Source organism: Capra hircus, chromosome 23 (genome assembly GCF_001704415.2).
Source record: "Capra hircus breed San Clemente chromosome 23, ASM170441v1, whole genome shotgun sequence".
Lineage (NCBI taxonomy): Eukaryota > Metazoa > Chordata > Mammalia > Artiodactyla > Bovidae > Capra > Capra hircus.
The window spans coordinates 20,979,756-21,034,441 of record NC_030830.1 but is presented as its reverse complement, the minus strand read 5'-3'; the positions used below and the strand labels follow the sequence as shown (position 1 = coordinate 21,034,441).

Genomic DNA, 54,686 nt, shown 5'->3' with positions numbered 1-54,686 from the left:
CTTCCTCTGCCACCTGGCCCTGGTGGATGTGGGCTTCACCACGAGTGTGGTGCCTCCCCTGCTGGCCATACTGCATTGTCGGGTGCTGAGGTTGGAGCCAGCCGGGTGCCTGGGGCAGCTCTGCGCATCGCTGGCTCTGGGCTTGGCTGAGTGTGTCCCCCAGGTGGTGATGGCTCTGGATCATGTGGCTGCTCGTGCCCTCTGCTGTGATCCTGGCGTACCTGGCAGCACGGTCCATGCTGTTGTGGCAGGAAGGCCAGAGGAAGCCACAGGAAAGCGGTGGACACCTGTGTGTCCCCTCTGAGAGCCATCTGACTGTTCTGTGGATCCCTCCTGTGCAGCTACGTGCAACCCACGCACAGCTACAACCAGTGGCAGGCAAGTTCATTTCTCTTTTCTACACTGTCATGCACCCACCCTCAACATACTCCTCTCCACCCTCAGGAATAAGGAAGTGAAGGAGGCAGTGAGGAGGCTCCTAAGGGATTTGGGGAGAGGGCAAGAGCACAGTGAGTCAGTCAGAGAGGGAAGGAGGGGAATGTTACCCAGGATCCAAGGATGGGAATGTCTGGTGTAAAGACTTTAGCCTTCAGGCTGTTCATTTCTCTACAAGAATCTGCAAGATTTGTCCCTAAGGAGCCCGTGGTTAATGAGGAGGTCCCCTCCTCCCTTCAGGAAAGGTTCACGTGCTATAGGTAAAATCCCTATGTCCTTTATCTGTGCAAGTTTAGTGAGGGAGCATTGGCCCTTGAGCTTTCTCCTCATCTGATGAAAAAGCTGTGATTCTGAGAGGATCTTTCCCATCTTCGGGGGTACTATATCTCCCAGTTAATAGCTCATTTGCTGGTAAGAGATGTGTGAATATCCCAGTCTAGTGGAAGAGACCATGGAAGACCCCATGGTGTCTGCCATCAGACATATCCCTAAGTGACAATCAAATCATACTCAGCCCTGTAGGAGATTCCATCCAGAAAAAAGAACAGCTCTGGTCTCTCATTGCAGGGCATCAGAACAACCAAATACCCTTCTACCAAGTTAAATAGTGCCCACCCCAGAGCACTTCACTCATAATTGTAATGAGCAACATGTATAAGTGTGCTTTGTGCTGAGTGGGGTTAGGTTCATAAACGCTTCTACCAGAGGTGGTTCTTGAGACAGTTATAAAGAGGAGACAAGTGGGAAAGAGGGTGGCATGTTTCAGGCTGTGAGGAAACATACAGGTGATCACGAGGGAGAAATGAGATGGAGGCAGAAAGGAAGGGAGGGGATAGAGGACACGGAGAGGGACAAGCTCCACTAGCCAGACTGTGGGCAGAGCGTCGGGGTCAACCCAGAAATCACCCCCCACCCCCACATCCACACCAGAGAAGTCCCGACAGCCTCAGGCAGGCAGGCCAGAGAGTGCTCTAACACTCACTCACTTTTCTGAAAGTTTTTTTTCAACCTAAAGTATATCTATTCCCAAGGAGCCCCCACTAGAGGCATAAAATCTCTAGATCCCCGAATATCTTACCATGACCACCATTATCCCCAGAAATAAGACTGGGAAACAGAGAGTAAGACGGGGCATGGTGCCAAGTTTCACTTCATAACAAACAGCTTTAAAGAAGGAGAGGGGAAGTAGTTTAATTTTTCTAAATATTTATTAACATTATGTCACAGTAAATAAATCACTTCATAATAAGTCATTTCACTCTTGTCTACAGGCAGAGTGTCAGTTTGATTCAATGATTATTGAATCATATGAGAGAAGGAACACTGAGCTAAATATAGATGCAACACAGTAATTAGAAGAACATGGATCACAGCTTATAGTGTTCTATCTTGTTGATTGGGAAAGGAAATAGGAGTTTTTCTATGAATCAGACAAAACTAAGACAGGATGAAACGCAACTGGTTTTGAATGTCATCTCTAATAGGCCTTGAAATTCTAATGTATTCTAACATATCAAATATATGCAATTTGGCCAATTATTCAATCATGCTAGAATGAAGGAATCAATAGTTTAGACATATTCCAGAATTCGTCCCCAGTCCTTCCCAAATCTTTTGCTTCTCCTATCACTCCATCTGCAGGATGGTCACCCACCAATGCAGGGGTATGCCATGAAGAGTAAATGGCCCTTTTGGATGCCATAATCTCCCATGATCTTCCCATCTTCCAGTTTCTTTCCATTGCAGTTCACAATCTGCTCCTTAGGGGATATAGCAGTCTTCATCTTGATCATCTCCTTCACCTGGGTCACTGGGGTGGACCTTCGCACCTGGAGCTCGTGCCTCTGCCCTTCATCACCAGGCTCCACCAAAACCAAGGGCAGCTCCTCATCACTGGGCCTCACCACCTTTAGGGTGAGGTGGATGGTCGTCTCCTTGTCGATGCCGTACGATGACAGAGTTCTCTGCGGCTTTAGGGTCTTCGAGCCCAGCTGGAGGACCTGAGCTTGCACGGGAACCTTGGTCTTAGACCGGACATGTTCACTGATCTTATTTACTCTGTCTCCCGGATGGGCAGTGAAGGTCCATGGTCTCCATGCCTCAGAATGGACAGTCACCTGGACAAAAAAAGGCCAAGAGACAGTTGCCTAGAATGCCTGCCCTCTTCTACACCATTTGTGCCCCCTCCTCCATTGCTCCCACCCTTCACTGCCAGTCTGGTGCTCCAGATCCTTTACAACAAACTGTGTCCTTCCCTTGTTTCAAACTTCTCTTTTGAAATTATCAGGTTATAATACAAGAAACCAGTCTTATTCTTTTGTAACCACACTTCTTATCCATCCCCAAAATGTTATCAATGATTTCCCACTTCATTTACCTGTCTCTTATCCAGATAAAATTTGTCAGATGTCAAAAACAAAACATCTAAAAATGTATGCCAGAGTTTATAAACACCTCTCAAAGAGAATTTCAAAGACTTAACAGTCTCATGGAATACTCATAGGGCTGTCCTCCATGACTGTGACTATTTTAGATGACAACCCTGTTTAGGAAACATCTTCTCTGTACTATTTGTACTTTTTTTGGTAACAATAATTCATTTATTATAGTGTCCCTATTTTCAGTATCACTTAGCCATATGTATTTCCTATCCAAGCATTACAGAATATGATCTGTTCCTTTTATCCAATCGGGGCTCCACTCACAGGGACTACATCTGAGTCTTACTTCAGTAATCTCAACAAAGGGAATCTCATCCCTGTGCTCTTGCTGGAAAGTCTCAGAGGACTTCTTTCAGGCTTCAGTCAAAAATATCTTCCCAGTCCAGATGCCACAGAGATTTCTTCACTGAACTCTCACTCTTCTGTGCTAAGCATTGCCCTCATTCCAGGTTCTCTCTGCAGAGAATATAGTCTCACATAAGGTAATGTAACAGGACATTAACAACTTAAAATAAGTGAATTCTGTCAACCTCTCTTTTGGGAAAAGAAGAAAGTTTAAGTTTAATTTCCCTGGAGGCCTAAACAGGGTAAAATAGAAAGGTATCAAGACAATATTGTCATAGTTTCAAGCTTGCCAACTCTGCTGAGCACAAAGCCCACTCCTGCTTCCTACCAAGTACCCCTAAGTGTGACCAGTGCAAGGTCTCAATGTAAGAGAACTCAGGAGCCCAAGAACTCTTAATAGAAACGTTCTTCACATTCAGTAGGTATTGATGCCCATCTCCTCCCCTTCCAGATGTCTTTCCAGCAACCCCCCATCCCCTTCATGCCCCAGAACTGTCCCTCGTCTATTCCTGAGTCTCTCCTATGTCTCAGAGCTCTTCTCCCTTTCCCCACCCCAGTATCAAATCTCAACTCACACAGAGGGTGGCAGCCATGTCTTCAATCAGAGGTGCAGAATCAGGAGACAGAGCAAAGGACCAGGCCTCCAGTTGAAATAAGCGGCCGAACCGGGAAATACCCTGCCTGCCTGCTGTGTTTATCAAGCTTCCCTTTGTTCTTGCATGGTATGCTGAATTTACTTTCACTTTTGCTACTGGGGAGTCAATAAACAAAAATACCTTCTGACCAAGCACTTCTCAGGTTAGCTAGTCCATTTGCCCTCCTTGTTCCAAACATGGGATGGTCTTTCTCTCTTGAGAATTTTTCCCTGATTAACCACTCACCACTCCCAGTCCTGACTTGTGACTTCCAGCCTGCAGCTCTGACCCTCACTGGCTTGGAGACCTTTAACATTGGTGATCCTCCCCTTAGCTTTTAAAAGCAACCCTCCCCCACCACCCCCACTATTAGTCAGAGAACTTCCTTAGAACAGGGGTGCCTGGAGAGAACAGTGAGAGTTGCCATGTGTGATGTGACCAGGAGCAGCCTGTTAACCCTAGCTTAGCAGATTGTGAGAAGCTGGCCTAGAGAAAACATGGCATAAATAATCCTGGACTGAGAAGAGCCATGAGTTCCAGTCCCAGGGCTGACACTCAATTAACCTGGGCAAATCTGTTCACCTCCCTGGATGTTGTCTTTCTGGTCTATAAAATGAGATGATTGGAGAGAATCCTAAGTGTATTCCAGGCTCAGAAAATTTTGTTTATAAATATCCTTTACAAAGAACTTTAGATTCCTGGGATGAGCTTTATAGCACTTCCTAAGTTGTCTGCAAACCAAACCCACTACTTGAGAGCAACCCAAATCCAGCAGTCAAAAGCTGACTCCCATCTTCCACATGGAAAACAATCACACAACCCTTTCACACCACAGTGCTTCCATTTCCTCATCTTTTCTCCTGGATACTCACTAGGAGCTATTTGCTCCCTGGCTCTTCAGATTTGTATTAGGATGAAAAGGGAATACATAACTGTGTGTGCTCAGGGAATTTTCTTGATATCTCCTCCTAACATTCCAAATTAATCGCTGCCTTTTCCCAAAGTCTCAGGTCCGTGCCTGCTAAGATGCTTCAGTTGTGTCTGGCTCATTGCGACCTCATGGACTGCAGGCTGCTCTGTCCATGGGATTCTCCAGGCAAGAATACTGGAGTGGTTTGCTGTGCCCTCCTCCAAGGGATCTTCCCGACCAGGCATCGAACCCGCATCTCTTGTGTCTCGTGCATTGGCAGGTGGGTTCTTGACCACTAGAGCCTCCTGGGAATCCCACAAACCCACTTTAAGAAAACATTTATTGAATGTGCTTTAAATGTTTTCAGAATGAAAGGTCTATAAAAATGCCAAGTTGTCATCTTTGTTTACTGTGTTTTCAGTGATCATTTACCATACCTTCACTCACTGAGAAATATCAAATGATCCCATTTATTCCAGGGATTTCCATCCTGAAGAACTTGGCTTTACACAAGGGCCTACACAGAGTAATGGGATCCAAGAGCTCATTCCAATATATCAATAAATTTAACATAAGTTATGTTCTCCTATTTGAAGCTCTTATCAGACAGTTAATAAAATTGGAAAAACTAATTTCTATTTAAATTATTTTGTGGGATAGACATACTTTTTTAAACTCATAGGGTGTGTTTGAAGGGGAAAGAATGCCTGATGGAACAGCTTGGCGACCTTGATCCTCTATTCTCCCTTCAGTTATCTCACCACGTTCTCTATTTAGAAAACATCATTATGACCTCTAGCTCCTCCACTGTCCAATAGGATATGGGGACTTTGAAACATCACCAGTGGCCAGGCAGAAGATGTCTGATCAGGTTGAGGGTGATAGAGAAAGTGAAACCTCTGCAGTAGAACAAGGATGGGGGATGGGTCTGGAGAGAGAAAGGGAAAGCTGCACAAAGCAGACTTGAGGGGAGTGTTTTCAGTTGTCAAATTTTATTTGTACCTTAGGTCTTCATGTCATTTCTGGAAAGAGAACAGGGAGACTAGATGGTTAAAAGTTCTCATAATTAAATCTCTCTCTTCTCATAACCTTTCTCTCACCCTGAGGCATACAAGATCTTAGTTCTCTGGACCAGGGATTGAACCCATGCCCCCTGCCGTGGAAGAGTGGAGTCTTAGCCATCGGACCTCCAGGGAAGTCTAGCCTACACCATCTTGGTGCCAACATCTGCATTCTCTGGGGAAGCAGGGAACCTTAGTAAGAATCTCCTGGTGGGAGAGCCCAGGAGTGACATTTCCCAGGGATGATATCTATTTGTTGATACCCCTCGGATCTGTGCTCACAGCCGGCCCTAAGCGGCAGATCTGTAGGTCTAGCTGCTTCCATGCATGGTTCCCTGGACTCCCTGCATGTTTTGAACATGCCAAGGTCTCTCTGTCACCAGGCACTGAGCATGACTTTCTGCCCACTGTATTCCCAACACTGTGGATTTACAATAATACGCAAGGTAAGCAGCATCTCCTCCTGGAAAAGCTCCCTGACTCTCCTCCATCCTGTTCTGGGTTACATGCCCATCTTCTGTTCTTTTATACTTCCTCTGTAAACCTCTCAGAGGCCATTTCTCCAGCCATAAGTTCATCTGCTTACTTGTGCTCTACCCTCACTCAACAGTAGGAGTCTAGGAGGTCATAATTGTGTCTCTTTTTCGGCTGTGCCATGCAGCTTATGAGATCATAGTTCCCTGACCAGGGATCGAACTTGTGCCTCCTGCATTGGAAGCGGGGCATTTTAACGTCTGGACCACCAGGGAAGTCCTTCATAATTGTGTCTTAATTGTCTTGTATTTTTAGCACTCCTCAGGTACGCTGTCTGGCACACTAAATAATAAATATTTAGTAAATGCATGAATGAATTATTAAATGAATAAATAAGTGAATAAAAAGTGAGAAATAACATTTAGTAGTAGCATATTTCAGAAACTGCACAGGTATTATTAAATGGTATCTCATTAAAATTTTAGCATTCTAGTGAGGTAAGTATTAGTAATTTTGTTGATAAGCAAGAGTCCTATTAGTAGTAGCTGGTAAGCAAGGGTTCAAATGCAAACCTCTATTTCTACACTCCTTATCTTCTCCTGTTTCCTCTTTCAGTGGAAAGAAAAGTGATGCATGTGTACACGTGTGTGCTTTTCTATTACAGCAATGATACAAGTTGAGGGAAGAGATAGAGAGATAAAGGAAAGCCGAGGATGCAAGGAGCCTTAGGATGATGAGAGCAAGAAGGGTTTGATGGAGGGGGATCTATACGTAGTCAGGAGCATCCCTGGGTGGTGGGCCCTACCTGGAACAACATATGCACCTCCACTGGGCAGAAGGGACCAAAGAGTCCATGAGTGCAGGACTCAGAGCCTGGAGGAAGACTGCTCCCTGGTGCAAAGGTAGAGGAGAACTGCTGTCTCAGGACTATGGGTGGAAAAAGACAACACTGCAAGGCACTTCCACAGAGCAGTAAAGAAACTGCCCGCTGGAGCTGGGGATTTCCTGCTTAGACAGGATCTGGATTCTGAGAAACAGTGTCCTTTCAAGGAAGGAGAATAGCAAATCCAGACTTGGATCTCTCTTTTCCCTCTTCCCTTCTTATGTGAAATTTCCTCCCAGCCCAAGTCCAGGAGGAGGGCTCTCCTAAATGCCCCCAATGTCCTTTTGCTGACCGCAGGTTTTTCTTGGGAACTGACTCCTCTTTGCTTTTTACTGCAGCGTCCATCTGACTTTTTCCCATCTGTCACAATAAACTTTTTCAGAGGCAAATAAAAATCTCCTTTCTTTTGGTCTTCTAGCAAATCTGGAAAACCAGTCAAAGTCAAAGATCATGCTCTGGAGATTTTGGCAGGTTTTAAAAGAAATGTCTCAGATATCCAGAGCCTTCCAGCTCGGTCCCAGCTGGCTGGGTGATCTAGGGCTTGTCACTGTTCCCACTGGGACTCCCTGGAGCAGATGCCTCTTTCCCATCTCTTTCATAAATGCCCATGAAAGAAGTTGTAAAACTGGGATCAGGAATATTGCTTCAGAAATGCCAAGCAAACTCAACCAAAATGCACCCTGTGAATCCTTATATAATGATGGTTAGGGGGAAAGTCTGTCCACTCTCAAGAAGGACCATTTGGAAAATATCTGCCAAACTCCAAAATGGACATGCCAAACTAAAAGAACCCAAATATTTTTCAGTAATAGGGAAATAGACAACTGAATTATAGAACAGCATCAGCAAGAAACATGGATGGATGATACCTGCTAGCAACGATATGGATGGACATGCCACATACCAATTGAATGAAAGAAAACAAAGCCAAGGACACTACAGAAAGTATGATACTCTTCATAACTCTTCAAACCAAGCAAAACTACCCAGAGAGACAGAGAAAGAGATAAGCTACTTTGAAATTCAGAGTATATTTGTTTTTTAAACAAATAAAGCCCAATCTAAATGCTGATAGGGGTTACTTAAAGATTTTCGACAGGGAATAAGGCATTTGAGAACTCTCTCATAGCTTATCCTGTTATATTTAGAGTCTAAAGTTTAACTTTGGGAACTTAATGTTTGGTGACACAATGTATTGAATATAACTAATGTATGTTTTGTGTTAATCGCTCAGTTGTATTCAACGCTTTGTGAACCCATGGACTGTAGCCTGCCATACTCCTCTGCTCATGAGATTCTCCAGGCATGAATACTGGAGTGGGCTGCCATTTCCTTCTCCATAATGTGTGTTACCTTATTAATTAATTAAGAGATTAACATATATTCACTCTATTAAAGGTACAATAATGTTATGACCTGGGCTTCCCTCATGGCTCAGCTGGTAAAGAAATCTGCTAGGACCTGGGTTTGACCCCTGGGTTGGGAAGATCCCCTGGAGAAGGGAAAAGCTACCCTCTCCAATATTCATCTGGAGAATTCCATTGAGTGTATAGTCCATGGGATTACAAAGAGTTGGACACTAGTGAGTGACTTTCACTCACTCACTCACTCAGTATTATGACCTAAAACATAAATGGTTCTAAAGGGAAATAAATATAAGCAAAACTGAACAATCAGTGTTTAGGACCATATGTGTGTGCATTTAAGCTGTCATAAAAATTTGAAAACCATAAGTGTTAATTATGACAAAATTATGCTTTAGAGTTTACATATATTACATATATTCATTTGTGGTACCAAAGTTGGTGACAAAAATATAATTAAAAAAAAACCTCATATATATATCCTAAATCCAACAATTCCACTTCAGGAATTTATTCTATTAATATACTCATATATATATTAAATAAGATATATATCAATGCAAGTATATAGTCATGTGGTATTATTTGTAATTAAAAATAGAAACTACATTTATCAATAACGAACTAAACAAAAAAAAAGAAATGGGAAAAAATGACATCAGATGATTCAAAAAATGATGAGTTATAAGGGGATTTTGGTGCATTAGATGAAGATTAAACAATGTCCCAAATGGCTCTTCAAAACTTCAGATTCTAGAATTTGTGCTTCTTACCCAGTAGTCAACACAGAGAGAATAAAATAAAAGAATCTGAAAAGTTACAACAAAAAGAATAGCCTGCATTAGATTACCTCTCCTGTCAATAATAATTATAAATTCTCTGAAAATAAAAAATATATAAAAAAGAACACATAAAGTCAGTGGGAGTGATCAAAAGCAAGGAGAAACAAGAGGACATTTGACCCTTCAAGAAAGAGAGCTTTTCTAGCAGGAAATTAAGGAGAAATAACAGGAAAGAAGAAACTGCAGAAGGACAAACCCCTCATCCCCAAACTACATGCTTACGAAAGAGAAATTCAGTCAAAAGTATTCCTTTGTTAATACTTTCTGGATACATAACAGAATATTGAGAAATACTGCAATATTCCAGACAAAATAGGTGCTCAATAATTGATTGCTGAATTAATGAAAACTAATTAATTAATCCATATTTCAGATTAGTTTCTTTTGGCTTCACTTGGTGAGTCTGAGATTCCAGTGTGAGTCTCCATCATCTGCACATTCACGACTTCCCCCCTCCCACTGGACCTCATTTGACCAGGAGGAGCAGGAGAAGAGAAGGAGCTGCTGGATGGTGATGTGCTGGGAAAGAGGCCGAGTGAGTGAGGACAGAAGAGAATCATCCACCTGGTATGACCTGACAAGCACCCAGGGTGAGTTATTATAAAACAGGTGAGAACACATGGTCAGACAGCCCTCTAGGTCTGGACAGGAATAGGCTGTGGTTAACTAGAGCTCCCCGGTGAACTTCCTCCGCTGGGCTTCTCTGAACACCCACGGCTTCAAAGAAGTCAGGACCTATTCATGGTCCAGTGAGCCCTTCAGAAGTGAACTGGTGATTAAATCCTGAGGTTCTTGAATAATGTCTCTTAAGTGCTGCCAACTTATGTGTCATATTGCATACACTCATAGGCCGTAGATCTTCTGATTTTTAATTATCTGTAGAAATGTTACCATTTGTATCCAATTCAGTAGCTTCTATATGTTTCTCTCTGCTCTGCTAAGTGGTGTCCAACTCTTTGTGACCCCGTGGACTGTAAGCTCCTCCGTCCATGGGATTTTCCAAGCAAGAGTACTGGAGTGTGTTGCCATTTCCTCCTCCAGGGGATCTTCCCAACCTAGGGATTGAACCTGTATTTCCTTCATTGCAGGCAGATTCTTTACCTGCTGAAACATCAGGGAAGCCCCTCTAGCTGTGTCTAAAGTAACCTACATTTTTCTCTTTAATCATTTGGTTCCCTGGTGTAACTCTTCCTATCTTAATGCACAACATACATTAGCTCATTTCCACATAGTGAATTGGCAACTATTTCATAGTAATATTGTTCTCTCTGCCGTGTTTCAAACCTCTTGGAAGAATTCTCTGATACCCACTCCACCCACACACTCGTACACTTTATTCTTTCATTTTCTATGCCTTTGGCCTCGTACTTGCCCCAAACTCAGTTGCGTAGTGGCTGCTTATGTTGGAATTGTGTCTCTGACCATCTTGATCTGCTTCAGACACTTTGAGGTTGTGATTGAGTGATCTCATGCTGGAGTTTGTCCTCGAGTATCTGATAGATATCTGTCCACGCAGACTGAATGCATTCGGAATGTTAGTCCTAAGTGAAGTGAAAGTGAAATCGCCCAGTCGTGTCCGACTCTTTGTGACCCCATGGACAGTAGCCTGCACCAGGCTCCTCCATCCATGGGATTTTCTAGGCAAGAGGACTGGAGTGGGTTGCCATTTCCTTCTCCAGGGAGAAGAGGCTTTAGTCCTAAAGTCTCTGTTAAACCATTGATTCAACAAATCAGTTTTCATGAAAACATATTGTTTACACAGCTTCATTTAATTCTCTATTGTATTTCCCCTACAGTCTGTCTAGAAAGGATTTTCTTTTATGGGAACATTAGGGCTTCTGAACAGAGGGAGTTGATAGACAGGCAAGAAGAGTAGAGGTTCTTTGGCTCCACTAAGAGAGAGAAGATGGGGGTGGTGTACGGTTAGGCCACTCAAGACGGGTGCTCTCTTGCTCTCTCTGTTCACTCCTGCTAACCAGTTCCTGCCCTACCTCACCCTACTCACAGGACTGACCTTCCCCCTCTTAGTCATAGAGCTTAATCAGTAACTATCTCCATGCTGGCCCCAAGCTCCAGCAGTCATTGTTCTTATCTTTGGGTCAGGTCAGAGACTTTCACTATGCTAGTTTATCAAAGAAAAACATCTGATCCTTAACTGGATTAAAAGAGGGGTTAACCTGCCTCCTGAGAAATCTGTGTGCAGGTCAAGAAGCAACAGTTAGAAATGGACATGGAATACCAGAAGGGTTCCAAACAGGGAAAGGAGTATATCAAGGCTGTATATTGTCACCCTATTTATTTAACTTATATGCAGAGTACATCATACAAAATGCCGGGCTCAATGAAGCACGAGGTAGAATCAAGATTGCCAGGAGAAATATCAATAACCTCAGAAATGCAGATGACACCACCCTTATGGCAGAAAGCGAAGAAGAACTAAAGAGCCTCTTGATGAAAGTGAAAGAGAAGAGTGAAAAAGTTGGCTTAAAACTCAACATTCAGAAAACTAATCACATGGCACCTGGTCTCATCACTTCATGGCAAATAGAAGGGGAAACAGTAGAAACAGTGACAGCCTTTATTTTTTTTGGCTCCAAACTCACTGCAGATGGTAACTGCAGCCATGAAGTTAAAAGACACTTGCTCCTTGGAAGGAAAGTTATGACCAACCTAGACGGCATATTAAAAAGCAGAGACATTACTTTGTCAACAAAGGTCTATCTAGTCAAAGTTATAACTTTTCCAGTAGTCATGTATGGATGGGAAAGTTGGACTATAAAGAAAGCTGAGCACCAAAGAACTGATGGTTTTGAACTGTGGTGTTGGAGAAGATTCTTGAGTCCCTTGAACAGCAAGGTGATCCAACCAGTCCATCCTAAAAGAAATCAGCCTTGAATATTCTTTGGAAGGACTGATGCGAAGAACTGACTCATTGGAAAAGACCCTGATGCTGAGAAAGATTGAAGGCAGGAGAAGGGGACAACAGAGAAAGAGATGGTTGGATGGCATCACCAACTCAATGGACATGAGTTTGAGTAAACTTCGGGAGTTGTTGATGGACAGGGAGGTCTGCATGCTGCAGTCCATGGGGTTGCAAAGAGCTGGACATGACTGAGTGACTGAACTGAACTAAACTGATGAGAGGTGTGGTCCTCTGCTTGTTTCCCTGGTAACAGATGGGCCAACCAGAAGTCAATTCCCTCTATTACTGGTAACTTCCCCTCATCCCTGCCCCCGCAGCTAATGTCTGCTCTCTGCCTTATGCTGTGTGGGGGTCACTCCAGGGTCTTTCTCTATCCAATAAACTGATATTCAGTAAATCACTGATGTCTCTGTCACTGTTCTGGGCTCTATCTTCAGACTTAAGGCTGGGTTTCAGACAGGGCTTGAGAAACTTCATGGCGTAGCCCAATAGGTAATCATGAAAAAAATATATTACAAATGTTTGAAAAGTGGAGTTAGGCTTAGCATTCATTGTAGGCCAAGATTAGAATTATTAAATAAAATGGGAGATCTATATTGAAATTATGATAAGGCTAGTAAGGAGGCCAAGAAGACAAGAAGATTGGACTAATGGATGGCTGAAATGAAGATTAGGATTAAAATAGAGTTAATGCTGCTATTCTTTGCTGATGCCAGAGTACATGTTGAATCCAAGCCATTTTGTGTTGGGATTGGAATGGAGGTGGAAGTGTTAGTCACTAAGTTGTTTCCAACTCTTTGTGACCCCGTGGACTGTAGCCTGCCAGGCTCCTCTGTCCATGAAATTCTCCAGGCAAGAATACTGTAGTGCCATTCCCTTCTCCAGAGGATCTTCCCGACCCAGGGATTGAACCTGGGCTCCACATTACAGGTGGATTCTTTACCATCTGAGCCACCAAACCTAGGCTTTTCCTTTTTCTTATTTTATCAGCACGTACCTGAAAGAATTTGATATTGTTGCCATTGCCATGGGGAAGCTGGGAGACGGTATCTGTGAGATTAGGACTCCAGAACCCTTTACATATTCTTCGGAGACATTCACTTGCTCATTCTTTTATAGAACTAATTAGGGGCCAACTTTTTGCAACTTCCTGGTCCTTGCTTCTAGGACTCTGAAGTCCAGTGCAGGAAACGAGGACCACATACCATGTACCGAAACTTCCTCCAGGCAGGCTATTGTTTCTTGTTTCCATGGGATGCTTTGGAGCATGTTATAAACTCTTATTCCAGGGAGCAAACCAACTAAACACTTTTTTTAGACTGGGATGATTTCCTCAAAGTTTAAAAAAAAAAAACTCATTTGGTTGCACAAGATATTTTAGTTGTAGCATGCGAACACTTGGGGCATGGGGGGTCTAGTTCTCTGATCAGGGATGGAATCCAGGTGTGGAAGCATGGTCAGAGAAGTCCCCTGTTTCCTCAAAGTTTACTGAGAGCTTGAGAATTCTAACCTGGGCTGGGGAGACACTATTTGTATCCAACTGCAGGATGAAGATCATGAAAACTCAATCCAGTCCTCTCAGGTCCAAAGCTCTGACATTGTTAAGCTACTACTAAATTCTGGGTCTTCGTTTCTGCATCTGATAAAGGATATTACACGTTTCATAGTATTGTAATAGCGATTAAAAGAGCCAATGTGTGTGAACTACTTTAAATGGTACCTGGGATATCATACTCACTATTTAAATACCTAATAATAACAGTACAATAATTATCATCTTTCTGAGCAAGAGTACAGGACTGATGACCCTGGACAGGTCTTAGGTCAGGAGTCTGAGATACCAGATGTAATACCACATATTGCCATTAGCAGTGTTAGTCACTCAGTCATTTCTGACCCTTTGTGACTCCATGAGTTGTAGTCCTCCAGGCTCTTCTTTCCATAGGATTCTCCAGGCAAGAATACTGGAGTGGTTTGTCATTCCCTTCTCCAGAGAATCTTCCCGACCCAAGGATAGAACCTGGGTCTCCTGCATTGTAGGGAGATTCTTTACCATCCGAGCTACAGGGAAGATCCATTAGATGGCACCAATCCCTCCTTGTCAAAACTGTTCACCAGCATAAACATTTTGATGTTTCCCTCTCTGTCTTAGAGGTTGGTCTCTCATCTGTGGGTGCCAGAGAAGAGGAAACAGTAGAACTGAAGACATTAGTTTCTCCTAGTCTCTGTTCTGACTTCCAGCCCAAGTATACGGAAATGTTTGATGTTGATATGAAAACAACTGCCTGTAATTGTGCAGCTGCCGGATGGAAGTCATGGGGCCTGGGATTTAGTCCTAACACTGTGTGTCCTTGGGTGAGTCTCAGAACCCCCTGGGCTTCACCTCCTATCTCCTTGCTGTCATGAGGGGGTAAATTAGAATGAGAGCAAAGCAGACACATAGGGAAGTGGGAGAAACTTAAGGGAGAACTAAAGAAACTACAGTAGCAATTAGAAGTGGAGGTGAGGAAATGGTGACAATGTGACAGGGAGGTGAGCTAGAAATAGAAATGGTAAAGTTGGGGAGATCAACATTTTGTGTGAAGCACAAAATAGGGAAAATATTAAATTTGATTCCTATGTTTCATATAGGGCTACATAACTCCACTTAACACATTTGCAGCTTTTGTTTTTCTCTCTTTGTGTGTCTCTCTCTGTGTCACACATACACATTCACACTTGCATGCACACACACACAGGGGCTGTCATCCCTCTGAGGCATCTCTCTGTGTCACACACCCACACTCACCATCACTTGCACGCACACAGAGGGGGCTGCCATCCATTTCTGTGGTATGATGGCTGTGAGGAGAGCAGAGTTATGTGGACACAGACTTCCTGGGAAAACCACTGAGAAGCTGTTCTTGCTTTTCCAGCACATCAGGCTGCTCTCCCTTGGCTGTCCCTGGAGTCCACATGCTTTCCCAATAACCTCCTGAGCGTCCTCTTTACCTCCTTGTTCCTCAGGGTGTATATGAGGGGATTAAGTAAAGGGGTGCCCACTGCATAGAAGAGACCAAAGAACTTGCTCCTCTTCTGGGCATAGGGATTTTTGGACTGGAAGTAGTCAGCAATGACCGAGCTGTAGAAGAGGGTGACCACAATGAGATGGGAGGAGCAAGTCCCCAGAGCCTTCCTCCATGCTACGGCGGAGTTAATCCTCAGCACTGCCCGGGCAATGGCACCGTAAGAAACCAGGATGAGGCTGAGAGGCACAACCAAGATGAAGACACTGGCAGCAGCCATCTGGATCTCATTGTAGGTGGTGTCTCCATAGGAGAGGCGAATTAGAGCTGGGACCTCACACACAAAATCATCCACTCGCCGGTGGCGGCAGAAAGGCAGACGGAGGGTCGGTGGTGTCTGGACCACTGACTCCACCAGCCCAACGATCCAGGACATGGCTGCCAGCTGCCGGCACAGGCGGGGGTGGATGATGGTGGCATAGTGGAGGGGCTGGCAGACAGACAGGTAGCGGTCAAGGGCCATCACGGTCAGGAGGACACACTCCGTGGTCCCCAGGAACAGGAAGATGAAGAGCTGGACAGAGCAGCCAAGGAAGCTGATGGTCTTCCCTGGGCCCCAGAGGTGGACCAGCATCTGCGGGACACAGCTTGTGGTGAAGCAGAGGTCCAGGAAGGAGAGGTTGGAGAGGAAGAAGTACATCGGGGAGTGGAGCCTGGGGTCCAGCACCGACAGCAGGATGATGAGTGTGTTGCCCACCAGAGTCAGGAGGTAAGAGATCGAGACAACCACGAAGAGGTTTCTTTCAAGCCCTGGGTGTTCAGAGAAGCCCAGAAGGAAGAAGTCCACCGGGGAGCTGTGGTTGACCGTGGCCTGTTCCTGTCCAAACCTAGAGGGATGAGGGCTGTCTAAGCTGTGTGTTCCCACCTGTCTTATAAGAACTCAGCCTGGGTGCTTGTCAGGTCACACCAGGTGAGCAGTTCTCTTCTGTCGTCACTCACTAAGCCTGTTTCCCAGCACATCAACATCCAGCAGCGCCTTCTCTTCCCCTGCTCCTCCTGGTCAAATGAGGTCCAGTGAGAGTGAGGAAGCTGTGAATGTGCAGAAGACAGATGGAGACTCACACTGGTCTCAGATTCACTGGTTCAGTTTAAAGGGGGCTGGTGTAAAGCATGGATTAGTTAGTTCACCCAACATGCATTTAGGGAGTGCTGCTATTTTCAGAGCACTATTCTAAGTGTTGTCTTTTTCCTTATGTATTTGTTGGAAGAAATAGCAAGGTGTATATTTTGAATACATTTTCTGATTGTAAATGGAGTCTGTAGATTTGATTATTTATTGTTCTGATGAATTTTTGGAGCTACTTATTTATACTCTGTGGATCTTATGCTTGTTTATTTGCAAAGCAGCTTATCAGAGATGGAATGTTTATCTATGAGACAGGTTTTCCCTTTGTGTCTAATGACAGATCAGTTTGCTTGCCTGAGTCACAGAACCAACAGTCCTGGCTGGCGAGCTGATCCAGGTGCTGTCTCTGTCTTGCGAAGCCTGTAGGCAGGAGGCGAGGTGGTCCCGTGCACACTAAAATCATGGAGGAGATCTTGGGAACATTGTCAAAGACTCCAAGATAAAGGTCAGGAATACCAACACACTGAGTGAATTAGAGAAAAAGTCAGGAAGATGAAGGACCAACTTGGGTACGTGTATCAGGGAAAGCTTCCTAGAGGAGGTAACTGGATTAAAAAAAATAAATAGGGAAGTTAATGCCAAAGAATGCTCAAACTACCATACAATTGCACTCATCTCACATGCTAGTAAAGTAATCCTCAAAATTCTCCAAGCCAGGCTTCAGCTATATGTGAACCGTGAACTCCCTGATGTTCAAGCTAGTTTTAGAAAAGGCAGAAGAACCAGAGATCAAATTGCCAACATCCACTGGATCATGGAAAAAGCAAGAGCGTTCCAGAAAAAACATCTATTTCTGCTTTATTGACTATGCCAAAGCCTTTGACTATGTGGATCACAAGAAACTGTGGAAAATTCTGAAAGAGATGGGAATACCAGACCACCTAACCTGCCTCTTGAGAAATCTGAATGCAGGTCAGGAAGCAACAGTTAGAACTGGACATGGAACAACAGACTGGTTCCAAATATGAAAAGGAGTACGTCAAGGCTGTATATTGTCACCCTGCTTATTTAACTTCTATGCAGAGTACATCATGAAAAACGCTGGACTGGAAGAAACACAAACTGGAATCAAGATTGCCGGGAGAAATATCAATCACCTCAGATATGCAGATGACAACAGCCTTATGGCAGACAGTGAAGAGGAGCTAAAAAGCCTCTTGAGGAAAGTGAAAGAGGAGAGTGAAAAAGTTGGCTTAAAGGTCAACATTCAGAAAACGAAGATCATGGCATCCGGTCCCTTCACTTCATGCAAAATAGATGGTAGAAACAGTAGAAACAGTGTCAGACTTTATTTTTTTGGGCTCCAAAATCATTGCAGATGGTGACTGCAGCCATGAAATTAAAAGACGTTTACTCCTTGGAAGAAAAGTTATGACCAACTTAGATAGCATATTCAAAAGCAGAGACATTACTTTGCCGACTAAGGTCCGTCTAGTCAAGGCTATGGTTTCTCATGTGGTCATGTATGGATGTGAGAGTTGGACTGTGAAGAAGGGTGAGCACCGAAGAATTGTTGCTTTTGAACTGTGGTGTTGGAGAAGACTCCTGCGAGACCCTTGGACTGCAAGGAGATCCAACCAGTCCATTCTGAAGGAGATCAGCCCTGGGATTTCTTTGGAAGGAATGATGCTAAAGCTGAAACTCCAGTACTTTGGCCACCTCATGCGAAGAGTTGACTCACTGGAAAAGACTCTGATGCTGGGAGGGATTGGAGGCAGGAGGAGAAAGGGACGACCGAGAATGAGATGGCTGGATAGCATCACGGACTCAATGGACATGAGTCTGAGTGAACTCCGGGAGATGGTGATGGACAGGGAGGCCTGGTGTGCTGCATTCATGGGTTCGCCAAGAGTCAGACACGACTGAGGGACTGAACTGAATTGAACTGGGGTATAGAAGGTCAGCTCAGGAATGGGGTGGAGGAAGCAGCCACTCTGGCAGTTGAGAGACAAGGACTCAAGTTTCTCTGGTCTTACAAGACCTTCAGAAGGCCGCTGGGGGATGGTGGCAGGTGGCAAAAGTGCCCTGCAGCTCTAGAGTGGCCTGAACCTCTCCCATCACCATCTGTGTTTAAGCTCTATTGCACCCCCTTCTGGCCAGAAAGTTCTGCTTTTGTATCTTTCTTGGTTTGTTCTTTCTTTTTCTCCCATAGTTCTTTTCTCCTTTATAGGATATATTTAAAAGTACTTTCAGATTGTTATATGCGCAAATGAAAGTGTAAGCAAAGCATATCTCTATAGTCTAATGAGTAATAAAGTCAACTCTGGTATACGCGCCAGCCTGGACTGAATCTATGTCTCAGGTATCTTAGAAGCTCCTAGAGGCCCCTCCCTGACTGCTCAATTGCCCATTCCTGAAAGTGTAACCACCATTTTGAATTTGTTTTTAACATTTTGAATTTTAAATGTGACTTTGTTTTCCTTTTTGAAGATATGTTTTACACACCATAAATTCACCCTTTTAAAGTGTATAACCTAATGGTTTTCAGTATATTCGTAAATTGTCAGCATTATCAGTTCCAGAATGTTTCATCTCCCGAAAAGGAAATCCCAGGCCCCTTGAGCAGACATCACCTCCTTTATTTTCTTTACTATAAAAGCCCTTGTACCCTTAATGAATAACCAACTATTTTTTAATTCACCAACTATCATCCTAACCTTTTTTTTTGCATTTCTAACTTTCTCATTCTTTTGCCATTTCACTCCCCTTTTTCCTCTTCTTTATTCCTGAGTCTGTTTAAGTGAGATCTTTCTTAGTGAGTCTCTCTTTTTTCTCTCCTTTGATCTGTCTTTTCGACTTTTATTTTCATTTAGCATCTTTCTCCTAGTCCCTTTATCTCCGACACATTCATTCTTCAGCTTATACACTGATTCAGTTTTTGTGCCCCAAAAGTACCAGCCTTGTGCTAGGAGCCAGGGCAGGGGTTGGCGGGTCCACTAAATGGAGTTTTACATAATCCAGTGATCGGTACCTGCTCTTGTTATTAGCCACAACATTTGTTGAATGCTCCCTATGAGTCAAGCTTGGTGCCAATCAACTCTTTGAACACCTGGTTCTCATAGTAACGCTGCAATATGATGTTATCATCCCACATTTACCAAGAAGAGAACAGTTTCGGAGAGGTTAAGTAACTTGGCTAAGGTCAACCAGCCAGTTAGTTTCTGGGTTGGGAGTCTAGTCCCTGTTTTAGTTTGAAGCTGTTGAGGACATGTGAAATGTGAAAACTCATGTCTCAAAGGAGAACAAGCTTTTCACTTACCTTCAATCAGATAAAAATCTCTTTTGCTGCCAGTGATGACAAAACTCTTAACTCGAGGGGAAAACCTAGAGTAAAGAGGAATGGACATCCTTGAATGGGCAGTAGTTCTCTGGTCACAATACAGATCGCTAATACTTACTGCCAGGCACTTTCCTAAGCGTATTCGCATGTATGTTGCATTTGACTCATACTAGCTCTTGATTGTTAGGAGAAGGAGATGGCACCCCACTCCAGTACTCTTGCCTGGAAAATCCCATGGACGGAGGAGCCTGGTGGGCTGCAGTCCATGAGGTCGCTAAGAGTCGGACATAACTGAACGACTTCACATTCACTTTTCACTTTCATGCGTTGGAGAAGGAAATGGCAACCCACTCCAGTATTCTTGCCTGGAGAATCCCAGGGACGGGGGAGCCTGGTGAGCTGCCATCTATGGGGTCGCACAGAGTTGGACACGGCTGTAGCGACTTAGCAGCAGCAGCAGCAGCAGCAGCAGCTCTTGATTGTTAAGTTTTCAGGAATTTTGTGAGACACATGCTAAACTATTAGTAGCTTGAATCAGCCATGGCGGTCATATTTACATAATGGAAACTGGCAACACTTCAATTTAGGGCTGTGTCTCCCCACAGCCAAGCTGGTTGTTAAACCTTTGCCAGCACATCTCTGATTGTCCTTACCACCGTTCTGTGTGTTATCTTCCTTTTGGTGGTGGTGGTGGTGGTTTGAGATGGCTGGATGGCATCACTGACTCGATGGGCATGAGTCTGAGTGAACTCCGGGAGTTGGTGATGGACAGGGAGGCCTGGCGTGCGGCGATCCATGGGGTGGCAAAGAGTTGGACATGACTGAACGACTGAACTGAACTGAACTGAACTGAAGATGAGAAAATTGAAACAAAAAATATTTAAATAGCTTGTGCTCCCTCTGGGCAGCACATATACTAACATTAGAATGATACAGAGAAGATTAGCATGGCCCCTGCTCAAGAATGTTTAAACAACTTTACCCAGACAATGTAGTTAGTAAGCTGATATTTGAAACTAAGTAGTGGGTTGTAGAACCCACTCCAGTATTCTTGCCTGGAGAATCCCCATGGACAGATGAGACTAGGGGGCCACCATCCGTGGGGTAGGAAAAAGTCGAATGTGACTGAGTGACTAAGCACAGCACAGTGGGTTGAGCGGCTCCCCTGCTGACGCTAGTGATAAAGAACCAGATGAGGGTTCGATTCTTTGGTTGGGAAGATCCCCTGGAAGAGGGCATGGCAACCCACTTCAGTATTTTTGCCTGGAGAATCCCATGGACAGAGGAGCAGGGCAAGCTACAGTCCACAGGGTCACACAAAGTCAGACAAGCCTGAAGTGACTTAGCACACACTAAGCGACTGCGCCCCTACCACAGCCCCGAGCATCTATGGGGGGACGGTGAGGTCAGTGGAGTGGAGGTCAGAGTTATCTATGCTGTGGAGCTCCTTGGGAGTGAAATGGCAAAAGAATGTTCTCCCTCTGTCTGCAGGAGCTGTTAGCCTGTTTTTGTGGCAAGGGAAGTTAAGGAGTGACACTGGTGTGGTGGTGGAGGGAGGGGTCCCAGGACTCCTATCCCACGGAGAGGTAGCACTCATTACTCTGCTAAGACCCTGGGGCCTCACAGTTTACAGGCAATTAGCTAGATATTCCCCTGGGGAAATGTCTAGAGGAGATGGGCCAGCAGTAGTCATCCCTGTGGGAGGTAAAAAGGTCACCCACTGATTCTGTCAACAGGGAGAACTAAGTGATCTCTCCTTTCCACCACCTCCAGAGAGTGCCCCCAGGCTTCCAGATAGTCCTTTCAAGCCTTTGATTCATCAATTCAAGATCCCATTTTAATTTTTTTGCTCTGCCTGAGGTCTTAGTTACCATGGGCAGGCTTCTCTCTAGTTGTGATGCCAGGGTTTCATAGCATGTGGGCTCTTAATTCCCTGATCAGGGATTGAACCCACATCCCCTGCATTGGAAGGTGGATTCTCAATCTCGGGACCATCAGAGAAGTCCCAGGATGCCATGTTTATTTTATTTTTAAAAATTAATCAGTTAATTTTATTTTTGGGTGTGCTGGGTCTTTGTTGCTATGTTAGGGCTATTTCCAGTTGCAGCCAGTGGGAGCTACTCTCTGGTTGTGCTGCTTGGGCATATGGGATCTTCCAGGACCAGGGATCAGACCCCTGTCTCCTGCATTGGCAGGTGGTTTCTTAACCACTGAACCATGAGGGAAGTCCTTGCCTGCTTTTTAAAGTTCTCTACTTCTTCCTTTTCCATTTCAGCCTTCTTGAGTCAGAGCACACTGTAGTGACACAGAATTGCAAAACCCTAGGCTTGGAAGAGCACTGAAGCGTTCAGTCTAACCCTCATATGATGTAGCTGCATCATTATCACGCCCCTCCCCCATCAGAGCAGGGCTTATGGAGTTCTCTAATAAATGGCATCCTAGCCCAGTCCAGATCTCCATGGATCTGTTAGGTGCATGGACCTACCCGGTAGTCATCATTGCAGACCCTGAATATATAGCTGGAATGCACATGCTTGGTAGTTGGTAGAATCCCTACGACTGTGCTTTGGTTTGTGGAGTAAGAGAGGTGGGAGTGGGTGGGAGATGTGGAGTGTGGGGCACCCACGTTGGAAGGGCTGTGAGAAGGCGACCATCAGGCTGGCTTAGGGCTGTGAGACTGCTGAGGGCTCGTGTCTTCTGGGCACACAGCTGGGGCAGGGCAACACCAGATGTCCTCATACCTCCTCCCTGGACCAGTGCAACCACTGGACCCAGAGAGAGAAGCCCTTTCTCCTGCAGTTCCTCCCGAACCCTCTGAGAAAGCTTAATGTCCTCCTCACTGTAAAGGAGAATCTTGAAAGGAATTCTTTCCATTAATGCATAGCAGTTATTGAAGCTTAATTTGGAGCTGAGTCAATAGATTGGTAACTGGTATGCATCTACAAATAAAATAAATATAAATGTGCAATGTCCTTACTTTTAAAAAAATTTAAAAATTTTATACTTTTGATTGGGCTGTGTGGCTTGTGGGATCTTACTTTCCAGAACAGGGATTGACCCTGAACCCTCAGCAGTGAAAGCACAGAGTCCTAACTACTGGGCCACCAGGGAATTCCCTACTGTCCTTCCTTTTAAAAATACTGCCAGCACAGGGACCTCCTTGGTGATCCAGACTTTGCCTTCCAATGCAAGGGGTGTGAGTTGAAAACATCAATCAGAAGCAATATTGTAACAAATTCAATAAAAGCCTTAAAAACAAACAAGAACAAAGACACTGATATGTTCTGATATGATTTAAAGAGTACTGCCAGCACATTATTTATACATTGCACACCTCATTTTGTTCATTTGCTAGATGATCTTCTTAATTTCTTGTGTGGCCTTTGGTTAACTCCTAGAGGTTCTGAAATGGTTGTTTCTGTTTTGTCCAAATTTATTAATTAGTTTTGAGAAGAAGTTTTGCTGGAACTTCTCACCTAGGCATTCTACCTCCACTGAATTTCTACTCTAACTATCAGTAAATAAAAATCCAAAGTAGGTTTGGGATTGGGTTTTGTTTGCATTTCTAAAGCATTATTTTTTCTATTCTATTAATAGTGTGTTTTCAAAGCCCTTTCGCGCATTCTCTCATGAGACTTTATTTCTAGAAGGAAAGGAAGTGTCTTCCCCAGGGAAGACTCAGTGGGTGGACTGATTTGGTCAAGGCCACTCCATCATCCTGAGGCAAGATGGGAGGTTCATGGGCTTATGCGCTACTTACTCCATCTCCTTCAGTTTAGTTCAGTCGCTCAGTTGTGTCCGATTCTTTGCAACCCCATGAATCGCAGCACGCCAGGCCTCCCTGTCCATCACCATCTCCCGGAGTTCACTCAGACTCATGTCCATCGAGTCTGTGATGCCATCCAGCCATCTCATCCTCTGTTGTCCCCTTCTCCTCCTGCCCCCAATCCCTCCCAGCATCACAGTCTTTTCCAATGAGTCAACTCTTCGCATGAGGTGGCCAAAGTACTTGAGCTTCAGCTTTAGCATCATTCCTTCCAAAGAAATCCCAGGGTTGATCTCCTTCAGAATGGACTGGTTGGATCTCCTTGCAGTCCAAGGGACTCTCAGAGTGTTCTCCAACACCACAGTTCAAAAGCAACAATTCTTCGGTGCTCAGCTTTCTTCACAGTCCAACTCTCACATCCATACATGACCACAGGAAAAATCATAGCCTTGACTAGACGGACCTTAGTTGGCAAAGTAATGTCTCTGCTTTTGAATATACTATCTAGGTTGGTCATAACTTTCCTTCCAAGGAGTAAGTGTCTTTTAATTTCATGGCTGCAGTCACCATCTGCAGTGATTTTGGAGCCCCAAAATGTAAAGTCTGACACTGTTTCCACTGTTTCCCTATATATTTCCCATGAAGTGATGGGACCAGATGCCATGATCTTCATTTTCTGAATGTTGAGCTTTAAGCCAACTTTTTCGCTCTCCTCTTTCACATTCTTCAAGAGACTTTCTAGCTCCTCTTCACTTTCTGCCATAAGGGTGGTGTCATCTGCATATCTGAGGTGATTGATATTTCTCCTGGCAATCTTGATTCCAGCTTGTGTTTCTTCCAGTCCAGCATTTCTCATGATGTACTCTGCATAGAAGTTAAATAAGCGGGGTGACAATATACAGTCTTAACGGACTCCTTTTCCTATTTGGAACCAGTCTGTTGTTCCATGTCCAGTTCTAACTGTTGCTTCCTGACCTGCATACAGATTTCTCAAAAGGCAGGTTAGGTGGTCTGGTATTCCCATCTGTTTCAGAATTTTCCACAGTTTCTTGTGATCCACACAGTCAAAGGCTTTGGCATAGTCAATAAAGCAGAAATAGATGTTTTTCTGGAACTCTCTTGCTTTTTCCATGATCCAGCGGATGTTGGCAATTTGATCTCTGGTTCCTCTGCCTTTTCTAAAACCAGCTTGAACAACTGGGATTTCACGGTTCAAGTATTGCTGAAGCCTGGCTTGGAGAATTTTGAGCATTACTTTACTAGCATGCGAGATGAGTGCAATTGTGTGGTAGTTTGAGCATTTTTTGGCATTGCCTTTCTTTGGGATTGGAATGAAAACTGACCTCTTCCAGTCCTGTGGCCACTGCTGAGTTTCCAAATTTGCTGGCATATTGAGTGCAGCACTTTCACAGCATCACCTCAGGATTTGAAACAGCTCAACTGAAATTCCATCACCTCCACTAGCTTTGTTCGTAGTGATGCTTTCTAAGGCCCACTTGACTTCACATTCCAGGATGTCTGGCTCTAGATTAGTGATCACATCATCATGATCATCTGGGTCATGAAGATCTTTTTTGTACAGTTGTTCCATGTATTCTTGTCACCTCTTCTTAATACCTTCTGCTTCTGTTAGGTCCATACCATTTCTGTTCTTTATTGAGCCCATCATTGCATGAAATGTTCCCTTGGTATCTCTAATTTTCTTGAAAAGATCTCTAGTCTTTCCCATTCTGTTGTTTTCCTCTATTTCTTTCCACTGATTGCTGAAGAAGGCTTTCTTATCTCTTTTTGCTATTCTTTGGAAGTCTGCATTCAGATGCTTATATCTTTCCTTTTCTCCTTTGCATTTCACCTCTCTTCTTTTCACAGCTATTTGTAAGGCCTTCCCAGACAACCATTTTGCTTTTTTGCATTTCTTTTCCATGGGGATGGTCTTGATCCCTGTCTCCTGTACAATGTCACGAACCTCATTCCATAGTTCATCAGGCACTCTATCTATCAGATCTAGGCCCTTAAATCTATTTCTCACTTCCACTGTATAATCATAAGGGATTTGATTGAGGTCATACCTGAATGGTCTAGCGGTTTTCCCTACTTTCTTCAATTTGAGTCTGAATTTGGTAATAAGGAGTTCATGGCCTGAGCCACAGTCAGCTCCTGGTCTTGTTTTTGTTGACTGTAGAGAGCTTCTCCATTTTTGGCTGCAAAGAATATAATCAATCTGATTTCGGTGTTGACCATCTGGTTTTGTCCACGTGTAGAGTCTTCTCTTGTGTTGTTGGAAGAGGGTGTTTTCTATGACCAGTGCATTTTCTTGGCAAATCTCTATGTCTTTGCCCTGCTTCGTTCCACATTCCAAGGCCAAATTTTCCTGTTACTCCAGGTGTTTCTTGACTTCCTACTTTTGCATTCCAGTCCCCTATAATGAAAAGGACATCTTTTTTGGGTGTTAGTTCGAAAAGGTCTTGTAGGTCTTCATAAAACCGTTCAATTTCAGCTTCTTCAGCGTTACTGGTTGGCGCATAGACTTGGGTAACTGTGATATTGAATGGTTTGCCTTGGAGACGAACAGAGATCATTCCGTCGTCTGTGAGATTGCATCCAAGTACTGCATTTCGGACTCTTTCGTTGACCATGATGGCTACTCCATTTCTTCTGAGGGATTCCTGCCCACAGTAGTAGATACAATGGTCATCTGAGTTAAATTCACCCATTCCAGTCCCTTTTAGTTTGCTGATTCCTAGAATGTCTACGTTCACTCTTGCCATCTCTTGTTTGACTACTTCCAATTTGCCTTGATCCATGGACCTGACTTTCTAGGTTCCTATGCAATATTGCTCTTTACAGCATCGGATCTTGCTTCTATCACCAGTCACATCCACAACTGGGTATTGTTTTTGCTTTGGCTCCATCCCTTCATTCTTTCTGGAGTTATTTCTCCACTGATCTCCAGTAGCATATTGGGCACCTAATTACCTGGGAAGTTCCTCTTTTGGTATCCTATCATTTTGCCTTTCCATACTGTTCATGGGGTTCTAAAGGCAAGAATGCTGAAGTGGCTTGCCATTCCCTTCTCCAGTGGACCACGGTCTGTCAGATCTCTCCACCATGACCCTCCCGTCTTGCCCCGCAGGCATGGCTTGGTTTCATTGAGTTAGAAAAGGCTGTGGTCTTGGTATGATTAGATTGACTAGTTTTCTGTGAGTATGGTTTCAGTGTGTCTGCCCTCTGATGCCCTCTTTCAACACCTACTATCTTACTTGGGTTTCTCTTACCTTGGGCGTGGGGTATCTCTTCATGGCTGCAAGAGAATCCATTCTGATACTGCATTTGTAGCCAAGGATATGTGAAAACTCCTGAGGGGGAAAAAATATTTCTGATCAGGAATGAAGGCAGCTGGGGAGTCCAGGTGTGTTCTGTCTCTGGGAGGGAGGTAATTTCTCACAAGAAGGGAGGAGCAAAGAGGGATCCTAGGTTTGTTTTCACATTTCTTGAAAGGGCAGCATTTCCCCGAACTCTGGCCCTCACTGGGTAGGGAATCCCCTGGGTTAGTCTTTCTCGGAAGGATCCCATGTTTCCTCCTGTAACAGCTGCAGGCTGTAAATCCCCAGCTCCAGTGGGCAGGTTGTCTGTTGTCTCTAGGGTCTGGCCAGTCAGGAGCAACATGACACTCAGTGAGTTTGGAGGTGAGAATTTCTATTTGTGAAATCTGTAAGGGGAGGGGGACTTACTTTAACTGACAGGAAGAGGTAACTGACATATCTCTAAACCTCTGTGTCTTAAAGTATAGTGTGTTAATAGATACAGATATGAAACTCGGTTATGCCAACAGTTTTGAAATGATGGCCTCTGAAGAGATGGTTTATTACTCATAGATTTCAAGAGGAGGTGGCCGTGCAGGGCCACGTTAGAAAGCAGCAAAGTTGGTCACAGGAAGAGAGGGGCAGAGAACTGTGGGCAAGAGGCTTTCACGTGGTTTCAGCAGAAAGGAATGGACAAGACAGAAGAAGGAGGTTGAGAACTAGTTTGTATAATTTCAGTGGACTCTGACACAGGGGCTGATTCTAGTTGGCTGGAACCTGGCCCTGGTGAGATTAGGGCAGGTGGATGGTGGCCTGGAGTGTGAGGGCTTGATGAAGGAGGTGGTTGAGGACTGAGCTCTGAGTTGGTTGATTTGCACTTGCAAAGCCATTCTCAGGGTGACCTCTTTACTGTGCAACTGTTGTGCCAGGGCTTTCTCTAGTTGTGGCAGGGGCTGCTCTCTAGTTCCAGTGCACAGGCTTCACCTGTGGTGGCTTCTCTTATTGCGGAGGACAGGCTCTAGGTGCCTGGCTTTCAGTAGTTGCAGCACTCAGGGTCAGTAATTGTGGCTTGCTGGCTCGAGGGCACACAGGTTTCAGAGGCTGCAGCATTGGGGTTCGCTAGTTTTGGCTCAAGGACTCTAGAGCTGTCAGGTTTCATTAGTTGTGGTTCTCAGGCTCTAGAGCAGGGGCTTGGAAGTTGTGGCATCATTGCTCCGAGGCATGCAGAATCTTCCAGGACCAGGGGTTGAATCTGTGTCCCTTGCACTGGCAGGTGAATCCTTATCCACTGTGCCACCAAGGAGGTCCAGGAATAAGCTAGTCTTGGGGCAAGTCCCTCCAGGGTCATCAAAACCCCAGATGTCAAAGCATCAGTTCAGTTCAGTTCATTTCAGTCGCTCAGTCGTGTCCGACTCTTTGCAACCCCATGAATTGTAGCACTCCAGGCCTCCCTGTCCATCACCAACTCCCAGAATTCATTCAGACTCACGTCCATCAAGTCAGTGATGCCATCCAGCCATCTCATCCTCGGTCGTCCCCTTTTCCTCCTGCCCCCAATCCCTCCCAGCCTCGGTTTTTCCAATGAGTCAACTCTTTGCATGAGGTGGCCAAAGTACTGGAGTTTGAGCTTTAGCATCATCCCTTCCAAAGCACACCCAGGGCTGATCTCCTTCAGAATGGACTGGTTGGATCTCCTTGCAGTCCAAGGGACTCTCAAGAGTCTTCTCCACCACCACAGTTCCAAAGCATCAATTCTTCGGCGCTCACAGTTCTTCACAGTCCAACTCTCACACCCATACATGACTAATGGAAAAACCAGAGCCTCGACTAGACGGACCATTGTTGGCAAAGTAATGTCTCTGCTTTTGAATATGCTATCTAGGTTGGTCATAACTTTCCTTCCAAGGAGTAAGTGTCTTTTAATTTCATGGCTGCAATCACCATCTGCAGTGATTTTGGAGCCCCAAAATATAAAGTCTGACACTGTTTCCACTGTTTCCCTATATATTTCCCATGAAGTGATGGGACCAGATGCCATGATCTTTCACTTTTATCAAGAGGCTTTTTAGTTCCTCTTCACTTTGTGCCATAAGGGTGCTGTCATCTGCATATCTGAGGTGATTGATATTTCTTCTGGCAATCTTGATTCCAGCTTGTGCTTCTTCCAGCCCAGTGTTTCTCATGATGTACTCTGCATAGAAGTTAAATAAGCAGGGTGACAATATACAGCCTTGACGGACTCCTTTTTCTATTTGGAACCAGTCTGTTGTTCCATGTCCAGTTCTAACTGTTGCTTCCTGACCTGCACATAGGTTTCTCAAGAGGCAGATCAGGTGGTCTGGTATTTCCATCTCTTTCAGAATTTTCCAGAGTTTATTGTGATCCACACAGTCAAAGGCTTTGGCATAGGCAATAAAGCAGAAATAGATGTTTTTCTGTCAAAGCATCAGGATATAACAAATGAAAGACCTGATTAATATATTCTACCTGGGAGTGGAGACCTCAGGGGTTTAGTCTTTGCTTTGCTCAACTGTTGAGACCTTGGCAACCCTGAAGAAGTTCTCGCTACTCTTTTTTTTTTTTTTTAAACTCTGTTTCCCTTTTTCTAACATACATGTCTCCTGTAACACATACAGGTCTCCTGTAACACACACACACACACACAGAAACACTGTGACCCACTGTAGCGGCTTGGATAGTTATAGGGAAGGCTGTAATCTGGAGAGGTCAAACTTGCTCAAAAAAGAATAAAGAATATCCTCTCAATGAAAGCACATCAAGCAGCTTACCTTTAGTTCTCCCTGGAGTCCTTGTCTTTCCCCAGCAACCTCCTGAGCCCCTCTTTATTCCTTGTTCCTCAGGGTGTATATGAGGGGATTAAGTAAAGGAGTGCCCACTGCATAGAAGAGACCAAAGAACTTGCCCCTCTTCTGGGTGTAGGCATTTTGGGGCTGGAGGTAGACCGCAATGACTGAACTGTAGAAGAGGGTGACCACAATGAGATGGGAGGAGCAGGTCCCCAGAGCCTTCCTCCATGCTATGGCCGAGTTAATCCTCAGCACTGCCCGGGCAACGGCACCATAAGAGATAAGGATGAGGGTAAGCGGCATGACCAGGAAGATGACACTGGACACAGCTAACTGGACTTCATTGTAGGTGGTGTCTCCACAGGACAGTTGAATTAGAGAAGGGACTTCACATACAAAGTCATCTATGTGCCGGTGTGGGCAGAAGGGCAGGCGGAGGGTCGGCGGTGTCTGGACTACTGATTGGACCAGACCCATTACCCAGGCCATGGCTGCCAGCTGCCGGCAAAGGCGGGGGTGGATGTTGGCGGCCTAGTGGAGGGGCTGGCAGACAGCCACGTAGCAGTCAAAGGCCATCACGGTCAGGAGGACACACTCCGTGGTCCCAAAGAACAGGAAGATGAAGAGCTGGACAGAGCAGCCAAGGAAGCTGATGGTCTTCCCTGGGCCCCAGAGGTGGACCAGCATCTGCGGGACACAGCTTGTGGTGAAGCAGAGGTCCAGGAAGGAGAAGTTGGAGAGGAAAAAGTACATCGGGGAGTGGAGCCTGGGGTCCAGCATGGACAGCAGGATGATGAGTGTGTTGCCCACCAGAGTCAGGAGGTAAGAGATCGAGACAACCACGAAGAGGTTTCTTTCAAGCCCTGGGTGTTCAGAGAAGCCCAGAAGGAAGAAGTCCACCGGGGAGCTGTGGTTGACCATGGCCTGTTCCTGTCCAGACCTAGAGGGATGAGGGCTGTCTGAGCTGTGTGTTCCCACCTGTCTTATAAGAACTCAGCCTGGGTGCTAGTCAGGTCATACCAGGTGAGCAGTTCTCTTCTGTCATCACTCACTCAGCCTGTTTCCCAGCACATCAGCATCCAGCAGTGCCTTCTCTTCCCCTGCTCCTCCTGGTCAAATGAGGTCCAGTGAGAGTGAGGAAGCTGTGAATGTGCAGAAGACAGATGGAGACTCACACTGGTATCTCAGACGTACTGAGTGAAGGCAAAAGAAACTGATGTGAAACATGGACTAATTAATTAGTTTTCCTTAATTCAACAATCATTTTTAAATGCCTATTTTGTTCTGAGGACTGTGGTAGTTTTCAGTATTCTCTTATGTCAGAAATCATTACCAAAGGATTCATTTTTACTGAGTTTCCTTCCTGAGAGTATCTATGCAGTACTTCCTACTTTGGATCATACATTTTCTGGATCACTCATGTTTTATCCACCTTACTTTCATTTGTAGGGGAGCCACCAGAGGCAGAATGTATGAATTAAGGACATTTCTTCTCTGTATGAAGTGACCCCAGCACAGAGATATTAACTAGGTTATCTTGTCCCATGAAAAACTTGTGATTGGGACTTCCCTGGTGGTCCAGTGGCTAAGACTCTGAGCTCCCAATGCAGGGGGCTAGGGTTCGGTCCCTGATCACGGAACCAGATCCCACATACATATCAGATCTGGCATAGACAAATATTTAAAAAAAGTGGTGATTTATTAAACTAAGTACAAGAGTGTTTTCTATAAATAAAAAACCTGAGGACTTCCCTGGTGGTCAGTGGCTAAGATTTCGAGCTCCTAATGCAGAAGGCCCAGGTTTGATCCCTGGTCAGGGAATTAGATCCCACATGTCACAGCTAAAGTTCCCATGTGCCACACTAAGATCTCATGCATCCTAATAAATAAATAAAATTTTCTTTTAATAAAGCCCTAAGCTCAACTTAACATTACATGCACGACACAAAATAAGACCAAACAGGCTGCCAGCTGTCTTGCTTGGAAGTAGAAACATCTATACTAATTGGACCTTGAAATAAGGAAGATGATGTAATTGAAAAAAATATTTTCCCTTTCAGATAAGATTACATCAAAAGCAAAATATGCTGAGTTGATATTGAGATATTTAAGTAGAACATAGAATTTGTTGAATGTTCTTAATTCTACTCAGTATTTGAGATTTTAAAACTTTCTATATCGAACTCTGAAACTTGCAGAAAATTTCCAAGTCTAAAAGTTCTTGTTTATTCTTGATCAGTGAATTGTGCGTATTTGCCACTTTTAAATCATTCTATCTTTTCTTTATATACACAGTTATATTTATTCAGAGCTATTGGCGAGTAGGTTGCGTACATAACGCTTCCTCACACCTTCATATGTTAGCATGTAGTTTCTAATCAAAAGGAAATTCTTTTATGTAAACATAGTACAGCTACTCAATATAGAAAATCCACCATTGGCAAAACATTGACTGTAGCTCATACTCATAATTTTGCTAATAATGTTTTTTATAGCAAATTTCCCCATAAAAGATCCGGTGCCTATCACTTATGTGTTACCTTGGTCCTATAGTAGCCTTTCCTTAGCTACTGAAATGAACAAGTCTTCAAGTATAATGTGATGGGTTCAAGTCTCACCAGAAGAAGCAGAGGCTGGTGTACAGCTGCCCTCATGCAATAGTTCAAAAGGGAGGAAAGGGACAGAAAATGTTGAGACCGCCAAGAAACTGAAGGCAAATAAAGCAAAGATGATGGGTGTGTGAGAGAAGGAAGTCTGCACAGTAAGGAGGATTCTGGGCAAGTAAGGCAAGAAAACATCCTGGAGGTGACCCGGATCTTTGCTGTGAAAGGCAGTTTGGATCACAGGGGAGCTCACAAGCAATCCTAAAGGAAATCAGTCCTGAATATTCATTGGAAGGACTGATGCTGAAGCTGAAACTCCAATACTTTGGCCACCTAATACGAAGAACTGACTCATTGGAGAAGACCCTGGTGCTGGGAAAGATTGAAGGCAGGAGGAAAAGGGGTTGACAGAGGATGAGATGGTTGCATGGTATCACCGAGTGGATGGACCTGAGTGTGAGTAAGCTCCGGGAGTTGGTGATGGACAGGGAAGCCTGGCATGCTGCAGTCCAGGGGTCACAAAGAGTTGGATATGACTGAGTGACTGGACTGAACTGAGCCCACAGATGGTTGCGAGATGTGGAACCACTCTGGCAGTCAAGGGGAAGAACTGGGGGTCTTCTGAGAAGAGACAATCATAGGAAGCCACTCAGAGGATGTGGTGGCAAGCATATGGGTAGCTTTGATGGCAGAAACTGTCCCAGAAGCTTTTGGAATGGGAGAGGCTTCCATGTTGGCTCAGTGGTAAAGAATCTGTCTGCCAGTTCAGGGGATGCAGGAGATGTGTGCTTGATCCCCGGGGAGGGAAGATCCCCTGGAGGAGGAAATGGCAGCCTACTCCAGTATTCTTGCCTGGAAGATTCCAGAGGAGCCTGGCAGGCTGCAGTCCATGGGGTTACAAAAGAGTCAACACGGCTTTGCTACTAAAAACAACAACAACAAAGCATCTCTTCATCACAGAGTCACCATTTTATGTTAGAAGCTATATTCCATCCCCTTTTTGTTAGGACTCCTTTTGGTCTTCTTCTCCAGTTCTTCTTCCATTATTACTTTCCCTTTGAGGATAAGATTTGTTCCCTTTAATAACTTTTTTTTTTTTTTTTTGCAGCGTGTGGAATATTAGTTCCCTGACCAGGCATTGAATCCATGCAGTGAAAATGTGGAGTCCTAACCACTGGACCACCAAGGAATTCCCAACAATTTGAGTAATGAAGAGTGCATAAAATATGTCTAGAGGCTTTACAGGATAATAAAATAAACACATGGTATACCTGCCCCCGACTCCCATTTAAGAGCAGAACAAATGTTACCCATAGCTCTGGGCACCTCTCTGATCACATCTGATCACAAAGAGACATCTTCTCTTTGACCGTTAGGAAGGAATCGGTATTCTGCTTATTTTAAATTTCTTTTGAACTTGATAGGTGTCCTATTGCTTGTATCTCAGCAATTACCCACCAAGTTTTATTTATTCATCAGCTGTAGAATTTCCCATATTCTTATTTTCTTGGCAATGTGTTGCCTTACTCTGTATGTTATTTCTGGATATCTTCAGGTTCTGTCTTCCTTTGACTCTCCTTTCCTCCTTTTTGTCTGTCTTTCATAACAGGTCTTTTCCTCACCCTCTTTCTCTAGGTTCTTCTTTTCTCTTACACCAAGAAAGGCAAACACTACTTCCTAGTTCCCATTGATTTCAATATTGAATGTTTAATCTTTTATCGGTCACCAAAGAGTCAGCCATTTCTAAGAGCTACAAGGTCATGAGATGCAAATTCCGCATCCAGTAATGATAATTTCATATTATTTTCATAGTTACCATCTCTTGAGTGTTTCCTAAGCACCAGGCACTATGTTAAAAAAATTTTCTAAATATCTGTATTTCACAAAAACCATGGAAAAACTTGTTGATACTATCCCTCATTTATAGAAGAAACAGTCTCAGAAAGGATGAGTAAGTCACCCAAGATTATCCAGCTAGTAAGCACCAGGGCCAGATTGCTAGATCCTGTTTCATTCATAATATTAATGACGATATATAGTAATGGAAGGGCTATAGGAGAAGAATAAATATGTGACTTACCCACAATCAAGTCAGCCTCCTTATTGCCTTGCTACCAGAGCATCCCCATGATATGGAGCTTTTGGACTGGTTCAAGCCTTCACTTGATCCTCATACTGAAAACTAAAAGCAAATTATGAGAAATACTGTATCCTTGAAATTGATTAAAGCTCAGATTTCAGGTAAGGGTAATGATTGCTATGGCTTCCTTCCCCAGTCACTTTGCAAAGCACATCACAATAGATTGCTCTTTATGACAACTTCAAGAGATGGGCACAATTATTATCTTCTTTTTTGGACAAAGAAATGAAAACAAACAGAGGATGAATCCCTTGCTCTGAAAGTGTAGCTAGCAAGCACCACCCTGAGATTTGAACCCAGGGTGGTGGCTGAAGAGGTCATATAATAATCACATCCCACCATCACTTTGCTGAACATGTGAGGCCAGAGGCAGCCTTTTACCGTGGAGCTTTTAGATAACAAGTTCTCCTCCTCAATCCAGGAAGTTAACTTCTCTTTTAGTGGTACGGGAGGTGAAAGGGAAGAGTGATGAGGTGATGGAGGGAGTGATCCCAGGACTCTTATCCCGTGGAGAGAAACAGCTCCTCAATTCTGCCAAGCAATTCACAACTAGTTAGCGACTGCTACTAATCATGGTTAAGAAAAGACAGGAGGATCTAGAGACAATGTGCCAGAAACAATGCTCCCTTTGGTAAATAGAAAGGTCTCCCTCTGCTCCCCTGGGTCACAGGGGAGTACAAGGGTATTGTTTTCTTTTTACTACCACCTCCTGAGGGTCATGGGCTTCCCTCAGTGGTAAAGAGTCTGCCTGTCAGTGCGAGAGCTGCAGGAGATGGGTTCAATATCTGGGTCGGGAAAATCCCCTGGAGAAGGAAATGGCAAACTACTCCAGTATTCTTGCCTGGAAAATCCCATGCACAGAGGAGCCTGGTGGGCCACAGGACATGGGGTCACAAAAGAGTTGGACACGACTTAGCAACCAAACAACCACAACAAGGGGAACAACAACATGCCTGCTTAGAGTAAAGACTATTTCACAGGCTCCCTTTCAATTTCATGTGGTTGTAAGATGTTAGGCAATAGGATGTAGGAGAAATCTCTTCTGGCCATTTCATGGAGCCTTTAAAAAAATACCACTGAAGCTCTCTCTTCCTGGAATAACGATGGAATGGCTGGAGCACTAGATACCATTTTGGACCACAACAATGTGGACCATGTCCTAGAAATAGCAGAGCTCAAAGGAAAGTGGTCCTGAGTTGCTGTTTTTTGAACAGAACGATCACATTGGCTCTGAATCTTCTACTTCTGAATTTTGAAGCCACTACTATCTTTATGAAGCCAAATATTTCTAGGTATCTGTTAATGGTAACAGAGCTTAATCCTAAGTGAAATCCCCAGCTGACAGAAGACAGTACTAAGCTTGAGGATGGTGAAATAACTTGCATAAAAGTAGGAAGCAGAGCCTGAATTTATTCTAGGAAGGCCTAATAGCTGCAAAGTGGATGAGGGCCACTGGCCCACATGCCACCCGACACCTCCTAGTGCATTGACCTTCCAGGTATTTTGTCCATTTAGTCATTTTTCACAGCTGCCATCAGACTAAGATAGTGGCTCAGTGATAGTTCTTGAGTTGTATATATATAATGTATATATTATATATATTGGGTTTATTTGGTTAGATTTGACCAAAAATCTAAGCAAAGATTAGATCTGACCTCTGACTTTAGTTAAATTCCTTTCATTTCAGATAATATTATAGATTATATTATTGATCTTTCCAAGTTTTGGATTATGTAAAGTATTATTGGATGTTGCATGTTTGGGAGTAGGGAAGGCACAGGATCATAACAATTAACCTACTATCATCATTTCAGTTCAGTCACTCAGTCGTGTCCCAATCTTTGAGACCCCATGGACTGCAGCACGCCAGGCCTCCCTGTCCATCACCAACTCCTAGAGCTTACTCAAGCTCATGTCCATTGAGTTAGTGATGCCATCCAACCATCTCATCCTCTGTCATCCCCTTCTCCTCCTCCCCTCAATCTTTCCCAGCATCAGGGTCTTTTCAAATGAATCAGCTCTTCACATGAGGTGGCCAAAGTATTGGAGTTTCAATTTCAACATCAGTGCTTCCAATGAACACTCAGGACTGATCTCCTATGGATGGACTGGTTGGATCTCCTTGCAGTCCAAGGGACTCTTAAGAGTCTTCTCCAGTCCCACAGTTCAAAAGCATCCATTTTTCAGCACTCAGCTTTCTTTATAATCCCACTCTCACATCCATACATGGCTACTGGAAAAACCATAGCCTTGACTAGATGGACCTTTGTTGGCAAAGTAATGTCTCTGCTTTTTAATATGCTGTCTAGGTTGGTCATAACTTTCCTTCCAGGGGGTAAGCGTCTTTTAATTTCATGCCTTCAATCACTATCTGCAGTGATTTGGGAGCCCCCCCGAAATAAAGTCAGCTGCTGTTTCCACTGTTTCCCCATCTATTTGCCATGAAGTGATGGGACTGGATGTCATCATCTTCATTTTCTGAATGTTGAGCTTTAAGCCAACTTTTTCACTCTCGTCTTTCACTTTCACCAAGAGGCTCTTTAGTTCTTCTTCACTTTTTGCCATAAGGGTGGTACATATCTGAGGTTCTTGATATTTCTCCCAGCAATATTGATTCCAGCTTGTGCTTCATCCAGCCCAGCTTTTCGCACGATGTACTCTGCATATAAGTTAAATAAACAGGGTGACAATATACAGCCTTGACGGACTCCTTTTCCTACTTGGAACCAGTCTGTTGTTCCATGTCCAGTTCTAACTGTTGCTTCCTGACCTGCATACAGATTTCTTTAGAGGCCCGTCATGTGGTCTGGAATTCCCATATCTTCCAGAATTTTCCAGTTTATTGTGATCCACACAGTCAAAGGCTTTGGCATAGTCAATAAAGCAGAAATAGATGTTTTCCTGAAACTCTCTTGCTTTTTCCATGATCCAGTGGATGTTGGCAATTTGATCATGGTTCCTCTGCCTTTTCTAAAACCAGCTTGAACATCTGGAAGTTCACAGTTCACGTATTGCTGAAGCCTGGCTTGGAGAATTTTGAGCATTACTTTACTAGCATGTGAGATGACCTACTATAGTGCTAGCTTTTCATGGCTGTGTGCTTAGCAGCTAGTGATTGAGCACAGAAACCGGTTCCCATCGGTGCATGGTGCATAGCTTGTAGCCAGTTCTATCTTGAGCCAGGGACAGCGTAAAAAAGATACATACCCCTTCCCTCACCCCTTTCTTTGTTTCCTCCTCTCTTTTGCTATTGAATAGGTAATATATACACACGGGGCCGAGAAATGAAATATTGCTGGCTGGATCAGAAAACTCACAGTCATCAGCGATTGCAGCACAGGTGAGCTGGTGAACCCTGAGGGAACTCAGGAAGGAAACAAAGAGTACCTGCCATCTAGAAGCCAACAGACTGCAGCTGCTCCCTACAGTGAGCCCTGAGGGAACTCAGGATGAGAATACACAGGATACTAGCCCCAGAGAGCTGAGATGCATATCAAAGGAAGGATTTCAATGAGCCCAGACTCTTAACATCTTCCCACAGGTAGAAAAGCAGTAAATTCCTTAAGACACCTAGTTTTCTTTTTTAACAGTAATCTTTTATTTCCAGTACCTGCCCTTTGTTGCAAAACTCCTATATATCCTAGCTTCCACTTCACCTTCTTGAAGCAGTTTTCTCAGGGTTACTTGAGATGTTGCTCTGGTCCTTAAAGTTGGTGGCATGTCCCCTGAAGAAAACACAACCCTTAACTTTTAGGTGGTGAATATATATTTTTTTAGTCGACCCTGCACCACTAAAAACCGGAAAAGGCCCTGGCGACCCACTCCAGTACTCTTGACCGGAAAATCCCATGGACGGAGGAGCCTGGTAGGCTGCAGTCCACGTGGTGGCTAAGAGTCAGACATGACTGAGCGACTTCACTTTCACTTTTCACTTTCATGCATTGGAGAAGGAAATGGCAATCCACTCCAGCATTCTTGCCTGGAGAATGCCAGGGACAGGAGAGCCTGGTGGTCTGCTGTCTATGGGGTCGCACAGAGTCGGACATGACTGACGTGACTTAGCAGCAGTAGGTGAAGCAGCAAAACTAAAAACAGTAACAGGACAAGGCACATAATAAGTAAATCTCCCTCCCATTCCAGTTCCTTAGGCAATACAGTTTGTTTCCTCTCAGAGAAATTGCATGCATGCATATTTCAGCATATGTGTATATATTTTTCTTTTTTAAAACCAGAAAATTATACATTTTGTAACTTGATTCTTTCAGTTCATTCCTCTGTATACACTTTCATTTATTTAATTCCTTGTTGATAAATGTTGTTTCCATTTTTTGGATGACAAGTAATACCACATGAATATGCTTGTATTGATACATATCTTATTTCATATATATATGAGTATACTGATAGAATAAATTCCTAAAGTGAAATTGCTGCGTTTAGGATAGATAGATGAAAAAAAAAATTAGTAATAGCTTTGGTACCACAAAAGAATTATGTAACATATATAAACTCTAAAGCGTAATTGTGTCATAATCAACACTTATGGTTTTTACATTTTTAGGACAGCTTGATGACACACTATATGGTTTTAAACACTAATTGTTGATTTGCTTGTATTTATTTTCCTTTAGAACATTTATGTTTTACGTTATAACATTATTTTATCTTTAATTGACTGAATATGTGTTTTCTCTTAATTAATTAATAAGGCAACATACATTAGTTACATTCAATACATTGCTTTAGCAAACATTAAGCTCCCAAAGTTAAACAGTAAACATGACAGGATGGGACTTCCCTGGTAGCTTAGCTGGTAAAGAATCCTTCTGCAATGCAGGAGACCTGGGTTGGATCCCTGGGTTGGGAAGATCCCCTGGAGAAGGACATGGCAACCCACTCCAGTATTCTGGCCTGCAGAATCCCCGTGGACAGAGGAGCCTGGCAGACTACTGTCTATGGGGTCACCAAGAGTCAGACATGACTGAGCACAGCACAGCATGTGAGAGGATGAGCTATCAGGGGATTCTCAAACGTCTTATTTGCTCTTGAAAATCCTCAAGTGACCCCTTGAGCATTTAGATTGGACTTCATTTATTTAAAAAACAAATATACTCTGAATTTCAAGGTAGCTCGTCTCTTTTTCTGTCTCTCTGGGTAGGTCTGCTTGGTTTGAAGAGTTATGAAGAGCAGCATACTCTCTGCAGTCTCCTTGGCCTTGTCTTCTTTCACTCTGCCAGTATGTGGCACGTCCATCCGTATCGTTGCTTGCAGGTATAATTCAACCATGTTTTTGCTGATGCTGTTCTACAGTTTAGTTATCTATGTCCCTATTACTGGAAGGGATTTGGGTTGTTTTAGTTTGGCATGTCCATTTTTTATTTTGACAAATGTTTTCCAAATGGTCATTCCTTGAGATTAGACAGACTTTGCCCTACAGCCATTATTAAATAAGAATTCACAGGATGCATTTTGATTGAGTTTGGTTGGCATTTCTTTTTATTTATTTATGGCTATCTGAATCTTATTAAAAAGCAGGAGACATTACTTTGCCAACAAAGGTGTGTCTAGTCAAGGCTTTGGCTTTTCCAGTGGTCATGTATGGATGTGAGAGTTGGACTATGAAGAAAGCTGAGCACCGAAGAATTGATGTTTTTGAACTGTGGTGTTGGAGAAGACTCTTGAGAGTTCCCTGGACTGCAAGGAGAGCCAACCCGTCCATTCTGAAAGAGATCAGCCCGGGGTGTTCTTTGGAAGAACTGATGCTAAAGCTGAAACTCCAGTACTTTGGCCACCTCATGTGAAGAGTTGACTCATTGGAAAAGACCCTGATGCTGGGAGGGATTGGAGGCAGGAGGAGAAGGGGACAATTGAGGATGAGATGGCTGGATGGCATCACCGACTGAATGGACGTGAGTCTGAATGAACTCCGGGAGCTGGTGATGACCAGGGAGGCCTGGCGTGCTGCGTTTCATGGGGTTGCAAAGAGTCGGACACGACTGAGTGACTGAACTGAACTGAGCTGACCTGAGTCTTCCTTGCTGCATGGACTTCTCTCTAGTTTCTGTGAGTGGGGACTTCTCTCTAGTTGCAGTACATGGGCTTCTCATTGCAGTGGCTTCTCTTGTTGCAGAACACAGGCCATAGGGCCAGCAGGCTTTGGTAGTTGGCATATAGGCCCAGTAGCTGCGGCTCCCGGGCTCTAGGGCCCAGGTTCAATAGTTGCGGTGCACGGGCTTAGCTGCCCCGTGGCATGTGGGATCTTCTCAGACCTAGGGATCAAACCTGTGTCTCCAGCATTGGCAGGCAGATTCTTCATCACTGAGCCACCAGAGAAGCCTTCTGATTGGAATTTCTGAAGCAATAGTTCCTGATACTCAAGGCAGTTCTACAAACTGTTTCATGAGCATTTTGAAAGAGATAGGAAAGAGGCTTCTGCTCCAGGGAGTCCCAGTAGGGTCAGTGTTGTGTCCTTAGACCAACCTGGTCAGCTAGGTCCAAGCTGGGAGGCTGTGGATATCCAAGACATTTGTTTTAAAACCTGCAAAAGTTTCCACAGCATGATCTTTGAACTTGGCTAGTTTTCTGAATTTGTTAGAGGGGCAAAGGAAAAGAGATCTTTTTGCCTCTCGAAAAAGTGTATTGTGACAGAGGAAAAAAAAAAGAAGTTCAGATGGACACTGTGGTGAGAAGCAAGGAGGAGTCCAGTTCCTAAGAAGAATCCTTATAGACAGCAAGGGACATCGGGGTGTTTGGGACAGCCCTTCCCCAGACTTAGGCTGGGAGGGAATTGCACGTAAGAAGGGAGGAGGGCAAAGAGAGATCAGAGTCCAGATTTGTTATTCTCCTTCCTTGAAAGGACTGAGTTTCTTCGGAATCCAGGATCCTATCTGGGGAGGGAATCACATGAAGTAGTTTTTCCTGGGAAAATCTGTGGCTTGCTCTAGAGTAACTCAAGGCAGTAAAATCCCCTCTCCAGTGGGCAGGTTTTTCTATTGCTCTGTGGAATTGCCTCTCAGTGTTGTCTTTTACTACTGGCTGTCCTGGGAGAGCAGTTCTCTCCCACCGGTGCCAGTCTTCCTCCAGGCTCTGAGTCCTGCACTCACCACTGCTGCTTGTTTACTTCTGCCCAGGCAGGGTCTGCCACATGCATCCAAAGGCTCCTTGCATCCTCTGCTTTCCTCTATCTATTTATCCCATCAACTCGTACATTACCTATAATAAAAAGGTATGCAAGGACATATACTCCCCACCCTTCTTTCCACTGAAGCACAATGTGAGAAGATGAGGACTGTAGAAATAGAGGTTTGCATTTGAACCCTTACTTGTTGTTTAGTCTCTCAATTGTGTTCAACTCTTTGCGACCCTATGGACTGTAGCCTGCCAGGCTTCTCTGTCCATGGGATTTCCCAGGCCAAGAATACTGGAGTGTGTTGCCATTCCCTTCTCCAGGGGATCTTGTGGATCCATGGATTAAATCCATTTCTCCTTCATTGGACAGGTGAATTCTTTACTGCTGAGCCACCAGGGAAGCGTGTGGAACCCTTACTTAACAGCTAGCACTAATATGACTGTGGGTAAGTTAGCATCCTGTTTATCCATAAGGGTACTAATACTTACTTGTCAGAATCCTAAATTACTTAATGAGGTACCATTTAATAAAACCTTTGTGCAGTTGCTGTAACATAATTGGTACTCACTTTGCCAACAAAGGCCTGTCTAGTCAAGGCTATGGTTTTTCCAGTGGTCATGTATGGATGTGAAAGTTGGACTGTGAAGAATGCTGAGCGCCAAAGAACTGATGCTTTTGAACTGTGGTGTTGGAGAAGACTCTTGAGTCCCTTGGACTGCAAGGAGATCCAACCAGTCCCTTCTAAAGGAGATCGGTCCTGGGTGTTCTTTGGAAGGAATGATTCTAAAGCTGAAACTCCAGTACTTTGGCCACCTCATGGGAAGAGTTGACTCATTGGAAAAGACTCTGATGCTGGGAGGGATTGGGGGCAGGAGGAGAAGGGGACGACAGAGGATGAGATGGCTGGATGGCATCACTGACTCGATGGACATGAGTCTGAGTGAACTCTGGGAGTTGGTGATGGACAGGGAGGCCTGGCGTGCTGCGATTCATGGGGTCGCAAAGAGTAGGACACAACTGAGTGACTGAACTGAACTGAACTGAAGTGTTATTTTCCTATTAATATTCACTTACTTATTCATTCATTTATTGATTTACTCATACATTTGGCAAATATTTAGTAAGAATGGAGTGTCAGACAGCCTGAGAAATGTTGAAGATACAAGTTAAGACTTAGCCATGACCCTCGAGTCTCAGTGTTTACTGAGGGTGAAGGACAAGTACACCGATGACATTATTTCTAGAGAAACATGCTCTGGGAAGTTTGCTGAAGGAGTATAGAAGGACAGAAAATGGGCATGTAACCCAGCATAGGATGGAAGAGAGTCAGGGAGGTCTTCCTGAAGGAGACGCTGCTTCTGTTATATATTCTTATAAATCCATGGTGTTGGGGGTGGAGTTAAAGGGAAAGCCATGTTCAATGATCTGGTGGCAGAGAGCCTGGCATGTTCAAAATTACACAGGGAATTCAGGACTCCTCACATGGAAAGAAGTGGCTAGATCTACAGATCTGCAGCTCAGGGTGGGGCTGTGGATACAGATGTGAAGGGTGTCAGCAGACAACTATCACCCCTGGGAAATATTCCTGGGATTGAGAATGTAAATTTGGCACCAAGGTGGTATAGGTCCCAATATGTCCATTCCCAGGCCAGAAAGGCAAAGCAGAAAGGGTATTAAAAAAGAATGATTTAATTTAAAGCAGCTTTAACCGTGTATTCTCTACTTGTCTTTCCAATAATGATGTGGAGACCTAAGAAATTGAGGGGTGCAAATAAAAGGTAAAAACTGAAAGCTGTCTCCTCAAGTCTGCTTTGTACAGCTTTTTCTTTCTCTCTCCAGACCCAACACCCATCCTTGTCATGCTAGAGGAGTTTCACTTTTTCTATCACTCTCAACCTGATCTGACATTTTTTGCCTGGCCACTGATGATGTTTCAGAGTTCCCAAATCTTATTGGACAGTGGGTGCAGGGTAGCCCTTTTCTACTGTGGGGTAGCCAGAGGTCACAATCATATTTTCTAAAGAGATAGACTCTTGGAACCTGCAGAAATATCTGAAGGGAGAAGAGCAGGTCAGGGCTTTCAGTCTATTCCATCAAGTTGCATTCTTCCCTCTTCATATTCATTCTGTTTATAAAAAAGTTTGTCTATGCCACAAAGTATATTTAAATAATAATTAGTTTTACCAACTTTATTAACTATCTATTAAGAGCTTCAGTTAAAAGAACATGATTTATGTTAAGTTTGTTGAAATATTGGAATGAGTTCCTGGATCCCATTACTTGTGTAGACACTTCTCCAAAGCCAAGTACTCTAGGTTGGAAACTCCTGAAATAAAATGGGATCATGTGAAATTTATCAATGAATGAAGGGACAGTAAATGTTCACTGAAAACACAGTAAAGAGATTAACTTGGCTTTTCTTACAGACTTTTTACTTTGAAATTATTTGAAGCACTTTAAAAATGTTTTATTTAAAAAAAATAAAAGGGTTTTATTGCCTGAGACTTTCAGAGAGAGCAGGGATTAACTTGAAATGTTAGGAGATAAGAGTGATCAAGAAAATCCTCTGAGCATGCACAGTTTATGTTCCCTCTCTCTTTTTTAAAAAAATTATTCATTTACTTGGCTGTGCCAGGTCATAGCTGCAGCAGGAGGGATGGCATGGGAATTCTTAGTGGAGGCATGTGGGATACATTTCCCTGACCAGGTTGAGGCCGGGTCCCCTGGATTGGGAGCTTGGAGTCCTAGTCACTGGACCACCAGGAAAGTCCCCTCTCTTTTTGTCCCCAGTCCAAATGTGAAGATCCAGGGGGTCAACAGCTCCTTAGGTATTTCTGAGGTCACACTAGTGAGGGTCCAGGGGTAAAGGTGAGAAAACAGAGGCACTGTGGTGCGACAAGGCTATGTGGTTTTGCATGTGGAAGGTGGGAGTCAGTGTTGGATTGTTGGCTTCAGGTTGTTCTCAAGTAGTGGATTTGGTTTCCAGGTTCTCAGACAGCATGAGAAGAATGTTAGAAAACTCAAGACCCAGGAATCTAAAGTTCTTTGTAAAGGACATTTATAAACAAAATTTTCTGAGTCTGGAAGACACTTAGGAATTCTCTCCAATCATCTCATTGTATAGACCAAAATGCCAACATCCAGGGAGGTGAACAGACTTGCCCGGGTTAATTGCGTGTCAGCCCTGGGACTGGAACTCATGGGTCTTCTCAGTCCAGGGTTATTTCTGTGTTTTCTCCAGGTCAGCTTCACACATTCTGCTAGGCTAGGGTTAACAGGCTGCTCCTGGTCACATCACCCATGGCAACTCTCACTGTCCTCTCCCGGGAACCTCTGTTTTCAGGAAGTTCTCTGACTAATGGCAGCAGTGGTGTCGGGGCGGGGGTCTTAAAAGCTAAGGGGAGGACCACAAGTGTTAAAGGTCTTCAAGCTAGTGAAGGTCAGAGATGCAGGCTAGGAAGTCACAAGTCAGGATTGGGAATAGTGGGTTGTAAATCAGGGGAAAATTCTCAACAGAGAAAGACCATCCCATGTTTGAAACAGGGAGGACAAATGGGTTGACTGTGGTGCCAAGTGCCTAATCATAAGGTATTTTTGCTTCCTGACTCCCCAGTAGCAAAAGTGAAAGTAACTTGAGGCGGTCTGACAACAAAGGGAGAGGAAAAACTTGAAAACCACAGCACCCAGGCAGGGGATTTCCAGTTTAGCTGCTTGTATAAACTGGAGGCGAGGTCCTTCGCTCTGTCTCCTGATTCTGATCCTCTGATTGCAGATATGGCCACTGTCGATGTGAGTTGATTTGATATGAGGGTTGGGAAAGGGAGAAGACCTCTGAGACATGGGAGAGAATCGGAAATGGATGAGGGACAGTGCTGGGAGGTAAAGGGGGGGGGTTTGCTGGAAAGGCATCTGGAAGGGGAGGAGATAGGCATTGTTACTTACTGAATGTGAAGAAAGTTTCCATGAAGAGAACCAGGTCGCTTGGCTCCTGAGTTCTCTTGCATTGAGACCTTGCACTGGTCACACTTAGGGGTACATGGTAGGAAGTGGGAGTGGGCTTTGTGCTCAGCAGGGCCGGCAAGACTTGAAACTATGGGAATATTTTCTTGATCTTTTTCTCTCTTATCCTGTTTAGGCCTCCAGGGCTCTTAAGCTTTCTTCTTTTACCAAAAGAGAGGCCTGCAGAATTCATTTATTCTAAGTTGTTAATGCCTGTGTAAGACCATATGCTCTACAAAAAGAACTTGGAATGAGGCTAATGCTTAGCTTAGAAGCGTGAGAGTTCAGTGAAGAAATGTCTGTGGCATCTAGTTTGGGAAGGTATTTTGAATGAAGCCTGAAAGTGGTTCTCCAAGACTTTCAGGTGATAGCACAGGAGTGAGATTCCCTGTGTTCATATTATTGAAATAAGACTCAGATGTAGTCCCTGCTTTCTGTGAGCAGGACCCTGGTCCAATTAAAGGAGGGATCATATTCTACAACAGGTGGATATAAGAACACAGGAAACAGATGAACAGGTGATATTGAACATAGCTTCACTACAATGTGTGAGTTATTATTTAAAGCATTAAGAAAGAAACTAACAGTACAGAAAAGATGTGTTGCAAACAGAATTTCCTTCTAAAGAAGTCATGGTCATGGAGGACAGCCATGTGAGTATTCCATTGGGCTGTCAAGTCTTGGGAATTCTGTTTGAGAGCTGTTTTTCAAATCTGGTGTACATCTTTGAATGCTTTCTAGTGTATTTAGTTTTTGACATTTGACAACATTTATCTAGAGAGGAGACAGGTAAATAAGATAGGAGATTATCAATAACATTTTGCAATGGATAAGAGGACAAAGGGATAAGACTGGTTTTCTTGCATTATGACCTGGAAATTTCAAAAACAAGTTTCAAACAAGGGAGGGGCACAGCTTGTTGTAAAGGATCTGGAGCACGAGACTGGCAGTGAAATGTGGGAGCAATGAAGGAGGGGGCGCAAAGGGTGTAGAAGAGGGCACGCATTCTAGGCAACTGTCTCTTGGCCTTTTTTTGTCCAGGTGACTGTCCATTCTGAGGCATGGAGACCAATGACCTTCACTGCCCATCCCGGAGACAGAGTAAATAAGATCAGTGAACATGTCCGGTCTAAGACCAAGGTTCCCGTGCAGTACCAGGTCCTCCAGCTGGGCCCGAAGACCCTAAAGCCGCAGAGAACTCTGTCATCGTATGGCATTGACAAGGAGACGACCATCCACCTCACTCTGAAGGTGGTGAGGCCCAGTGATGAGGAGCTGCCCTTGGTTTTGGTGGAGCCTGGTGATGAGGGGCAGAGGCATGAGCTCCAGGTGCGAAGGTCCACCCCAGTGACCCAGGTGAAGGAGATGATCAAGATGAAGACCGCTATACCCCCTAAGAAGCAGATCGTGAACTGCAACGGAAAGAAACTGGAAGATGGGAAGATCATGGGAGATTATGGCATCCAAAAGGGCCATTCACTCTTCATGACATACCCCTGCATTGGTGGGTGACCATCCTGCAGATGGAGTGATAGCAGAAAAGAAAGAGCTCATTTCCGTTTACTTCTTACTCACTAACCACACCCTCTGAAAATCTCCCAAAATTAATGTGAAAGATAAATAGAAGATTTAGGTTGGGCTGGTGAAGAATGTTGTAGAACATTTCTAATTCATTGATTCTTTCATTCTCACATGATTGAATAATTGCAAAATTGCATATAATACATTATATGTGGATATGTTAGAATATATTGGAATTTGAAAACGTATTAGAGGTAACGTCAAAGCCAGCTTGCAGTTTAATCCTGATTTGGCTCTGACTCATAGGAAAACTCCTATTTCCTTTCGCAACCAACAAGAGTACATTTTAGGTTGTCATCCATGCTCTTCTAATTACTGTTTGCATCTATTTTTAGCGCAGTGCTTCTTCTATCATATCACTCAAAAATTGTTGGGCTACATTTACTTTCTACTTATAGAGAATAGCCAAATGCTTTATTGTGACGTGAACTATTTAGTGTGATGATTCCAATCTTATTAATAAATAATTTAGAAATTCAATCAAACGACTTCCCCTCATCTTATTTAAAGCTATTTGTTATGAAGTGAAACTTGGCAGCATGCCCCCTCCTACTCTGTTTCTCACACTCTTATTAAACCATTCTTATTTCTGGGGATGATGGTGGTCACGGCAAGATATTCACGGTAGGGATCTAGAGTATGCCTCTAGTGGGGGCTCCTTGGGAGTAGATGTATTTTAGGTGGGAACAGATTTTCAGAAAATTGAGTGATTGTGGAGCAGTCTCAGTCCTGACTGCCTTAGGCTCTAGCAGGTCTTCTCTGGGTTGGACGGGGGCTGAGGATTGGTTTCTGGGTTGACCCCAACACTGCCCACAGTCTGGCTAGTGGAGTGTTCCCCTCTCTGCTTCCTCCATCTCTCTCCCTTCCTTTACTCATATGTCTCAACACCTTAGGTCTCCTTCCCAATCACCTATATGTTTTCTTGGAGCCTGAAACATGTCCCTCGTCTTCCCCACTAGCCTCTTCTCTTGTTTATAACTGTCTCAAGAACCACTTCCTGCAGAAGCCTTTCTGAACTTAACACCACTTAGCACAGACTGCACTTACAAGGTGTTGCTCACTATACTTATGGGTCAAGTTCTCTGGGGTGGGCACTATTTAACTGGGTAGGAGGGCATTTGTTTGCACTGATTCCCTGCAATGAGAGACCATGTCTTCTTTGTTTGGATGGAAACTCCCGCAGGGCTGAGTCTATGATTTGATTCTCACTTAGGGATATGTCTCATGACAGACACCATGGGGTCTTCCATGGCCTCTTCCACTAGACTGGGATCTTCATACATCTCTTGCCAGCACACACACTCTTGACTTGGGGATATGGTAAGCCTGAAGATGGGAAAGGTCCTCCCCAAAACTCACTTTCTTATTTTCATCAGCTTAGGAGAAAGCCCAAGGGCCATTTTCCCCTCACTAAACCTGCACAGTTAAAGGACATGGGGGGTTTTCCCTACAGCACAAGAACATTTCCTGATGGGAGGAAGGGGCCTCCCCATTAACCACGGGCTTCTTAAGGACAAATCTGACGGATTCTTGTAGAGAAATGAACAGCCTGAAGGCTAAACCCTTTCCACTGGGCATTCCCATCCTTGGGCCCTGGGGTAACACTCTCCCTCCTTCCCTCCCCGATTGACTCACTGAGCATCTTGCCCTCTCCCCACACCCCCCAGGAGCCTCCTCGCTGCCCCTTTCACTTCCTTATTCCTGAGGGTGTAGATGAGTGGGTTGAGGGCGGGTGTGACTACAGTGTAGAAAAGAGAAATGAACTTGCCCCGCCGTTGGTTGTAGCTGTGCGTGGGCTGCAGGTAGGTGTAGATGGCTGAGCCATAGAACAGGCAGACGGCTGTGAGGTGAGACCCACAGGTGCTCATCGCTTTCCTGCGGCTGCCTCTGGTCCTCATGGCCCATATCAGCACGGGCCACGCCGCCATAAGAGGCCAGGATGACGGCGGAAGGCACCAGCAGGATGAACACGCGGGCAGCAAACATCTGGCGCTCGGTGGAGTCCCTGGCCGCCGCCGTCGCAGGCCAGCTGGAGCAGCGCGGGCAGCTCGCAGATGAAGTGGTCTACCCGACCGGGCGCGCACAGCGGCCGCGCGGCCAGGAGCGCGGTTTGCGCGGCAGAGTTGGTGAGGCCACCGAGCCAGGCGGCGCCGGCCAGAGCGTGGCAGAGGCGCGGGGAGGCGAGGCCGGCGTAGCGCAGCGGACGACACACGGCGGCTGCGCGATCCAGAGCCATCACCGCCAGGAGGACGCACTCGGCCGAGCCCAGCGCCAGCGATGCGCACAGCTGCGCCAGGCAGCCGCCGCGCTCCAGCCTCCACTCCCGGCCGCGCAGGTTGGCCAGCAGGGGTGGCACCACGCTCGTGGTGAAGCCCGCATCCACCAGGGCCAGGTGGCAGAGGAAGTAGTACATGGGCGTGTGTAGTCGCGGCTCGCGCACCGCCAGCAGCACCAGCGCCGAGTTGCCCGTCAGAGTCAGGAGGTAGCAGAGGAGGACGAGGACGAAGAGGACAGGCTGCAGTGAGGGCCAGTCGGAGAAGCCCAGCAGGAGGAAGCGCTCCTCTGTGCTGTGGTTGCCCTAAAGAGGGAAACTCGCAGGTTTGGAAGGACGACACACAGGGCCATGTGTCCCTTACAAGCAAAGGAAAACCCGGACCCATGGGAGGAGGGGAGGGGGAACAGATGGCAGCACACACATGCTTAGGTGTCCACTGGAGCTCATTTACAGATCTGAACCCTTAGTTTAGGAAGGCAGCCATATATTAGTATACTCTAGTTATATATTTACCCGAAAATTCTATGAGGAAATAAATAGAATCTCCCGCTTAGAGATGAACAGACTTGGGCTCAGTAAGGTAAAGCATCCCAAGGTCATAGATAAGTGAGTGGTCCTGTACTCAGGACTGTTTGATTTCCAAAATCAGTGTTTTTTCAGTGGCTTTCCTGCCAGAAGGAGAAGTTTTAATTTGTGGTGAATCTCTCTTCTAGGCTGTGTCCAATGTCCATGCCACTCCTGCTTACCAGCTACTGTGATGAGCGTGAAGAACACAGATGGACACATATATACCAGCCTTTAAATCCAGAGTCATCTGGGTAGAGAAAGACCACTAGGCAGGAGACCTGGGTTTCACCTAGTAGATCTCCCTTTGGCTAATGATGTGATATGGGGACGTCACTTCATTTCCTCCCACCTCAATGTTTTTCTCGTGTGAACCATTGAGTATGAACTAAATGACCTCTGAGGTTCCTGTACTACCTTCCTGGCTCTCATTTTAATAAATATTTTTTTCACTTTAATAAGTATTTTTCAAGCAAAGTAAAAGTGGGTGCAAAAGTCTTAACCCTTGAGGTAATGCCAAATCAAATTTGTAACAGTACAGAAACCATCATGGTTGATGTGATGGATAAAAGTCACATAGAAATCTTCCTACTGCATGGTCCCTGACAGGTATCATTATAAAGATAACTTATTTTAAAAATCATATTCACTGTTCTTAAATTATAATCCTATAATTTTTATTGTTCAGAAAAGAACCTTCTTCCCCCAATACAACATTGTATTTGTATGGTTCTCTCATTTATCTTCATTAAGCAGAACAAGTATTAATGTTCTGATTAACAATAAGGGTTTGGGGGACTTCCCTGGTGGTCCAGGGGCTAAGACTCAGCACTCTCAATGCAGAGACCCTTTGTTCAATCTCTTGTCAGGGAAGCAGATCCCACATGTCACAACTAACAGTTCACACGACACAACAAAAGAGTCCTGCATGCCACAGTGAAGATACTTTATGCTGCAACCGAGACCCGGCACAGCCAAATGTTGGTAAATAAATAAATAAATATAATAAAAAAAACCCACAAGGATTTGGAAGTCAGACTGCCCTTGTTCCATTCTTGCTTCTCTCATTTCTTACCCGAGCAACCTTGGCCAATGTTGTTTAACCTACTCTGTGCTTCAGTTTCCTCACGTGAAAGCAGAATTGGTTAAGTAGGTCAAACGTCAAGCTCTTAGATCAGTTTCTGGCAATGTCGTAGATGGTGAATAAATGTTAACTATTAAACTCTATTTCATATCAGGAAATAGGCTTCTAGAGGGTTCCTATACTAGGTAAGGACCAAAACTGGTGTGTGAATTTATATCCCTTTTCATATATTCACTCTGACCTTATGTGAAAAGTTAGATAATATTCTTATTTTTTGTAATAAGAGAGGAGAGGCAATAGAGGTTAAATAACTTGCTCAAAGTCCCATAGTTTGTAAATGCCTCTCAGGATTTCAACCCAAATCTGATTAATTCAGGGATCCTTGCTTTTTTTAAATGAACCAGGCTCTAATATACTAAGGACTGTGATGGATAAAATTCCTTACAAAGATTTACTTTTATTTCTGGATAATATAGTCATATCAAAGATGAAAAAAGTATGAAAGCTGACATTTAGGCTTATGGTTCAATGGTGTTAGGGACGTTGAGTTATAAAAAGTCAAATTTTGTAATTCTGTGGCTACATAGATATACAACAGTTCAGCCAGGCAAGCCTTAAGACACTCTTCTGCAAACCCACCAAACTCTGAAAACAGGCACACAGTGGTAAAACTGTACAGACATCTTTACTGCAGGTACACACACATTCCCAAACAAGTAGCTCAGACACGTTTGTACACACACACACAAAACACCCCGTAATCCTCCTCAAGCATCCAGAACACAAATATGTTGTAAAAAATATTCTAATGTGTCCTCACACATCATTTGGTGTTCTAGAATGCACCCTTCATTCATTAGACCATTTTAAAAAGTGGGATGTGGTAGTAAGCCTACCTTCATGTCTTATTCTTTGCACTGATGTTTAGGCCTTCAGCTAACAAAATGAAAGGCTGGTCTCTTGCTCCTGCTCTGGATTCTCTGGGTTTGCCAGTGGCCTTTGGAGGGATGAAAGAAAGGCCAAGTCACATGACTGTTATCCCTGGAATGGGTGCCTGAGATCACAGCTGTTACCTTAGGGAAGAAGACTCGGTGGGTGCTTCTTGCTGGTTCAGTCAGAGAGGAATGAATAGAATGTCCTGGGGCAAAGAAGTCCCTAAGTCCTGGGATACACTGAGATCCAGGTAGAGGTGGTGATGCGGTTTCCAGGAGAACCCTGTAATGAGGGGTAGACAAGGCGAAGACCTGACCCTTGTGGTGATGGCAAATCAGTATTGGTGGTGGCAGCAAAGATGTCTTTCCTTAAAAATGCTTTTTAAAGAATGAAAAAAGAGCCCACATCTCATTTTATTAGATTTGACTCCTACGTGTTCAAAACAAAAAAAGAGAAGCATAAAAATGTTTTTTTAAAAAATAGAAAAAAGTCTGCATCCCAATTTATGTGTTTAAATAAAAAAGCATAAAAATGCTTTTTTAAAAATAGAAAAAGTTCATATTCCATTTTATCAGATTTGACTCTTTATGTATTTAAAACAAACAAACATAAGCATAAAAATAGTTTTTAAAATGTAGAAAAGAAATGTCCTTCCTGATTCTTAAGGGCAGAGCAGTTGTAGAGAATGAGGAAGGAGCCGGGGAATTAACCCATTCCTGTTATTTAGAGAGAGGGTGGAGCTCTGGGGACTCTATGACCCTCTCCCATAATTAGTCCTTTGTATGGAGGTGTCCAGAGAGAGAGCTCTCCCAGGGTAGGCAAGGGAAAATACTAGAGGGAACGGTCCCTTTGGGTAGAGTGTCCCTGGCAGTGTGTGGAAGCCAGAGGCAGCATAACTCCTTCTCACATTGTTGCTACTCTTAATTTTTAACTGGTTTAGGATTTCATTCTCTGTTGGGTGACCTTCAGCCAGCTGTTCAACCTCAGTGATTCTTGGTGTCACCATCTGTAAAACGTAGGTAGCAACCCTGACCTGTGGGAGATGTTATACATTTAATGAGGTCATCCTCAGTTTTGAACGCAGCTTCGGCTCTCGCTTCATCAGCTTTACCCCCGACACTCCTCAATGCTGTTATTTCCCACCTCACCCACTTTGCTTTCCTTTGAAAAACACACACATCTGTATGTACCACTTTACATCTACCAGGGGTCTCACACATCCTCACCGACACTTGTTATCTCTTGTCTTTTTGATGATAGCTTTGTAATAAGTGTAAGGTGATATCTCACTGTGCTTTTTTGGGGGGAGGTCTGTGATGGGTCTTAGTTGTGGTGTGCTGGGTCTCTATTTGTGGCACTCAAGGTTAGTGTCTCTGAGGCATGTGGGTCTTAGTTCCCAGGCCAGGATTGAACCCGTGTTTCCTGCATTGAAAGGCAGATTCTTAACCACTGGACCACCAGGGAAGTCCAGTCCCCTCTCATTGTGGTTCTGAGTTGCATTTCCCTGATGGCTAGTGACGTCAAGCACCTTTCATGTTCCTGGTAGCCCTTTTTTATGACTTTGAAAAAACACTTATTTAGATCCTTTGTCCACTTTTTAATTAGATTTTTTCTTCCTGAAAAATATCTGTTCAAGTCCTTTGACAATTATTTAATTGAATTTATTTTGCTAGTGAGTTGTATATGTTTTTGTTTGGAATATTAACCCCTTATCAGATAATATGGTTTACAAATTTTCCTCTTATTCTGTGAGCTGCCTCTTTTGGGGCTAGTGAAGACATTTGAACCCAGAAACCTTCACCATGGTCCCTTTGATCTTCTTTCCATGTCTCTCAGATCTTTCAGAGTCCTTGTATTCATCTTGAAATTAACTTAAATGATTCCTGCCTCAATAAGAGTGTTGGAAGGTTGGAGAAGTATGTGACTTTCTCCAGTGCCCCTCTCCCCAGATAGACAGTAGTCTGAGGTCTGACATTCAAGGCTTCTGAGAATCCAGCCTCAAGTTTTGGCTAGCTTTGATCCTGAGGGTGGGAGAGCCCCTGAAGAAGGACATGGAAACCCACTCGAGTGTTCTTGCGCCTGGGAGAATCCCCATGCAACAGAGGAGCTGGCAGGCCCTACAGTCCATGAGTCGCAAAGAGTTGGCATGAGCTGAGCGACTAAGGACACAAGAGAAACAGCGAAGTGATTTATCTAATTTTTGGAGACTTGGACATTGGCGACGCTAAGGGCGATCTGAGATTGCTGAAACTACAAGCATTGGTCCACCACCCTCAGTCATGTCCCACTCTTTATGACCCCAGGCTGCCAGGCTCCTCTGTCTGTGGGCACCCAGGCAAGAATACTGGATTGGACCTGTCATTTCTCTCCCAGGGGATCTCCTAACCCAGGATTGAACCGGGTCTCCTTACATGGCAGGAGGATTCTTATCACTGAGGCCACCTGGGAAACTCCTAGATTTGGCGCTTTTCTGCTTAAATCAAAAAAATTGGTCAAATACTATTAAAAAAATAATAATTTTTTACAAGTGGGAATTTTGCCTGGCAGGTCCAGTGGTTAAGGGCTTCCCTGGTGCTCAGGATGGTAAATATTCTGCCTACAATGCAGGAGACTCACTTTTGATACTTTTGGGTTCGGGTTATGGCTACCCACTCCCAGTATTCTCACCTAGAGAGTTCTAGGGACACAGGAGCCTGGCAGGCTTGCAGTCCTGGGTCCT

General features: G+C 44.3%; 3 protein-coding genes and 2 pseudogenes across 3 annotated transcripts; 1 reads left to right on the top strand and 4 right to left on the bottom strand.

Annotated features, from left to right (window-relative positions):
- On the bottom strand, window positions 1,616-4,115 carry LOC102176375 (ubiquitin D). The gene is made up of 2 exons (XM_005696655.3): window positions 3,797-4,115; window positions 1,616-2,552 (listed from the first exon to the last, which is right to left on the bottom strand). Exons 1-2 carry the CDS (start codon window positions 3,812-3,814, stop codon window positions 2,082-2,084), a joined length of 489 nt encoding a protein of 162 aa, XP_005696712.2. The 5' UTR covers window positions 3,815-4,115; the 3' UTR covers window positions 1,616-2,081.
- On the bottom strand, window positions 15,186-16,223 carry LOC102176653 (olfactory receptor 2H1-like). The gene has a single exon (XM_005696656.2). The coding sequence runs from the start codon at window positions 16,016-16,018 to the stop codon at window positions 15,233-15,235; it is 786 nt and encodes a 261-aa protein (XP_005696713.2). The 5' UTR covers window positions 16,019-16,223; the 3' UTR covers window positions 15,186-15,232.
- On the bottom strand, window positions 29,644-30,580 carry LOC102176925 (annotated as a pseudogene).
- Window positions 45,192-47,591, top strand: LOC102188452 (ubiquitin D-like). The gene is made up of 2 exons (XM_018038838.1): window positions 45,192-45,320; window positions 46,572-47,591. Exons 1-2 carry the CDS (start codon window positions 45,306-45,308, stop codon window positions 47,040-47,042), a joined length of 486 nt encoding a protein of 161 aa, XP_017894327.1. The 5' UTR covers window positions 45,192-45,305; the 3' UTR covers window positions 47,043-47,591.
- On the bottom strand, window positions 48,743-51,936 carry LOC108633432 (annotated as a pseudogene).

What these genes read in the sequence shown, in the direction of transcription:
- LOC102176653 (XM_005696656.2), bottom strand. Translation starts at nt 16,018, where the DNA reads ATGTACTTCTTCCTCTCCAACCTCTCCTTCCTGGACCTCTGCTTCACC.